This window comes from Neodiprion virginianus, chromosome 5, assembly GCF_021901495.1.
Source record: "Neodiprion virginianus isolate iyNeoVirg1 chromosome 5, iyNeoVirg1.1, whole genome shotgun sequence".
Taxonomy (NCBI): Eukaryota; Metazoa; Arthropoda; class Insecta; order Hymenoptera; family Diprionidae; genus Neodiprion; species Neodiprion virginianus.
This window is the reverse complement of record NC_060881.1, coordinates 12,599,021-12,670,831: the sequence shown is the minus strand read 5'-3', so window position 1 is coordinate 12,670,831 and position 71,811 is coordinate 12,599,021. Positions and strand designations below refer to the sequence as shown.

At 47.6% G+C, this 71,811-nt stretch overlaps 5 protein-coding genes across 5 annotated transcripts; 3 read left to right on the top strand and 2 right to left on the bottom strand.

The window, feature by feature from the left end:
- Positions 1–26,615: 26,615 nt before the first annotated feature.
- LOC124305551 (uncharacterized protein F54H12.2-like) lies at positions 26,616–28,100 on the bottom strand. Its single transcript, XM_046765127.1, has one exon. It carries the CDS (start codon positions 28,098–28,100, stop codon positions 26,616–26,618), a length of 1,485 nt encoding a protein of 494 aa, XP_046621083.1.
- Positions 28,101–35,028: 6,928 nt separating this feature from the next.
- Positions 35,029–38,432, bottom strand: LOC124305550 (uncharacterized). The gene is made up of 4 exons (XM_046765126.1): positions 38,234–38,432; positions 37,957–38,121; positions 37,705–37,857; positions 35,029–37,103 (listed from the first exon to the last, which is right to left on the bottom strand). Exons 1-4 carry the CDS (start codon positions 38,430–38,432, stop codon positions 35,029–35,031), a joined length of 2,592 nt encoding a protein of 863 aa, XP_046621082.1.
- Positions 38,433–40,755: 2,323 nt separating this feature from the next.
- On the top strand, positions 40,756–47,284 carry LOC124305498 (uncharacterized). The gene is made up of 2 exons (XM_046765024.1): positions 40,756–42,822; positions 42,887–47,284. Exons 1-2 carry the CDS (start codon positions 41,499–41,501, stop codon positions 46,906–46,908), a joined length of 5,346 nt encoding a protein of 1,781 aa, XP_046620980.1. The 5' UTR covers positions 40,756–41,498; the 3' UTR covers positions 46,909–47,284.
- Positions 47,285–59,491: 12,207 nt separating this feature from the next.
- On the top strand, positions 59,492–60,451 carry LOC124305549 (uncharacterized). Its single transcript, XM_046765125.1, has one exon. The coding sequence runs from the start codon at positions 59,492–59,494 to the stop codon at positions 60,449–60,451; it is 960 nt and encodes a 319-aa protein (XP_046621081.1).
- A 5,923-nt stretch (positions 60,452–66,374) lies between these two features.
- On the top strand, positions 66,375–68,784 carry LOC124305548 (uncharacterized). Its single transcript, XM_046765124.1, has 2 exons — positions 66,375–67,575; positions 67,631–68,784. Exons 1-2 carry the CDS (start codon positions 66,375–66,377, stop codon positions 68,782–68,784), a joined length of 2,355 nt encoding a protein of 784 aa, XP_046621080.1.
- The last annotated feature ends 3,027 nt before the right edge of the window (positions 68,785–71,811 follow it).

Sequence of the window (71,811 nt, the reverse complement as noted above, 5' to 3'; positions counted from 1 at the left end):
TGCCAAAGCTGCTTTGAGTCACAGTGAGTACATCATATCGAATAACACAAATAAATTATAAGAAAATAATTTTTTGTTTCAATCATTTCTTTTTAGCTCTAAACCCGAATTTCTTTTACAAGACGTCTCCCTTCATCTGACCTTTCTCAAAGAAAAAGTGCTTTGTCGCTCATGCAAACAAAGTCTTTTTGACATAGTAAAAAAAACGGAAGGATGCGAGGGATGATAATGTAAAGGAAGAAATTAAGAAGATTTTAAATATTACTCGCCTTTTCCCGTTAATGTAGTTTAATTTCAAAAATTTTTTTGTTAACCAAATTTTTTAAGAATAAAATTCTTTCAATATCAAATTCAAAGGTTTAACTTTGTCCGTGTGTCATTGCAAGACAAAAATTAGAATAAACTTGGTCGGCTGTGGATTCTGCATTGATAACCAAAACAGGAGCCGATAAAGAAGAAAAGGTTTGTTTTACTAGCCAATCTTCATGTACCTCATGAATAGTTCTGAGTAGCTCTAAAGAAATACTCGATTCTTCCTCACGAGAACGGGAACTAACACGAGCAAAAGAAGTTTCTGGGGAAACTCGCAAATAAACAATCAAATCTACTCTGAGCTCAGACGAGCGAATGAGAAGATCAAAATTTTTTGTCAATAAATGAGATTCGAAGTCGCGAAAATTACCTAACCTTCGACGAGCTTCTACAAAACAATTGCTACTGAATATCGATCTTTCCATCACCTTTACAGGCAATGAAGTCGTCTGCAGATGTCTATCTAACATAACCATTTGAGCGAAATGCTGAAAATAATAGCAATAACGATCTGGGTTCTGATACATCAAATCTAAAAAGATTAATTCCAGCTACATTTCGATATTCTTCAAGAGGTTCTAAAAGTGTACAGACCTGGCGATCTGCTAAAAACCTCTTGGTGAAAGTTGTTTTTCCGCATCCGATATTTTCTTCAATAATAATCGTAAGCGGTCGAGTTTTACTCAAATGAATTCCGAAAGGTAAATTCTTCTCCCAATCGATAACCGACTGTAAAGAAGGCCAAATCGATCATAGTCGTCAAGGGTGTTCGTTTGAAGATCTAACCTCGAAGGACGTCCCTGGTTTTGGAGAGATTGTTCCAGGTTGATCCTCTTCAAAAGGAGCAAGACGATCCAAGTGAACCACTTTCTGACGCGAATGAGGAGATCTTCGGATTCTATAAACAACATCATTTATCCGGTTAACCACTAAGTAAGGGCCTTCCCAATTTCTTTGTAGCTTTGGACATCGTCCCTTCTGTCTTCGAGGTTGAAAGAGCCAAACAGAATCTCTAGGATTAAATTTTAAATCTCTGGCTCGAATATCATAACGAGTTTTCAATTTATCTGAAGCCATAGAAATTCTATTCCTAGCAAAGTGATGAATTTCTTCTAAACGTTGTTGTGATGAAAAGGCATAATCTGTTTGATGCTGTCTTTGCACAGGAACAGGACCTTTCTCTAAATCTGACGGAAGTCGAAGATTTCTTCCAGTAAGCATGAGGGCTGGCGTCTGTTTCGTCGTCTCATGAATCGCAGATCTGTAAGATAAAAGGAAGAAAGGGATCCAGGAGTCCCAGTCTCTCTGATTCTGTTCTACGAAGGACGACAAGTATTGTAGCAAAGTCCGATTCAGACGCTCTATCATGCCGTCAGACTGCGGATGCAAAGGAGTTGTACGAGTTTTTCTAACCCCTAAAATCTGAGTAACCTCTTTCATTAAGGTTGACTCAAAATTTCGGCCTTGATCAGTATGAAGTTCTAGAGGAACTCCGTGTCTACAAATAGATTCTTTAACGAATGCCTGTGCTACAGTAGAGGCTTCTTGATCAGCGAGAGGGACCACTTCTGGCCACTTAGTAAAATAATCAGCAATAACCAAATCATATTTATTTCCAGAATGGGTTATCGGGAGAGGTCCAAGAATATCCATTGCTATCCTTTCAAATGGAGCTCCCACGTTGTAAATCTGAAGAGAGCTTTGTCCCTTCGCTCGAGGTCCTTTCTTTGCCGTGCAGATTCGACATCTTCGACACCAATCTTCAACGTCCATCCGGCAACGGGGCCAAAAGTAGAAGTTGCGAATTCTGCCCAGAGTTTTATTCGAAGCGAAGTGTCCGCCTGCAGGAGAATCATGATAAAGAGCAAGAATCTCTGGAACTCGTGACCGGGGAACCAAAAGTTGCCACCTGATTTCTTTCAAGTCTGCAGATTCTCATTTTCGGTATAAAATTCCATCAATTAAAAGAATAGAGTCCCATTGAGCCCAATAAATTTTCAAATCTGGCTCGGCTAAAGATATATCCTGCCAGTCCGGGCGAGTTTCCGCTTCTTTCCAAGACTTCACTTGATTCAAAGTGTCGTCCTCTTGTTGCGATTTTCTCCATTCCTCCTGGTTATTTTCGAAAGAAATCTTCCGTATTACAAGAGAGGGGTCACGATTTTTCTCTAATCGTGCACACTGTTTACACTCTGGCATTTCCTCGCAGGGTCTTCGAGAGAGAGCATCGGCGTTTCCATGATGAATTCCTGCTCGATGACGAATATCAAAATCGTACTGACCGAGCCTTTCTAACCATCTAGCTACCTGACCTTCGGGAGATTTAAACGAAAGTAGCCACCTGAGAGAAGCATGATCTGTACGTATCAAAAATTTCCTACCATACAGATAATGGTGAAAATGTACTACGGTCTTAACGACAGCTAAAAGCTCTCTACGAGTGACACAATAATTCCTCTCGGTTTTACTCAAAACTCTGCTGAAATAGCTTATCACTCTCTCTTGACCTCCCTGAATTTGTGACAGAACCCCGCCTATTCCTGAAAGAGATGCATCCGTATCTAAAATAAAAGGAATTTCGACCTCAGGATAAGCTAAAATCGGCGAAGAAATAAGATTTTCTTTTAATTTCTTGAAAGCCTCTTCGCATTCCGGGGTCCAGTCAAAAGGAATCTTGATTCCGGTCAAATGATGGAGAGGTTTAGCTATACTAGCGAAACCTTTTACAAATCTTCTGTAATACGTACAAAGGCCTAAAAAGCTCTGAACTTGTTCTTTATTCTTAGGTGTCGGCCAAGAAGAAACCTTCTCTATTTTGGATGGGTCGGTCTTCACACCTTGTGCTGAAACGATATGTCCGAGGAAGCCTACTTCTTTCTGGAACAGATGACATTTTTTCGGGCTCATTTTCAGACCTGCTTGCTTCAGTCTAGCGAAAACTTGTCTGAGATTTTGAACTTCCTCTTCAAAGTTCTTGCCAAAAACGATTATATCGTCTAAATAAACGAGGCATATTTTGCCAGTGAGCCCATGGAGAACAGCCTCCATCATTCGTTCAAAGGTAGCCGGGGCATTACTCAAACCAAACGGCATAACCTTGAACTGCCATAATCCTCCTAAACCCGTAACAAAAGCTGTTTTTTCTTTATCTAGAGGATCCATTTCGACCTGCCAGTATCCGCTCTGAAGATCTATGGTGCTGAACCAAGTTGCACCAGCTATCAGGTCGAGTGTCTCGTCGATTCTGGGTAGAGGGTAAGAATCTTTCTTCGTTATATCGTTCAGCTTCCTGTAATCGATACAAAATCGTTTGGATCCGTCCTTTTTGTTAACAAGGACGATTGGTGAGGCCCAGGGACTAGACGATGGTTCAATCACATCGTTCTTTAGCATGTCTTCCACAAGCTTCTTTACCTCTTCTCGGGCGTTGAGAGCGAGTCTTCGAGGAGCTTGTTTAATTGGTGAACTCTCTCCGACGTCGATCTTGTGCTTGACAGAAGTACATCGGCCCTTATCACCACTATCTTTAGCGAAAGAATCTATAAACTCTAGCAAAAGAGATTTAAACGATTCTACCTGAGCTGATTTTAACGAAATCGAAGATTTCTCAACAAGGCTCTGTAAATGCGAAGGAAAACGTTGTTGCAAATCATCCTCCGAAAGTTCTATTTCTCGAATTCTAGGAGGAGTCCAATAAATTCCATTTATATTTGTACAAAGAGTTATTTCGCGATTGTTTGAAGCTAATGAATTTCTCTTAGTCGAGATAACACAGTTATGAGCTGTAAGAAAGTCTATTCCCAAAATACCTTTATCCTCTATATCTGCTATAAAAACCTTATGTGGAGAGTCGATACACCCAAAAAGGTTAATTTGGACAGTAGCCTGTCTCAAAACCGGGGTCGTCTCTCCAGTGGCTGTTCGCAGAGAAAAAGAGGGAACAATCCGGTCATCGGATTTAAAGAGATCCGATCGAACTACGGTTACTTCTGCGCCCGTGTCTATTACCCATAGACAATCGACGCCATTTACAGTACCGCGCGCGTAAAGACCAGACTGTCGTAGACTTCTAATTAAAAAGTGTTCTCTAAGAGGGCTTTCACTACTAACAATCTGCGATGATTTTCGCCCCGACAAATCATCTGGAATTAGTTTTTTGGGTGAGTTCCTGTTGAAGAACTCGATTGAGGATTTGCTTCCCCTATTTCTATATTTTTCTTACACCAGTTAAAAGAGTTTGAATTCGAGCCTTGCATTGGTTCTCTACTATTCTTTTTAAATAAAAAGCAATGATTAGCATCATGTCCTATTTTATGACAAAATAAACAGGTCAAGCCGGTTTGATTCGTCATGACCGCGTTCTTATTTACACGCTTGTTTTGTTGGTTTTGAAAAGAACCTCGATTTCTTGGTTTAAAATTGTTACTGTTATTTCTATTTTTATAATTTTGAGGTTTTGACTCCTCCGAGTGTTCAAAACTTCGCCTTTTTGAGGCGTTTTCAGACACCTCAATCCGACGAAGCTTGTTCAGCCCAAAATATTGCTTTCTCATTGCCTCCACCTCGAGGGCTTTGGCCGTTGCCTCCCGCAGAGAAGTGAGGCCCGATGTTCCAACGGCCATTTTAATTTCTGGATCACTAATTGCATTTAAAAAGGCTTGAGTAGCTAATAAATTACGAGACGGCTCGTGATCTGGCAATGCTACACGTGAAAGCCGTTCTATATCCTGGCTAAGAGACGCGAGGTCTTCGTCTCGTCCTTGTCTCCTAGTCTGTAAATAAGCCGTGTACAGTTTCGTCAAGTGGTCATTTCCGTATCTTAACTTTAATGCAGAACTAAGTTTTTCGTAATCAGAAATTTCTTCTTCAGACAATGCCGTTAAAACATTCAGAGCCGGCGTCCGAAGACAAGAAGCAAGGCTGTGGGCCCTCATGGCGGAGTCCCACTGATTATGTTTAGCAATCGTATTAAATTGACGTTCATACTCCGCCTATGGAATTTTTCCGTCAAAAATTGGCGGTTTTAAAGGATAAAGAGGTTTCTCATTAATCTGAGAAGCAACCTCAAGAAATCTTGAATTATTTAATTGATTAAAATGAGAATATCGAGGTCAAACTTGGGGCAAAGGCTCGGAAAAGCCAACCTCATTATTAACCGTTACTCTACCAATTGGGGATTCATCTATTCCCCTAATAAAAGGCACAGACCTTGAGTCTCGTACATCCTGGAACTGTCCTGGATGTTGGACCTGTCGAACAGCGGGAACGGGAACAGGAGAAGGAACAGGAGAGGGAAGCGGCGTAACGACTCTGGAACCTCGTGGGGTGACAGCCGGTTCTCCTGAGCCATTCACCTGATGAACAGCCTGAAGAGCTGCCACAGTCGTCCGGAACAGTTCGTGCAGACTGGTTTCGGATCGTTCTTGTGCTTCTCTATCAAGCCTGCGCTGCTCCAGCTGGGAGGCAATTTCCCTTTCTCGTTGTTCTTGTTCTTTTCTTCGCTGTTCTTGTTGATCAAGAAGCAGCTGAAGAAGTTGCTGTTGTTGGTGCTCAGCAGCCTCTTGCTGTTGAGACATGATCTTCAGCAGATCAATTTGAGAGATTGTCGAAGGAATTGGAAGAGGGTCCACTGAAGGTGATGGAATCGTTTCAGGGACCCGCGGATTCTCCATAACAAAAGGTTCTTCTCCGCTACTTTCTCTTCGACGTGAGCGCGTCAAACGACTGCTACTCATAATTAAAGTTCGCGCACTGAATTGACTCAATTAATAAGAACTCAAGATCCCGCTTCTGACACCAATTGTAACGATTTAGGCGTTACGTTAATAAATATGGATCCGCGAGTTTACTTATTATCAAATCAAAGGCGTGAACAAAAATATCGTGATAAATGCTTTTAATGCAATATACGTGTTTCTTGTTTAAAGTCTGAAACAAGACTGTTTTTACAATAATATCGGTTGGCGCAGCAACCTTATTCTTTTTTAAAGACATAAGAGGTTTATAAACGTCTTTTATCTATGCTGACTACTAGATCATTAAAGAGGGGGCAAAACGGGTGATTTCACCCTTTGTAACAATATATTGTGACGTGGATTTTTCTGCACCTCGGTCACTCGGAGAAAATGACCGAGAACTTACCTCGTACACAATAAATCGGCGTCCACGATGTACCCTGGACCTAAAACGATATCGCGAAATTTGTTGGGCGCCTGGCGTGATCAACACGCCTCGAAATCGATAATACGACACACCGCGACCATATACTCGATAGCTCAGTACCGCGGAGAGGGGAGGGGTAATTTTTGGGTAGAGAGAGATGTAACACAATTAAGCCAACGCGTGGTTTGGCCAAATCACTACAAAATTACAATAATATATTTCTCGTCAGCGATATTACAAAAAAAATAAAAATAAAAATAATCATACGACTGCGCAAGTCGTCCTTCGCGATTCCCAATACAAAGGTCTAAATTTAATCCAAAAGAAATAAGAAAGGGAGAAACAAACCAAATAATAAAAAAAAATGAATAAATCTAGGAGACCTCTACGGCCTACGTGCGCTAGTCGCCGTCTTCATATATCCTAACTCGCAAAAACCAAAAACACAATCGGACTCGATGCGCTGCCCGCGATCGGCCTCAACTACGACGCTACTCGTCACTTAATTATAAACCGCTAAACAAAAACGTAATCTAGATCATACTCGACGCGCTAATCGCAATTGCGATTATATCTAGCTGGTATCTTATTTCTACGGGCGCTAGTCGCCACCTTGCCGATGCACAATAATTCATAAACTAAATCAACAAGACGTGACTCGACGCGCTAATCGCGACCAAATTAATCACTCTAGGGTGCTTTTCTAATCGCGCGAGTGTATAGCGTATTATGACGCATCCGAGCTCCAGTCGTAGTCTCTATTCCCCCAAAGTTCACCACCCTTTTTACGTACGCAGACTCGACGAGACCCTGTGCAGCGGAATTTGGCCGCACTCAATTTCACTCCGAAATTGTTCCCCACGCGAAACCGTGACTCGACGTGAGACTTTACAGGGATCCCCTTGACTCTACGCGTTATCGCGAAAACTCAGGCTACGGTCATCCTCAAGGAGATCGGCAAACAGATTTTGAGCGCTACTCTAACTCTAAGCTTACTTGGGCCAACCGTTTTTTTTTTCCAGTGTGCCAATTTAACTTGCGCTCGAAATATGCCCGCAAAGAATTATAAGCGCTCACCGCTCCGCAGCCAGACGAGGAATTCTCCTACTCCCGTCTCTGCCATTTCGCACACACAAATCTCTTTTTCTTTTTTTTTTTCTGAATTTGACGCAACTCAACCGTCGCGAACTGTCGCCAGGACTCAAGTGACGAGTCCTGCAAATCGGAGCCGCAATTCGAACATGCCCCGAACATAGGCGCCATCCATCGTCAAAATTCCCGCTCGCATTGGGGTTCTCGTTACGCAATTCTTACAATCCAGCGTATCGCTATCGTTGAATTCCGCTGTCGCGGGGTGTTGATTGGCTGGCCAGTCTCGGGTACCCCGTAGCTTGGCAGTGGCGTGGTGATGACTTCGCGGGGGCACCTGTCGTCAGTTGGGTGACGGAGGGGGGGACTACGGCTCGCCGGCCACCAACGGGAATCTCGTCCGCCTTGGATTCCCTCGCGGCAGAGCTCTCCGTTGACGCTCTCTCCGTAGCCTCGTGCGAGGCCCTCCTTTCGTCGCGATCCGCCGCGATTGCCATCCAGTAACGTCGTTCTGACTTGCTGCCGATCCCCTGTCCGAAGCCGCATTTGCTCGCCACCAAAAAAAATAAAATAAACAAAAATCCTGAAAAGTCTTATTTGCTAAACCGACGATGGTCCCCTCTTAGAGTCTAGGACGCGTGACTGTTGTCCTGGCGCTCTTTTTCGAAATGAGCCGCGGTCTACTCCGCGTGCTCCCTAAGTCTGTGGTCCGTCTAGAGTTCGGGGAGCCGTGTGGAATGCGCAGTACAACTCCCCCCCCCCCCCCCCCCCCCCTAGACGGATCGCGGGGTGACAGAGCGCCAGCGCCAATTCCCGCGAACCGAACTCCTCGAGTGACCGGAACCTAGGGCCCCTGACGCCAGTGGGTCAGGGTGCTCCCTCTCCATCGACGGCATTCACAACCCCAACCCCCAAAAGAAAAAAAAAACAATGCAATATAGTCTGTCCTTATTTATTTATTATTATTTACTATTTACACCCCTTCCACAATTACAACCACCGAAAACCAAAAGAGAAGAGAAAAAACAGAAGGAAACCAAAACAACAAAAAAAAAACAAACGAGAAGGAGAAAAGAAAAAAAAACTAGGCCCATCGGCGGGCCGGTAATTAGTCGAGACGGCGGGCTCGCGGGGTCGCCCTGTCGACGCGCGGTACTCCGCGTCCTCGTCGGCGGTTCTCCAGCGTGACCACTAGCGGTTGTATCTCTGGCCAGTGGGACCTCAGTCTTTCATCGGTCGACGTCGGCCCCAACGCTGCGCGGGCTCGCGGCGGCAGGTCCCTTACGCGGGGGACCGGCTCCTGTACCAGCCGCGGTCGCGGCTCGCCCCTCTCGTACGCGGCTAGAGCGGCCGGGGTGTTATTCACCCATGGCCCGCTGGGCCGCCTCCAGCACTCGGGGCACGTGAATTTGGTCGTCCCCGGCCACCCACATTGGCGGCAAAAGAAGCCCATCGGTGCGTAGCATCGGGGGTATCCATGCCCCCTCTCCCAGCAGTTATAACAACCGCCGGGCGGCAGCCACCTCCTCCAGGTCTCCTGCGGGGCTCCCTGGGGCCACGGTCCCCTGGCGGGCGGAATGGGGGAAGTGACGGCCCCCGGCCCGGGCAGCAACGCGAGTCGCGCTACGTCGCGAAATGCCCGGAGTATCTCCGGGTCCTCCGCGGCGGTGTGGTCCACTGTTGGGAAAGTAATAGTGGAGGTAAAGTATACCGCACTTCCCACCTCCGGGTAACACGCCTCCCATCTCATTCCCTAACCTCCCCAGACTCTACATACGGCTTCAGATCCTTTTTGTGACGTTTTCCGAAACACTTTCCCTCGCTATCTTCCAACCCATACACGACGGGCGAGATTACATTGACGACACGAAACGGACCGGTGAATTTTGGCGCCAATTTCGCGGCGACCTGTTGGGCCGCTGACGACAGGACTCGGTTTCGCTTCCAAACCCAATCCCCTACCTCGAAACGGACATCCCGGTGCCCTCGGTTATAGTAGTGCGCCTGTCGCTCGTGGGCCTCCTCGAGATGTTTCGTCACTAAATCACGCAATTCACATAACTTCGCCATTCGGTCTTCCCAGACCTCAGGACGCGGAACGGGGATTTCCGCGGGACCTTCCACTCGCCGACGCAATTGCAGCCGTGGTTTGGGATCGCGACCTAAGTTTAAAAACGCGGGACTGACTCTTAGTGAGCTATGCACGGCGGTATTATACGCAAATCGAAATTCGTGAAGGTGCACATCCCAGTCCCGGTGATCTGCCTCGATGTAGGCCACGATCATAGTCTTTAATACGCGATTCACCCTTTCCACGGGGTTAGCTTGCGCGTGGTACGGCGGTACTTTTGCGTGGGTAATATGATACGCAGCGCACAGTTCGTCGACGGCCTTATTCGCGAATTCCGTGCCGTTATCCGTCAGGAGCACCTCCGGGGTACCCCATCGGGACAGCACGAGGTCTTCCGGCGCGGCAAGAATGTTTTTCGCGTTGGATTTCCGCAACGGCGCTACCTCCACCCACCGGGTAAATAGATCTTCAAAAACCAACAAGTACTCGAACCCGGCGCGACTTCGGGGAAATGGACCCATAACGTCCGCCGCAACCACAGTCCAGGGCGTGTCGACGACCCGTCGACCCATGAGGCCCGCTGGTGGCACCTGTTGTACCTTGCACTCCTGGCAACGCTCGCACGCTCGGACCATCAAAACTATATCGCGATACATTCCGGGCCAGTAGTAGTCGGCCCTCGCTCACGCGTAGGTCTTTTCGACGCCAAGATGCCCTGCCTGGGGGTCCTCGTGGACTTCCGCAAAAATCCGCGATCGCTGCTCCCTCGGGAGCACCAATTTCCACGGTGCCAAGTCCGCTAGTATTGGCTCGACTAAGGGGTCCGCCCGGAGATGGTATAGACGCCCATCGACTACCGACCAAGTTCGGAACTTGTGTGGGTAGTCCAGGACGTCCTTTACGCGATGCTGGTACCAGGGATCGACGACGACTTCCCAGACGGCCTTACGCTCGGCCCCTGGTCTACCGTCCCCAGCCACGTCGAGGGCGGCTAGCTGCTCCGTCCCCTCGTTTTCGCCCTCGTACATCCGCGATAGTGCATCGGGCACATGATGCATCGCCCCCTTTCGATGTTTAATTTCGCAATCATACTCGAGTAAGTCGAGCGCCCACCTAGCTAACCGACCCGTCGGATTCCGCAATTCCCGCAACCACGTTAAACTCGCGTGGTCGGTTATCACCGTGAAGTGATAGCCTTCGAGGTATGCTCTGAACTTCTTGACGGCCCAAATCACCGCGAGGCATTCCTGTTCGGTCGTGGAATATTTACGTTCCGCGTCCGACATGGTCCGACTCGCGTACGCGAACACACGCTCAATTCCGCCAATAGTCTGTGTCAAGACGGCGCCAATGCCAAAGCTACTCGCATCGGTCTGCACTACGAACTCGTGCTCAAAATCGGGACACGTTAGAACCGGAGCCGACGTCAACGCGGCTTTTATGCGTTTGAACGCCGCTTCCTGTTCGCTACCCCAGTTCCATCTCTTATCTTTCCGCAACAGCCGGGTAAGGGGTTCCGCCACACTCGCGAACTCGGGGATAAATTTTCGATACCACGACGCTATACCCAAAAATCGCCTCAATTGCCACAGGTTTATCGGCGCGGGATATTCGAGAATCGGTTCCACCTTGTGGGCATCGACCTGTAGGCCGTCCTGGTTCACCTTGAACCCTAGATACCGAACTTGGCTACGACAAAACTCGCACTTTTCCGGGTTGATGGTAAGCCCCGCCAACACTACCCGTTCGATAACGCGGGAAAGCCATTTTAAGTGCGACCGAAAATCGGTGGTCACTACAATAATGTCGTCGAGATACGCGAAGGCATGCGGCTCCATCTCTGGAGTAATTAATTTGTCAATTAATCGCTAGAAGGTGGCTGGGGCTCCGGTAAGCCCGTATGGCATCCGCACAAACTGGAATAGTCCGCGACCTGGGACCGTAAACGCCGTTATTTCGCGACTCTTGCGTGTCATGGGAATCTGGTGGTAAGCTTGACTCAAGTCTATAGTCGAGATGTACTTGGCCGACCGCAATTTATCCAATATACCGTTCATAAACGGGATCGGATATGCATCCTTTTTCGAAACGCTATTTACTTTTCTAAAATCCAAACAGAACCGATATTTCCCGTTTGGCTTCTTGACCATCACGATTGGCGTCGACCACGGACTTTGGGAGGGTTCTATCACTCCATCCGCGAGCATACGGTCTACCTCCTCGTTAATAGCCTCCTGCACTTTCGGGGATACGAGATAGTACCGCTGCTTGATCGGGGCGCTTCCCTGCACGTCTATTTTGTGCTCCACGAGATGAGTGAGACCCAAGTCTCCCGAGACTTTCGGTAATTCCTTCGCTAAGAATTCGTGTAATTCGCGATTCTCAGTATCCCTAGCTCTACGATACCGCTACAACTTGACACCTCGGTAACGGGGTTCGGCCACCCCTCCTCAAATTTTCCCTCGTATTCCGGAATACTCGCGATTCTCCATGATTCGCGCGCGCCGTCAATCGAAAAGCCAAATTTTCGCACGAAATCCATGCCCAGGACGCAATCTCCAACTAAGGTGGGGATAATCCGCAACAAAAACTTATTCGCGACACCCAGCAACGTTATCGGCAGCTCTACCTCTCCGGTTATTGACTCGACCGATCCATTCGCCAATACGACACTCGAACAGAGGGGTGACTTTACCGGTCGCCCGTACTCTAACGCGATCTGGTGTCCGATCGTACCGAGAAATGTTCGCGATGAGCCGGTGTCTAACAACGCACTGACCCAGGTGCCCCCGATACATACCGGCAAAAACCAGCGTTGACCGAACTCCATGGTCTGCATCGGAAAGCACGTCGCGATTTCCCCCTCGACGCCACGCAATGCCGTGGTGTCTTCCACTCGGGGCGCCGCGCCGACACTTAGCGAGGCTGCCCTCCCTGGTTTCCCGAACACCGCGGACAATCCGTCGAATAGACGTCGTCGTACCCGCAATGGTAGCAAAAGATTCGCAAGGGGTCCGGACAGCTGTTGAATCGGTGACCGGGACGATGACAATTCATACATAACTTCTCGTCCCACACCTTGTCGCCACGAAATTGTACGGCCCGGGACACGCCGGGGGCCGGCTGGTTAACCGAGGGGGCCGCTCCCCTCCTTGGTCCTCGCGCGGGTCGCTTCGGCGAGGTCGGCCTCGTTGGAGCCGGGCTTCCGCCACTTGGCTGTGCGCCGCTCGATTTACCCCTCTGGGTCGCCACCGCCATTGCCTTCAACAATTTCTCCTCAAGCCCTTCCACCTGGGCCGCGAGCAGCTTCTCTATCGTCTGCGCTACGGTTGACTCGATCCCTGCTTCGGTAATTGCGGCTAATCCAGGTTCGCCTGTAGCCGCCGCGGTTTTGGTCCGGCACGCTAATTCACTAATAAAGGACTCTTTCGGCGTGGGCGGGGGGCGGTATTCGCGAGATAACGCGAGGTTTTGTTCCCGCTCCGTGGCGAGATGGATCAATTCGCTCCACGTACGAATTTCCCTTCGACGGAGGACTTCGCGAATTTCGGGACGCAAGTTCTTAAAGGCTAGGTCTAGTTGCTGTTCCATAGTGTACTGACGCGGCATCCGTCTCAACAACCCTCGAACGCAGGAAAGATATTCCGTCACTGACTCTACTGGCCCCTGAGTTCGCCACCTAGCCTGATCCTCCACGCGACTTCCGACTGTCCCGTCCCCGAACCACAAACGTAATGCCGCGTGAAACTCATCGTATGTGACCCAGCTATCTCGTCCGCAACGCAACCATTACAAGGCCATGCCCGAGAAGATCATCGTAAGCGAACTCAACACTTCGTTCTCGCTCAATTCCGATCAACTGCGCCACTCCTCCAATCGCGTCAAGAAATCCTCGACACTCGGCTCGCCAATTCCAGAGAACGTGAGGTTCCACCCCCGCAGGGCCCTCGGATGTCACGGATTGTTTCCCGGGTACGCGATTCGATATTTGAATCCCGGGCCCAGGTCGGCCGGGCAGCGGTCGCCATATCGCGAGGAATTGTTGCGGGACCGACCAGTAACGACCGGAATTCGACCCGCGAAGCTGGTGGCCCCGCCACTAGCCGGGTAGAATCCACGATGGGTTCCTTGAGCCCATGTCGGCGCCCCTGGATTGGGGAGGCCTCTCCCCAGTGCCCCTGGGCTGCGCTTGCCATTGAACACGGAATCGAGTGGAAGGGTATTCGCGTCGGAACCTGGTACGCGGTCGGTCGCGAGGCGCTACCATACACCGCCGAGGTGGTGATAGCCGCCGAGGCGACGGCTACGCTCACCACCGTACTCGTCGTCGCTACCGTGGTTAGCCGGGTCGCGATGGTAATATTCACGGGTTCTAACAGCCGCGAATCGCTAGCCCTTCGGGGCTGTTCCCGCACCGGTTCCGTAATGGTCGCTAATTCGGCCAACCCCGCGAAGACATCCTCGTCCTCTGGTTCCCAGGTGACCGTCAAATCCCCGCGCTCACGCAAGAGGTGTCGTACGTACCGGTCACGACGCACCAGTAGGCTACCGGTGGAATTTACGCTCGCGGTCACTAATGCCAACTCGAGCTCATCGCTCGTCATGTCATACAGCCACGCGCCAATGGTTACTTCCGCCATGTTGACTTTACCCGCGAAAATGAAGAGCTGGAATGAAGGTAAAAGCACGCACAAAAAAGAAGGAACAGTGATGAAAGTATAAGCACGCAAAATCAAACTGTTCGGATCGAAAGACAAAAGCCGTAGGTAGAGTCTGAGCGCAAGCAAGGGTATCCAATATGGACCCCTCGTATTAGTGAAATCACCGCTAATATTTTAATGATAGCATTATTTGCGAAACAAAAGCGCCAGCAAAGGAAATATTGTACACAAAATGAAACAAAACCACAAAAGGAAACAACAAACCAAAAACAAAAGACGAGCTGAAAGAAAAAGCAAAAAAAAAGAAAAGAAAAGAAAAGAGAGAAAGAAGAAAAAAAAATATTGTCGCGCCAGCAACAAACAAAACAAAAAAAAAAAAATCTTTGACCGCAATGCTAAAAGTCGTCGTTGAACACACAACAAAACAAGCAACATAAAAAAATAATTCCGAAACCGCAGAAGACAGGGAAAAACAAAAAGAAATCCGAAATCGAAAATAATAACAAAAGAAAATAAAATATGACTCAATCAAGAGATAGGCGATAACGGCGGGCGATTTTATTCCTATTATTAGAGAGGGGAGGTACGAATATACGTGGTGTACTTTCTAGTCACTCGGTATATTCATCAACTCGTAGCCTGAGTCGTAAATCGAACTTTTTCGATGTTATTCGCCACCCTTTGTATACATTTTTATTTCCTCTCTAGGTATTCACATCTGTCCCGCTGTGCTCCAAACGTCAACACGCTTGACCGAAGTGTCTCGCGACCTCTCTCCCCCGAATTCTCCGAACGCAGTTGTTTGGTTCCGCGCGCGCTAGCCGTTGCTAAGTCGAAATTTCCGAAACGCGCAACGCTACTATCTTTCTCGGAAATTTACAGCGGAAATTTCGCGAAGGCCCCACGTTGGGCGCCAATTTGTGACGTGGATTTTTCTGCACCTCGGTCACTCGGAGAAAATGACCGAGAACTTACCTCGTACACAATAAATCGGCGTCCACGATGTACCCTGGACCTAAAACGATATCGCGAAATTTGTTGGGCGCCTGGCGTGATTAACACGTCTCGAAATCGGTAATGCGAAATACCGCGACCATATACTCGATAGCTCAGTACCGCGGAGAGGGGAGGGGTAATTTTTGGGTAGAGAGAGATGTAACACAATTAAGCCAACGCGTGGTTTGGCCAAATCACTACAAAATTACAATAATATATTTCTCGTCAGCGATATTACAAAAAAAATAAAAATAAAAATAATCATACGACTGCGCAAGTCGTCCTTCGCGATTCCCAATACAAAGGTCTAAATTTAATCCAAAAGAAATAAGAAAGGCAGAAACAAACCAAATAATAAAAAAAAATGAATAAATCTAGGAGACCTCTACGGCCTACGTGCGCTAGTCGCCGTCTTCATAATATCCTAACTCGCAAAAACCAAAAACACAATCGGACTCGATGCGCTGCCCGCGATCGGCCTCAACTACGACGCTACTCGTCACTTAATTATAAACCGCTAAACAAAAACGTAATCTAGATCATACTCGACGCGCTAATCGCAATTGTGATTAAATCTAGCTTGAATCTTATTTCTACGGGCGCTAGTCGCCACCTTGCCGATGCACAATAATTCATAAACTAAATCAACAAGACGTGACTCGACGCGCTAATCGCGACCAAATTAATCACTCTAGGGTGCTTTTATAGAGTGTATAGCGTATTATGACGCATCCGAGCTCCAGTCGTAGTCTCTATTCCCCCAAAGTTCACCACCCTTTTTACGTACGCAGACTCGACGAGACCCTGTGCAGCGGAATTTGGCCGCACTCAATTTCACTCCGAAATTGTTCCCCACGCGAAACCGTGACTCGACGTGAGACTTTACAGGGATCCCCTTGACTCTACGCGTTATCGCGAAAACTCAGGCTACGGTCATCCTCAAGGAGATCGGCAAACAGATTTTGAGCGCTACTCTAACTCTAAGCTTACTTGGGCCAACCGTTTTTTTTTTCCAGTGTGCCAATTTAACTTGCGCTCGAAATATGCCCGCAAAGAATTATAAGCGCTCACCGCTCCGCAGCCAGACGAGGAATTCTCCTACTCCCGTCTCTGCCATTTCGCACACACAAATCTCTTTTTCTTTTTTTTTTTCTGAATTTGACGCAACTCAACCGTCGCGAACTGTCGCCAGGACTCAAGTGACGAGTCCTGCAAATCGGAGCCGCAATTCGAACATGCCCCGAACATAGGCGCCATCCATCGTCAAAATTCCCGCTCGCATTGGGGTTCTCGTTACGCAATTCTTACAATCCAGCGTATCGCTATCGTTGAATTCCGCTGTCGCGGGGTGTTGATTGGCTGGCCAGTCTCGGGTACCCCGTAGCTTGGCAGTGGCGTGGTGATGACTTCGCGGGGGCACCTGTCGTCAGTTGGGTGACGGAGGGGGGGACTACGGCTCGCCGGCCACCAACGGGAATCTCGTCCGCCTTGGATTCCCTCGCGGCAGAGCTCTCCGTTGACGCTCTCTCCGTAGCCTCGTGCGAGGCCCTCCTTTCGTCGCGATCCGCCGCGATTGCCATCCAGTAACGTCGTTCTGACTTGCTGCCGATCCCCTGTCCGAAGCCGCATTTGCTCGCCACCCAAAAAAAAAAATAAACAAAAATCCTGAAAAGTCTTATTCGCTAAACCGGCGATGGTCCCCTCTTAGAGTCTACGATGCGTGACTGTTGTCCTGGCGCTCTTTTTCGAAATGAGGCGCGGTCTACTCCGCGTGCTCCCTAAGTCTGTGGTCCGTCTAGAGTTCGGGGAGCCGTGTGGAACGCGCAGTAAATCTGCCACGTTACAATATATATATACATTCATATTGTAACGTGGGATTTCGATTAGCCCTGCCCGTTACAAGGTACTTTCTGAACCCTGGGCGGAATCCCGGAGTAAGGGTTTCAGAAATCGAGTCGCGAAACAATCATAGAGAGCACTAGAACTGTAGTCACGCACCCGGGCTTCGACATGTCCGAAATAGCGAATTGAGAATAAGATATTGCAGGCTTTTGTTTTTATTTTTTTTGAGTACACCGGTTACCATCCAGCGACTAACTCCGACGCCGAAGATATTTCGAGGCAAGGCGAAACCGCGGAGATCTCGCGGGAACGACACCGCGGCTGCGGAGGGGGAGGCAACGCAGATCCCTGCAGCGCGGGAATCCAAGGCGGACGCGATTCCCGCTGGCGGCTGGCGCGCCGCAGCCTCCCCGCTCACCCGGCCTACGCCCACCCGAGGCAACCGCGAGAGACCAGCAAGCGACGAGGGAGCACCACCCCACCCAACCCCAGGACCCCGTAGAGCTGCGCGGAAGACGACATCGCGATCTAGCCTTAAGTTTTGCGCCGCGTAGCGACGACAGTTGCGCGTCAAGTTGCGAAATCCCCAAAATCGATGACAGATCGATTGTTGCGCATTCTTAGGGTGATGACGTCACGAAGGATTAGCGTGACGAGATCGGCGTTGCGGCCGATCGGCCATGTGAGGTCACTCAAGTTCTGACGGACAATCGAGTCGAACGTGTGTTGCGAGAGAGTTTCGTGTTCGAGTTTTGTTTTTTTTGTTCAAGCAGTAAAAGTAGCGAGGAATAATGGCGAGTGGGACTCACGAGGGAGTTGGCGAATTTGTAGCCTGGATGTGGAGCGGTAAGCGCTGCTAATATTCTTGCGAGAAAATTTCGAGAAATAATAAATAAAGGCTTGCCGAGGAACGGATAGCCATTGAGGGTTTGCGTTCACGAAATTACTCGAAATTCTTCAGCGGATAAATCTGCCTGGTGACCGTAGCCTGAGTTACGCGTACTAACGTAGAGCCACAGTTGAGCGACCGAGAAGATCAAATAGAGTCCCGGGTTTGAGTCGCGGCAAGACTACTGTAATTTGAGTGCAACCAAATTCCGTTGCACAGGGTCACGTCAAATCAGTACGATACATTCTCATTTTTCGTGTAGGTCGCGAGCCGTCGAAAGGGGAGCGTTAGAACTCGCGAACCGCGTCCCGACGTCGCGGAGAAAGTTGAGCTCGGGTGCATGTTAGTAAGAGTATTCTGTTGTAAAGGATAGTCGCGGGTTACGCGACGAGCCTCTTCCGTTTGGACTTTGGTATTATCAGTTGGTATTAAGGTGGCGATCAGCGCCCGCAGTCATAAGCAATATTATTTCTTTCGCTTGATTCATTAACGATCGCGGATAGCGTCGGCCGAGAGGTCGGTTCCGTTTCCGTCGAGGAGTTCATTATTAAGTTGGCGATTAGCGCCATTCTGTAGAGGACGATCGCGGGCAGCGCGTCGGGTCCTATTTTGTTTTTCGTTTTTTTTGTGAAATAGCGGGTATGATTAGGACAGCAACGAGCGCACGTAGGCCGTAGAGGTCTTCCAGATCTATTCATTTTCTTTTATGATTATTTTGTTTGTTCTTTCTTTTTTTTTTGTTAAATCTAAGCGTTTGTATTTGGAATCGCGAAGAACGACTTTCGCAGTATTATCATTATTATTATTTTTTTTTTGTATCATCGCTATCTGGAAATATATTGTCTACTTCCATTATTGCTTTGTGAAATAACGTGTTGGCGTACGTGTGACGTATCTCTCTCTACCCAAAAATTACCCCTTCCCTCTCCGCGGTACTGAGCTACCGAGTATATGGTCGCGGTATATCGTATTACCGATTTCGAGGCGTGTTGATCAAGCCAGGCGCCCAACAAATTTCGCGATATTGTTTCAGGTCCAGGGTACATCGTGGACGCCGATTTATTGTGCACGCGGTAAGTTCTCGGTCATTTTCTCCGAGTGACTGAGGAGCGGGAAAAATCCACGGCACAATATATATATATATAGCTTATTGTTCGTTCAGGACCATGTTTTCAAAAGTCATCATATCCTAGGGGCAAGATGGCCGTCCGAGGCTGGTCATTTCGGGGATACGATTCATGGGTTCACATAGAAAAATAATTCAATAAATTATATTTAAACGTTGCAATTGACAATCAAAATTCTCTAAATTCGATACAATTGGACTTTGTACCTCGTGAACATGCATCATTGAGGTAGCCTTAATTTGGGGGTCAAAAAAATTTGCAATGCGACCCTCCCCAGACCTGGTTAAAATCATAAGAAATAAAAATCTGTGAAAAGTTTCACACCGATACATCGCTGGGGATTCGTGCCTCAACAAGTGCAAAGAAAGTCAGGAGTATCAGAATATTTTTTAGCATTTATCGAATTGATTATTCAAAAATATGAACAAGTCAAACCTTCCATTTTTTTCTATACAGTTCTGAACTGTAATTTCATAAATTCCCAAATAATACGATGCTGAGCAGAGGAAAATGCTTGGTTTCAAATAATATTCTCAGATCGATAATTGGAATTTGTAAAGAAAAAATTACAGAATTTTTCTAATTTAGATACGCGAAAATCAACGTCGATGGTGAATTTGTGTTACCGAATGGAAATATTTTTACTCGTTGAGATACGTGTTCCAGTTCATGTAAGAGAAAAGTTTTCTAAAAAATTTTTTTCATTCTCTGAAAACTTTTCTCGTGGTAAACGAATGAATATGAATAATTGCTCGATATAATAATGATGAATAAATGAATAATTGTTAAGCATATGAATTCGCATTTTAAAACTTCAAATCCATTAAATATCGTATTGATCGTGAAACGTTTCCGCCCGATGGTGGATCGTTCGAGGCGTCAACCATCAAATATTTACATCAATTCTACGTCTACAGTTTTATCCTATAGCTATTGGGGGGCTGGGACAAACCCCCAAGGTACGGTGTCGGTCAGTCCAACACTGTGGAAGAGTCAACTCTTAGTAAGCTATTAGACAACGCTTATAATCATCAAACGTGATGCTATTTATCGATGAATTTTTTACACCCTTGGCACGCTTACTCACATTTACGCCACTGTCATATTTTTTCCCCATCCTCACCCATCGTAGTAAATGTGTACAGCTTTGCTCGCAGTCCCACAAACTCTGTCATAATTTTACCATTATTTAAATCCTTCATTAGCCCTAGTTGTTTTTTGTTTTTAAGGGGAATACCATACACACTGTCGGGCGGATAGTCATAGGTATCAAACATTGTATCCACACCGCGTTTAATGATATCGTAGATATTCGATGCGTTAAATTGATAAATAAGGCTTTCTGTGTCGGAATACAACAATTTGGCCTCGCTGTTCGAAAAGTTGGATTTTACATAATTATAGTGGAAATCGTGAAGAGTGATTTTTGACAAATCTAGAGTCGATGCACCGACGTAAATAGGTTTAGCGAAGTGAACTTTAACACGATTCATTTCGATGATAACCATATCAGCGCCAAATAAGGTGCAGCTGTGAAAGTTTGCCCGGGCAATAAGCGCTCTCGGACTTCCCCTTCCCCCCCATTTTGTGACCATTTCAACATCTTTATGATTTCGCACATTCTCCATAGTCTTGCCGAACACAGCGTTATTCATAAGTTTGTAAAAGTTTTTCTTAAATTCATTCCTAGACCGCTCACGCATGTCTGTATGCAAACTTTAAAACTCTGCGCACTTTCGTTACTTTTAATCCTAAACTCTAACACTGTTTCAAATTTCTATAGTGCAATACATACTTTGTTTTGGGGTGGAGGGTGGTCGCGTGTTGGGCATTCTTACTACCTGGAGGAGTAAAATGTTCGGGACAAAGAGGTAAGTCTTTGTGATCCTCGTGGAGTTCTACAGGATAGTCCAAATCTACCTCCAGAAAGTAACCGATCGGTGAATCGTCCAGATGGTTTATTATATCGATGTGCTGATACTCCCACTCGAACGAGCCGATTGGTAAATGCACGCTCATAGCTGCACCGTACAGGTTATTCACGTCAAAATACATGAGATACGATTCCGCTTTCTTTGGATCAAAATCTGTTCCCATGAACCTATTATTGGCCCGAGCGTGTCGATTAGAACATTGTGCTACGCCGCCTCGAATGGCTCTTTTAATAAATAACACCATTTCAGGGTTGTCTAAAAGTTGCAAATTTACATTAGTATGCTTGAGCATCGCGTCAAAAGCAAGTCCCGGTGCAGTGTAGTAGTGCAACGGATCTAAATTGTATGTTTTGAAGCAGCTAGCGCGGAAATTTTCGAAAATATCGGCAAGCAAAAGAACATCGGTCTTTAAATATAAATCTGAATAGCCTCCCAATGACTCTAAATGGAATTCCTCCGAAACAGTTTTCGCGTGCTCGTAATCGGTGTCTGAAATATTTGCATCGCAGAGGTGCGAGTAGAAATGCTTCTTCGCAGGTAATCGCGGTTCATCGAGTTTCCCCCAACAATCGATGTATTCATAGGGAAAAACGCCTTTGCGGGTCATCAAACTGAACTAAGTCGGGTTATTATAAAATTTGCGTGTTATGCGTTTATCGGTATTGGTCAAATATGTGGAAAGCTTATCGATGCTGCTAGCCATAAATCGGAACGAATCGATGAATCTCAAGTGCATCATTGTTCCATCGACGCGTTTCGTGAAGGATATATATTTTTCCTTATTTATGGGTAGCAGTGTAATTTTACCGGGAAAAGTTGACGCGAGGGATTTTATTAAAAAGTGAGAATCGTAGCCGGACAAATTGTGGAAAACTATTGGAATTGTGTGCGACTCTCTGATATTCAAATTACACAGATTATGAGCAGGACCACGATATTTACCCGTGAAGTGACAGTGATCGTAACACTTTCTATTCAAGGGTAAACGGTTTTTCACAAATATAACAATTCCCTGCGCGCATGTGACAATCGCGTTGCACTTGGGTAAGAGACTTCATCGGAATTATGTTTTTGATGCTTGACTCTACTTGAATTGATAAATCTTTAAGCTGTTCCATAAACCAATCAATGCAATTGACACCGCGTTTACCGTCGAACTCCAATAGTGTCTCATCGTACGCGCAATGTACGTAGTACCTCACACTGTGCGGGACATGCTTTTGAATTTCACAAGTCTTGCGAGTTTCAAATTCATCTACAGGTTCGGGGATTAATATACATTTGAGATCGGCGTATACGATAAACGGAACGGTGCCTTTATTTTGAAAATTGGAAACTACTAAATCTTTACACTTGGGAAATTCCATGCGTACTTTATTTAGCATAATACAAACTTGTCGATGATTGTCGTAGGCGTGTTTCACTCTAAAGTGGCACAAACAATTGTCACATAAAAACAGTTGACCATCATGATTATTTGCTCACCAATCGGGAAAGATCTTTAATCCAAGCAAAGTGGAATCTTGGTGCAAACTCACCAGTCATATCGTCTTTCGGATTACTGTCAACTATTAGAACATGGATCGTGTCAATGTTTACGCTATGCAAATTTTTACTCAAATAAATTGGCACGATGACGCTTTCATTTGATTTTGCATGATGCGAAAATCTTTGAGATTCTATACCATATACATTGATGCGCAAATTTAGTGAACAAGTCCAAGTCTGCACACCCCCAACCATATTAGCGTGGGATATGCAACGAGAAAAAAAATCGGCTAACGAAAAGCTGGTAGTACGCAGTGTTTGGCGCGAGAAAAATCTTGTCTTGCGAACTCTTGACCGGATGGTATGTGCACATGCATTTTTGGGTTTTATGACTCGTTAATCAGCGTGGGGCATGTGATGGGAAAAATCGGTCAGCTAAAAGCAGGTAGCGAGCAGTGTTTGGCGCGAGAATGTGCACATACAGTTTTTTAGTTTTATGAGTCGTTAATCAGCGTGGGGCATGCGATGGGAAAAATCGATAAATGAAAAGCAGGTGAGCTCTTAAGAAAATTTTCTCATAGCTTATACTGCCCCCGCGTCACTTTTTTGTCTGTATGTCACGTGGTGCATGCTCTACGAATGATTGGCCGGCTGGTTTTCGCTCGGTGGAGGGTGGATGCGACTCCTTTAGTATAAAATCGAACAGCGCTGCAGCGGTTTGAAACTTCTCTAGTAATTTTGAAAATCCTTCGTGTGAGAACAAGCGTTTTTGATAAAGTGAGTTGCGAGAAAGAAAAAAAAAAAAAACAGTGTTCATTTGAAAAATCTGAAAACTTCAACGAGTTCATATTTTTTGTGAGTACTTTATAGAATACACATATATATATGTATATTGTGCTACGCCAATCCTCTTACGATACTGTGAATGTTGATTTGAATTCCGTAATGATTGTCGCATTTGATTAGTACGTATGTTAACAAAGTTTTGCGATTTGTTTCAACTTTTCTGTATTCCCTATCATCATATCCATAAAAATTCTGGAAAAATTTTAGTATCGTATCAAAAAAAAAAAAAAAAGAATGATTGGATGGAAAAGAGGACCGTCAGACTCCCCACCCAATTCACCAGCACGATCGCCAACTTATAAGCGGGTGTGCAGAGAGGTGGCTTACGATGAGGAGCAGCATGATGATGAAATGATCGATAGTGATGCCGATACGTTGATTGTCGACACCGAGCCATGTATTGACAACAGTGCTGGTGATGATGATCGCGAGTTTGAGCAAAATTTGGCTGGATAGCATCATCATCTAGAATCATCACCATCACCGACTGATGTGGAGGATGAGAAGGAGGAGGATGAGGAGCAGGAGGATGAAGGGGAGGCGGAGGTGGAGGGTGTATGAAATGACGACAATGTTGATGAGGAGCGGGTGGAGTTTGCTAATGATTTTGACGGTTGCGAAGATTTACACGTCAGAAGTAGTATAGGGGCACTTTGGGGCGTCACAACAAACCCCCCTCGCACCCCTCTCCGGCGCCAGCCCCTCGCCTAGGAGTGACTTTGGGGCGCCTTTCCCTTCCCCCGCCGCCCCTCGCCGAGGAGTGACTTTGGGACGCCATCCTCTTCCCCCGCCGCCCCTCGCCTAGGAGTGACTTTGGGACGCCATCCCCTTCCCCCGCCGCCCCTCGCCGAGGAGTGACTTTGGGACGCCATCCCCTTCCCCCGCCGCCCCTCGCCACGGAGCGAATTTTGGGACGCCATCCCCTTCCCCGCCGTCCCTCGCCAAGGAGCAAATTTTAGGGCCCCTTCCCCTTCCCCCGCAGCCCCTCGTCAAGGAGGTATTTTATTCTAGAAGCATCTCCGGACGACCACCCCCTTTCCGGCAACCCCTTACCAAGGAGCGGTTTTTCCGCCTCGAAGTTCCGCGGCTCGTCAGCCCTTCGCCCGCGACCCCCTCGCCACGTGGCGAATATCGTGTGACGACCCCTTACCCCGGGTACCGTTGACCGCGAATCAGATTCCGGACTCTACGGGATGGCCTCTGGGCCTGTGCACCCTGACCGTGGGACGATCCCCTTACCCTGGTGCCCCTGGCCGTGCGGCCGATTCTGGGGCCACCTACCCATCTTGCCCCGCTACCTCCGTTCACGAAGCGAACTCTGCGACTTGGACGTTTGGGGTTACAGGTCCTCCACCCCGGCTCTCGTTCTTTCTCTATCCCTGCTCTCTGTGCTGGGTGCTCGTGTCACTGACCTTACCCAGCCGTCAGTGTTTATCCTAAGGTTTACGTGCGCTTGGAAAATATAGACTTGGTCACTCTCTCTCTTTCTTAATGCAAGACTATAGGCATACTTAGATGTACGAGGATCAGGGCGGGTGGGTGAGGAACCAGAACTCAATGGTGGATTGCGTAGAAAAATCAAATCTCATCCTCGCAGGTTTATTCGGTTAACACAGGTGCAAATACATACATGGTTATTACAGATAACAACTAAGTGATAATTACAATGTTCTTATAATTACACAAGATATGTTATCAAGGTTTTTTATTTACCAGTCTTATAATCAGCAACATTACAATTCTTAGAGGTACAACATTGAAGACAACTTATAGGATAAATGTGATTTGAATTGATGGTGTTAGTTGTGCGTTTTGTGACATGGGCTATTCGGTTGTGAAATAATTCTGCGATACGATCGTTTCTTTCGAGGTCAGGAGTAAATATATTGAGAAGATCCCGCAGAGAAAAACCAGCAGCCATAAAGTGCATAAACATAATACAAAATTGTCCACATACATCAGAAGTGAGGCTTTGAAGCTGTCTGTCGTTCCAGTCGTATCGTCTGCAATTTCTTCGTAAAGTCCGCTTATGGTGAGGGACGAATGGTGGTAATCCGAAGCTGTCGAAGTATGTACCGTGTCCGGAGGAACTGACGAAAAATGCCACCCAGTGGCTACCGGGGCGTGTGTGATCATCCGTGTTTGACACAAAGGCTGTCGGGCGTGTCCACATGAGGGGTATCTGATCCGCTGCAAAAACCCCGGTCTTCCCGTTCGGAATCGCCGGCATCGCGCTCCATATCTGTAGACTGTCCATTTTGTACCTCCTCTTCTTCTTCTCCTTCTTCTTCTTCTTCACCCTCGTTATCGGAGATAATCATACCATTCGTAGAAGGTTGTGAGGAGGTATGTGAGTCAATCGCAGTAGTAAGTATTTCGTAGGGAACGGTAACTTCGCCGTCTGACGTAGGCGCAGACGGGTCAGGAGAGATTTTCAGTGAAGCGACTGAGTCTGGTATTACTGGTTGTAGCGTGAAATTTCTTTTTGGTACCTGCAGTGGCTGATTACTAGTCGAACTCTCCTCTCCGATGATTTTGGGCTTACTGGCTGACAATGCTTCTGTATAATCGTATTTAGTTAGAATATCGTTATTGTTGATCCATTTCTTCAGTTTGAGTGCGTTGTTCATCGCACATTTGAAAAATTCCTCCTTCTTAACGCCGTGGAAGAAGCACCATATTGAAGACCGTTCCAGTTTGTCGAACGCCGGGCAATCGATGTCCTCCAAGTTGAATACTTGACGCGCGGTACTACTTTCAATATATTTACATTTATCGTGTCCACGGGCTAAGATTCGATGAGCGTTACGTGCGATTTCTCGAAGGTTAACGTCTAATTGAACCAGCGAGATATCACCTTCAAACCACTCGATGCCATGAAGGTAGCAGGTTACGTAATTGTTCACGCCACGTTCTTTGAGCGGTAGATCCGTGAAGGGATATGGCGGTTCTATTAACCAATGCGCCGAGTAGCGGTGATCGATGGTGACGACTGCCACCTCTTTCGGTATAAATTTACCATAGATATTTCGAAATCCTTGAATATCTATCACGTAATCCATACTTGAACTTGAAAGAATGTAGTCGAATGAATAGAGAGCTGGAAGAGCGAACCTGCAGTGACGTAGTTTGAATGCTGACTGGCTCGGCACCGTAGTTACGGGTGTTTATATACAGCCTTGCGTTACAATCCCCGTCTCAATTTTTGTTTATCGGGTGTCTCCAGCCGGTCTGTTGCTCCCCTTGAAGACGTTGGCGTGGTGTAGTCACAGTGTTCTCTCTAACGGAAATCACCACCTGGTATGTTATAGAAGCGGTCGTGATAGGAGGGGCGTGATCTCCCTCTCTTTCGTAGCCCGAAAAATCTGTAATGACCTGACGTGCAGCATCAACTTCAATAAGATTATCAAATTCAGCGTACACTAGGCAATTCACAGTTTCTTTGAAAGCATCGTCGAACCGCACTTCGACCCTGAGAGTTCCATGTTTGATGAGCGACCAGTGCGATGTACAGTTGGCCGAGAGATCGGGGGTTAGGTCAAAAGCCAATAGACAATTTCCTTTAGCGAACTGCTGCCGGCCGATACCGTTTCCTTCGTTCAGAAAATGAATCCCCGTACCGGAGAAGAGGGTATGATAAGCGTCCACGTAGAGATCGTCTTTGCCAAAACTCATCTGTAGCGGCTTCGATTGCACCCCGTCGACGTACAACGACAGGAAATTCAAAGAGTAGTTTTGAAAATTAAACGGATTGCGCTGTCTGTCGCCGTTGAAGGCTTTATTGCTGACAAAACCGATTATCACTCGTTTCGGTAGTTGTCCGAGTATGACATTGTCCAGTGTTTCTGCCTGTACTCCTGCGTGTATGGTGAAAGACTTCACCTCGACTCTGGTTACGGGATATTTTGCCGTACCTTTGGCTAGCGTCCGTGCGTGCGCCAGCAAGATTCCAGGGCTGATCTTCATTCGGCGAACGAGCAGTGAAGTTTCCAGTATGTGCAGCTTGTGGCGATTTTCGGCTTCCATGATGCAAAAACTGTCTCTTGATCTCACAAGTCGAAGACGCAGTTCCACACCGTTGATTAAAAATTTGTCTTGATTAAATACGTCACAGTGCAGATGTCCAATCAGATCAACGGTACGTGCATTGCTCATGATCCTTTTGCGTTCGGTGAAACCTCGGTCAGCACCGACGGCGTCGGCGTCGTATACATCCGATACTCCATCCTCGCTGTCGTACCATAGAGCCGAAGAAAGATGGGATTTCTTGGCAGGGGGTGCGTAATTCAGTAGAGTCTCTATATATGCTCGATAGGCGTAAGAGTTGTTGGCTGGTGAGACTAGTTTTTGATTGAAGAATATATCGACTTGATTGAACATCGAGTGAAGCAGATTGTTTACCGGAGTGGCATGCGGAGTAGCCGCGTTGCCTTCGCCTGCCGGTGGGGTAGGAGCAGACGATTGTAGCTTCACTCGTACGCTAAGCATAGTGTGTGCCAAATCGATGTACTCATCACCGTTTCCAGGTACAACAAATTCAATCGGGGAATCGTCGGTTAGAGATGATACGGGCTTGTAGTGTACCCATTGACCAGCCTCAATAGACGTCTGCGTTGGTGGTAGAGAAAACAAATCCAGTTCCGACTTCATACACTCACCCGAGTGCGCGTGCAGGAAGGCCATTGTTGATATTTAGATTGAAGACGAGCGGCGCGTGGGCTTACCGGGGTCCGAATATGTCTGTAAGGTCCCGTTTTTTACAACACTTTTTCCGCTTAGTTTTCTTGACGGTTCCGGCACACTTGGGTATCTTGGCCGATGTTTTCTTTTTCGACCTTCGTCTAATTTTTCTCGTAGTACCAGCTGCTCGGTGCGCGCCGACAAGTCTGTTGACGCGGGCAATGTTTGACTGACGCGCTAATCCGCCGGCTCGGCTTTTATAACCGCTACCCTTCATGAGTTTATCAATTTTTTCTTCAGCAGCTCTTTTCAATTTGTGTCCTGATTCTATGAATCGACTCTTGACTGACTGTTTGAACGGAGTGTCGTTTCTCACGTCTGTCATGACGTTCATCCCTGCACGTAGTGCTTCTCTTCCGACCGCGCGAGCACCACTGGACAGCAGAGGTAGTATTCGACGAAACAGGCCTCCCAAGATGCTGCCGATTCCGTGCCCGCGTTGATGCGGTGATCCTCGGTAAACCGTCTCAATGCCTCCACCGCCGAGCTGATTTTCGTAATGCTGTATATAATGAGCCATGTCGTACCTGGTATGTTTTCCCTCTCTCTTTTGCTGAGCGACTCCTGTGATTCCAGTCAATTACTGAACGCGTCTAAAATGCAGCGTTACCGTCAGTGTCCCGCTCGTGAATGGTGCTGGACTACCGAATTGATCTCTTATATCGATCTCGATGGTTTGAAAGTTCGTGAGCATCAGTGGTACGTAGTACAGTGGCGATAGTGTTTTCATCTCTGATTCGCCTTGTAAGATATTGTCTTTGCCACATGTTTGAATGACTCGTAACAGCGGGGCGTAAACATCTCCAACGATACGTGGCTCCACCAGATCGCAGTAAATAAACATCTGGCAGCCGGGGATCCTTGATGATTTGTTGGTTTCGGATAGCTTGCAATCTGATACCTCAACTGCACCTTCCCCAGGAGTATTGTAATGCGTGACACAGGGTATCGTTTCATTTTTCACTGGCGCATACCCCCGAGGGTGTTCAAACGTGAGTGGATAATGAATTTCGGCCAGCCCGACTTCCCAGTCTCCCGTTAGTTGAATCTGACGCGGTAACTGGGTAATGTAACAGCTCGTCCGATTCTCCGGAAAAAACTGCATTGAGCTGTTGCTCGGTAAAGTTAGGTAAAACTGATCCCGGGACATTTTCTTTGATGCACGAATCGAACGGTGAACACTCAACGACTGCGAGACATGCTGCAATAACACGCTATTTTATCATCCCCGTGTTTCCCCCTCCACACGCTGAAGTTCAGGGTCGTAAAACAAGCCGTCGATTACTTCGCCGTTGAGATCTTCCAAGACGTACACTATCGGTGAACGTGCAAGCACTCGTCGGATCTTGAATAATTCTTCGCTCCAGTTTGCCGGGTAGCCTTTTTCAAATGTTCCCTTGGTTTTACTAATTCGTACAAAATCATTCTTATGGAATCTCGGTTTGCCATTTGGACGCGGAGGATAACGCTTTTCCATGTGGGCACGTGCTGTAGCAGCATTGCGAAGCGTCACTTCCGACGGCGCCATGCCGATGCTCGAGTGAACTGTATTGTTGTAGGCTTGCACGATTTGTGGCAAAACATCGACGTAGCGTTGCGTCTTTTTATGCGTGAAATAACGTCACAGGCGTTCTTTGAGTGTACGATTGAATCGCTCCACGATAGCTGCTTCCACATCGGGATTACGAGTAACACGATATCGTATTTCATTGTCGCGAAGTATCTTCTGAAAAGCACTCCCGACAAATTCTTTACCTTTGTCCGTTTGCAGTAGGTCGGGTCTGCGCGGCGTAGTGTGTAACACTTGCTCGAAACCTTCAGCAACGGTTGCGGCTGTCTTTCGTTTCAGCGGGACCACCCATGCGTACTTGCTCAATACATCGATGACCACCAGGAGATAGCGAAAACCGTTGTTGCGGCTCTTCATGGAACTCAGGTCAGCCAGGTCAGCTTCCCATACGTCGTCTATGTTGGAAACGTTGTACCTTGCTCTCGGAAATTTCCTGTGCACGGGCTTGTGTAAGGTGTAGGCATCCTGAGCTGCCAGCCATTTTCTCACCGAATCGCGAGAGTTGTTTTCGCGTGCAACATCTTCCAGAATTCGTGCTCCCGCGTAACCGGCAGTATGCGAGGGATTGTAATACGTTTCTTCAAGAAGAGTCGTCATTTTTCTTCAGCCGAAGTGTTTTCCAACCGGATTTTGCCCCGGTGGCGCGTTTGCGTAGAGCGTATCCTGCGTCGTGAGAACGGCTGGTTACGGGTGTAACGTTTGCGGAACTTCGTCGCTTCGTCGGGGAACTACTGGCGTGTGTCGATAGTTGTTGCGATGCTACCGTCGGTAGACCCGGAGCGTCGAATGTGCTTATTTCTTTCCAAAGCGTATCGTTCCCCACGTATTCTCGGGGTACGTTGATCATCTGAAGAAACCGTGCAAACTGACCAGCCCCTGTAGGAGTAAAAGTCTTCCTAGATCGCATGGCATGATTGACCAGGTCGACGATGTATGCGCCGGGAACTGTAACGCCGTCTAACGAGACGGTTCCTGCGGTATCCCAAGAAAATCGTTCCGGTACGCTGCCGAGTTCGCGCATCAGCATTTTGGCCTTTGCACGATACTTCCTTGGTACCGCTGACGCGACTTTCTTTGCGCGCGCTTGAACGTTGCCAGGACTCGCAGCTACGGTGGGAGATACCATTGATTCTTCGGCTGTGTTTCCGTCTTCTTCTTCCTCCTCCTCCTCTTCCTCCTTCTCCTTTTCCTCGAGAACGTCTAATTTCATGGGTTTGCGTGCGTCGTTTGCAAAAAACAAATATCGTTGAAGTACCTGCTGATAGAGTTTCCATTTTTCTGCGTCGTCTTTCGACGGTTTGTTCAAGATGTCCTTCATCTCGTTGTCGAGTCTTGAAACGGGATCGGTGTGTGTGGTAGTTGTATTTCCAGGTGAAAGCGTAGTGGCTATACCCTCGCTGACGCGTTGTTGAAATCTCTCCATACTCTCCATAGGAATTAAAACCATCTTCTTTGTACGTTCCATTTTGCTACTTGGAGAAGAGGCTGGAGGCTAAAGTCCCGAGTAACGGAGCGAGCAAGAGGGTGAGAAATCCGTTCCCACGTTGAACAAGAAAACGTTTTTTGGACTTCCAGGTACCCCGGTTGCTGGCCAACCGCCGTAATGTCTGTTTATGACGTGCCAGACGATTTTTCTGAATTCTGGACAGTGCTACGTTACCCTCCAAGGTGTTCAATGCACACTCACAAATAGTCTTTACCAGCGAATTGTCGGCCGTGCGTAGCAATGCCGATCTCTGCAACGGGTTCAATTTCTGCAGAGCGTGCAGCGCTACTGCGTTTGCTTAGGTGAAATCGGCACGAGCTCTGCGACCGGACGCGGTACGGCGTATTCGAGGCATCACAGCTGAACGACTGGAACCCGGTGCGCATTGGTGACCTTTATATCCTTTCGCGGAACGTAGACATAGTGATTATCGTCCGAAGGGAAGATGTTTGATCGGAAACGGCAATTCTCCGGAGTGGATTGCTTCAGGTCGAAAAGCAGATATCCGTATGGCGCTGCGGTAGCGTCGTGATAGGCCTCTTGAAGAAACCTCGGATCTTCGGGATACACCTGTCTGGCAAGATGTTGAATTTGGGCACTATCCCGTGGATTTTTGAAGAAGACTATGTAGTTTGCGTTGAGGGAAATATCTCGTTGACCGTTGCCCTTGTGAAAGAGATTTTGTGTTATGTAGAAAACGCTGAGGTTCTTATGATGACAGACCTTGGTAAAAAGATCTACGACGACATTGTTTGAAGCCTCTCGCATCAGATCGTCGATTACCAAAAGTTTCGGTTTTTTGTCACTCTCGTAATCGGCGTGTTGCGGTAACCCCTCGCGGTACTCTATACTCTTGTCCCCGTCGTACAACGGCTGCCATTTGTCAAAGTACCATATCACACGACTAAATCTTGTGTCACACGTTGACGTTCCATGACGCAGAAAGTTCTTGACGACATTTGATTTACCGCACCCTGATGGCCCGGCTACAATGGCCGAAAACGGATGTTTCCAACGTGTGTCCGTCATCGAACAAGAAGAAGAAGAAGAAGAAGAAGAAGAAGAAGAAGAAGAATCCAGGGATAATGCGGGATCTATAAAAAATTGAAACAATTGAAAACACGTTCTTTTACTACGCTAGCTTGCTCGCGACGGCGGCGGCGGCGGCACTCCCTTCGTGCGCTGACCATGAGCTTATTCAAGCGCACGCGGAAGCGTAACCGCGCAGGTACGAGCTCATCGGCGCGGTCGCGGTCGAGCTGATTGTGCGTGAGGCGCGTACGCCATGAGCTTATTCGTACGCGTGCGCGCAGTGATATCAGCTTGAAAACAGCGCGCCCCGCCGCGGTTTACGAGATGAATTTTTACGAGCAATGCGAGATTTTTCCACAATTTTTCATGCGTAGGGTTTAAGCATGGTACTAACCTTTATACAGTTTGGCGGGACACATACAAGAGAGTATCTGATGGGTTGGCCTGGCGTCTCGCCGGTTGGAATAACAGGCGGTTGGGGTAAGAATCCCTTCGGTGTCCTCTGTCTGTCCGTCTATTTGTTTGTCTGTCTATCTATCTGTCGCTCAAACGCGCGCGCGTGGCTTGCCGTCCGGGTGTCTGTACTACCGCAGGGTGAGAAGACGGAAGCTGTGGTGTGCAACTGCTCGGAGTCTGGGATCTTCGTCATTATCCAGTGCGATAACCGTAGGGCAGCGTATCGAAACTCGTCACGCAACAACGCCTTTTCACGTACACCGGTTTACACGTTTTGTGCTCGGAGCGCGTCACGACTGCGTGCAGTTCCGTTCGGCGAATGGCGCGATACTCCAAGGGAATGGGTGCAGCGGCTTCTACCACCATCCGCTTGACGGCCTCGAAGTTGATTTTCGAGCACGTTGCGTGATTCAGTGATATGCCTTTCACCTTGCAAATTTCCACCTCTTCACCATTCGGACGTTTAATGATGAAAGCATAGAATTTTGGCCCTCCCGAGACGAAAGCGCCTATAAAACTCCCACGGCCGTAAGACGCCAACTCGTCCGTCAGGTCGCCAAGAAAGTTACCCGTGGGAGTTTCATACTCGTTTGGCCTTCGGAGGTTTCGGGTATAAATTACTGAATCGGTGTCGTAATAGAGCACGCGCCGATCGAGCTTCTCAAGGAACGAGAAGAGCTTCAGCCGAGCCTGGGCAGTGGTGTACGAGGCAATCACGACGTTTGCCAGCGCTGACGGTTCAACGCTGTGTTGCGCGTGCGACCAACAACACTTCGTCGTTCACGGGCAGCAAACCGGACACCTCGACTTCAGGGTTGGTCAAAAGCTCGAGCAGCTGCTGACGCGTCTTTATAACCTCTGTTTTTACCAGATTCTCGCGTTGCCCGAACTTGCCCCAAAACGAATTTAAGCATAATTTGGAAACTGATCGCATGCCGGGATTCTTAGCAATACGGTCGCGATCTAGCCGTATACCCTCGACCCGCTCATACTCATCAAGGTAGCGCATTCGAGCCGACTCGTCCTCGCATTCAGCAGGCCAGCCGCTTGCCTCTTGCTTAATCTTGAGGAAGGTGTCGATATAGCCGGCGAAATGCCCACCTTGACGAGTAGTCGGGTCAAACGATGTCACCGTATACGACCAGATCTCGCTTATGCTCCTGATCTTGTATCCCATTTCCACGGCTTTTTTTAATTCGATCGACATCACGTGCCCTCGAATTCTCGCGCAGCCTCGTCATCATGTCTACACTCGTCCTGGTTCAAACTCTGACAACATGAGCGGCACAAGGCAAACATGAGTTTGTCATGCATGCGCACCGGCAAAACAGGGTGATAAAGATTGCGAGGCGGTAAAACTCGGCACTTGATGAGCCCCTCAACTCGCGTGATGTCGCAACCGCTCGACCCTGTCAAGAGCTTACACTCCTCTCCAACGTAGACCGTCGGGTGGCCAACAGGGAACCTTTCATTCTTACAGATGAACGGATACAACGAGCAAACATCGACGTATCGTATTTCCTCGTACGCGTTGCCCGTTGCATCTGTTTTCACCTCGTAGTATCGGGAAGCGTTCCCCGTTCGACCGCCGTAGAACGCATCACGCGGATTGAGTGCTTCGCTCGTAGCAGTGCCAGCGATCAACGGGTGTGTTGCCACGTACTCCCACATCTCCTCGTTCTCCCTCAAGCTCCGATCAAACTCGCATTCCCACTGTTCCGTCACGCGGTAACCCAATTCGCGCATACGGCTGATCTTTGCACGAGTTTCCTCGTAACGCCTATCCAACGTCTCGCCGTTGACGCTACGCCTATCGCGGTTGATTCGTAAACATTTACGACAGCCGTGCCAGAAACAACCGTGAAACTCGTAGACGTGTCGCGTACCGTCGCCCGCGACATGGTATCCGTCCACCTTGCGACCCGTCTCCGGAATCCGAAACTCACGTCCGTTTCCGGCATGCCTGATGTCAATACCCAGCTCGCGCTCTTTCACGACCAACCACTCCAGAGCCTTACGAGACTGGGCATCGGCAAGACGATAGCCGCCCGGTGGCAGGATACCTATTCGCTCCGGTTGTAAAAAATTTTTACGGAACAGCACCGAACAAGCCGAGGCAATTGTCGTGCTCTCGGTGAAGGGACACACTCTGCCGCACTCCAGAAATATGTCCCTGAATGCTACGCACGCACGTCGCAGAATATCCACGTCCGACCGACAGTACGACAACAATTCCGCGTCAAAGTCGACAGATGGTCGTTCGCTACAGCCTCGTTGTACCATGAGTAAAACTCTGCTCGCGCATCGCTACTCATGGTATCCGGAGACTAAAACTTCGCTGCGGGGAGCGGTCCCACGTAACCCACGTTTTCAGGTGTATTGAAAAGGTGGGGAAATACACCTTTCACGGAAGTAGTCGGTAGTCCAAAAGCCTTCGGTAGCGCCGATAATGCCATAGGCATATATGCTAAGGAATCCAGAAATCGGGTGTGACCCGTTTCGAGCATAATGATCTTACTGCCGCTTAGGATGACCTGCGGCGGGTTTCCATCCCGCTCAACCATATGCCGCAGTATGAATTGCGCGTCAAAACCTTTTGCATTGTGCGCAATGCATACGATGCGGGCAAAGTCCTGAACGGGCCGAGTAGCAAAGTCTACCAACTCCTTCACCGGTACCCTCCTGAAAACGAACTCACGCACGAGCCCGCAAGCGGAACAGCCGTTCGATATATCGGGATCGTAGATACATTGCGTACACACTTGTTGCGCTACGCACAAGTTCGGCACATGTATGTTTGTCGTCGCGTCACCGTCTACCGTCTCGCATTGCTGCGTTTCGAAATCATAAAAAATGAAGATGTAACGTTTCGGTCTTGTCGCGTCTTTCAGCGGCGTCATGAAGCAGTAGTGATTGTACGGTCTGTTGCAGCGGCAAGTGACGCAAAAACGAGTTTCACAAATGTGTGCCCTACGCGAAAGATTTACGAATCGCTCGCAATTCCGGCATATACGCAGCGTTGCACAAACGGAACGACGCGGACTGAAGGAGCCGATCCTGCGGTGGTACTCCAGACAACCGTTACCGCGAAACACGCGTCTGCAATCGGGACACTCGATTTCGCGAGACTGGCTGTTGCACGGTGGCGATGCGAGGCACTGTGGGCACTTTACGGAACATCGGTGTTCGTACCCGTTGTTAAATTTCCTATTGCAGGGTTGACAGAAAAAGGCCCCTGCTGCCGCCACGGTTAAATTTACAATTGGGCAATAATGCTGTTCTTCGGGATAATACAGCAGATTCAATCGGTGCCTGACATCGCCTGTTCCGTTTGCTCTCACCACGGCAGTACCGTCGTAAAATGCCGCTTCGCCGGTACCTAGCCTCCCCAACTCGTACACTGCGATGAGGAATCTCTCGCGTGCCAGATAGTTCTGGAACTGTGCGATTTCATGCACTGTGCACCCCGTTGGCGGAATCTCGACACCGGCGTTCGCAACAAGATTACGCGCTTCTGCACGCTGGAAACTGGACCTAGCGAATCTCACCATTTCGTAATGCTCGTGCAGAGCGCCACTGCGGTTCGGGCCTCTCTCGGCGTGAGCCTTGGCTACAACGAGGGCACGAGGTAAACACAACCCGTCACTGTTGACAATCTGCACGACGGATTTTTTGAGTACCCCCGCGTGCGTGATCGGCTTCGGCTTTCCGCGACCCTCCGGTACTCCAACACTGTGTACCGTCACGGTGAAGACGCTGTCAACGCCAAACTCTGATGCGCTCTGGGCTACGCTGAAAACTAACTTCCAGAGGTCACTGTACCGCGAATCCCTCACCGGCCGGAACGATAACCACGCAGGACCATGATTAAAACTCTCCGCGCTAAACGTGAAACCTATGTAGTCGTTACTCCGACACGTTGCTACGGCATAAGCATGCAGGTCTCTGAACGCGTCCTCCAGCCACTCCACTAGATTAACACCCGATTCAGAGGCCGCGATCTTCATTCGCAACTCACGCCCTGTGACCGCGAATTTACGAATGAATTTCGTTGATTCACCGATAACCGTGAAACGGTTACCCAGTGAATCAGCCCCGTCATCGGGTGCCTGACTTGACTCCTTCTCGCTCGCGGCTTCACTCTCCAGCCCCGATTCTCTCCCCATGTTTCCAGAGTATGCACCCTCTGTCTCGTCGTCGTCAGCATCGTCGTCGAATTCAAACGTCACGTCGGAAGCTGTCTGTGTCTCGTCATCGTCATCGGCATCGTCATCGTCTGACTCTAATGTCACGTCAGAATCGCAATTCGGAGCCCTCCGGGCCCTACCCCCGCCGATCTGTATGCCCGAGGTACTGGCGCCCTCGTTCACGCGAAACGGTCCAACAGTTTGCATAAGACCCCCTGTTGTACATATAAAACAAAAATAAGACTAAACCCCATGGTGAAGCGTCGTCAATCCGCAAGTATAGTTCAATTTCGCGGTTTTATTAGAAACGCACACCCTAGAGTACCCGCGTGATTAGCTCCCCTAAAAAATATCCTCGTCCATCGCCGGCGGAGTATAACTCATCTGAGTGAATATTCCACTCTCGGGTGTCTGCGGCCACGAGAATATTATCGCCTCATCCATTGGGGATATAGAATAATTGTCTCCTTCTTCTTCTGCTACCGCCGGCTCATGAGCATCGACCGGATCTAATTACCCGCCCCCACCAGAGAAGAAATCGCTCGTGAGTTCATATCAAAATACCTAGTCTGCATTTTTTGTTTTCAAACTTTTTCTATATACCTTGAATTTCCAACACTCCTGACGGACCTGGACGTGACAACACTAAGGTCGACGCCTGTGATGAATCGATTTCTGCTATGGACACAATAACCTTCAGTACACGCGTGAAAGAAGGATTCTAGAACTCTTGGAACACCGCCCACGCACAACGTATTTACACACGGGTACTCCATGATATACGGCATATCGTACAGACAAATCATCTGGACTTACCATCACGAGCTCCGACAGAAATCGGCTCCTCAGCGGTCCTATCGTTCACCATCGTCTCATTCACCCCTGTCTCTCCCGCAATCGCCAACTCCTCGCAGGCAACACAGCCCTCGAGAAGAGCTGCCTCGTTCTCGCTGGTATCCAACATGAATTCTAACACAAGGAAATTTTGATATACCACTCGCGCACAACGTATTTATACGCGACAACTCCCTGCTACGTCACAACGTACGGACAATCATCCGGACTTACCGTCACGAGCGGTAGAAACCGGCTCCTCGGTGGGCCTCCCCAGCGCTACTCCTTGCGACGCAATCGTCTCATCGGCGACGTCGACGACGATATCACACAGAGCCGCCTCATTCTCCGCGGAGTCCACCAGCATCGCGCGAAATTCTAACGGTTGGAAAACTTGATCTAAATTTTTCCATATTACATATTTTCTTTTATCTTTTTACCCCACTCTGAAGATCCGGTAATTCAAACTCCACACAAACGTACACTGCGCACAACACAAATAACAACTTACCGTTTCGCTCGTTGTACTCAGCCATCAGCGCCCGAACAACGGCGAAGCGGGTGGCACCCCGCTGACGAATTACACACGCGGCTATACTGTGGCACTCGTAACCCCGCAACGCACCGGTGCTGTGGAGGTGCGCCAGGGCCCGTGCCCCGCAGACCGCTAGAAGCTCTCGCAAATGCCGAAGCAATTCCGTATGTGACATGCGGAACAACAGCTCCCGACGGAAAACAGGGCACACCCGCACAAGACTCGCGTTAGCCCTCCTAGCCTGGCTAGCTGCCTTCACCACCGCGTAACGGAGATCGTTAATTGATTGCATTATTTAAAAAATATGGCAATAATTGAAACAGAATCGTTGTTTTCGTCAACACTGCGATTTTCTAACTGAGAAGATCTCCGGGCCCACAACTATTTATAAGTTCAACAGGTTGGGTTTTGTTTGGGCCAAATGCTATTACAATACGTTACCACGCCGCTTCTTGAGCTAAGTATACGAAATTTTACTATGGTCCGCTAGCGTAAACCTTCCGCGGCGGTTCGCGGTGAGACACCCGCAGCCAGGGTGAAAATAAACCAAAGCCATCCGGACCCAACGCGGAGGCTGCCTGCTACATATGGCAAAACAAATCTATTGACAGCGATAATCATGGTTTTCTCATAATTAAACAAAGTTGTACAGCTGACGTCATTTATCCTGTTGAAAAACTTGCATGCCCTAAAGCCTACTTTGATTAACGGGAGAACGGGTATTCGTCGAGACATATGAAATTTAGAGATAAAATAGAAAACGATCCGATGGATTCACTCGCAATTCCTACCTTAAATCGTGGAGCTGATTCGGCGGTTGGTGACGGTTAGAAACAAGTGAATTTGAGAATAATGTTAATACTCTTCTCATGCGACATCTATGTATACCGCCATCGATAAACTGCAACTGTTTTTACCACCCTCAGAATAGGAAACGAGTTATAAACCTAATGCATACTGGACCTATGGAGATTGTAGACTCATCTTGAGACATCAAAATGATACAGCCAGTGAGACCCCCCTTTTGTATTTCTTCGTCTACTGAGGCATAACAATCAACATACCGTAAGAGCGTACGTTGGAAAAACAGGGACCAGCCTACCGTCCGACGCAAGGCCCAAACATTGCAAGCATAACACGGTCCATGCTGTACACACCCACAGCTCTTCCCATCATCTTTCTTCTATTACAATGATTACGTATACGTCCCTCGATAGACTGCAACTGTTTGCACCACCCTAGGGAACGGAAACGAGATATAAACCTAATGCAGACCTACGGAGCTTGTAGACTCATCTTGCGAATACGAAATGATACACCCGGTGAGGCCCCCTTCGTATTCCCGCGACGACCACTAAGGCATAACAAACACCATATCCTAAGGCTGTACGTTGGAAAAGCGGGGACCAGCCTACCGTCCGACGCAAGGCCCAAACATTGCAAGTATAACACGGTCCATGCTGTATACACCCACAGCTCTTTCCATCATCTTTCTTCTGTTGCAATGATTACGTATACGTCCCTCGATAGACTGCAACTGTTTGCACCAGCCTCAGAAACGGAAAGGAGATATAAACCTAATGCAGGCCTACGGAGATTGTAGACTCATCTTGCGACAACGAAATGATACACCCGGTGAGGCCCCTTTGTATTTCCTCGTCGACCACTAAGGCATAACAAACAACATATCCTATGGCTGTACGTTGGAAAAGCGGGGACCAGGCTACCGTCCGGCGCAAGGCCCAAACATTACGGGTATAATACGGTCCATGCTGTACACACCCACAACTCTTCTCATCATCATCTTTTCTGTTACAATGATTACATATACATCCCTTGATAGACTGCAACTGTTTGCACCAGCCTCAGAGACGGAAACGAGATATAAACCTAATGCAGACCTACGGGGATTGTAGACTCATCTTGCGACAACGAAATGATACACCCGGTGAGGCCCCTTTGTATTTCCTCGTTGACCACTAAGCCGTAACAAACAACATACCCTAAGACTGTACGTCGGAAAAGCGCGGGCCAGCCTACGAGCCGTCACAAGTCCCGAACATTACGTGTATAACATGAACCATGCTGTATACACCCGTAACCCTTCCCATTATTTTCTTCTCTTGCAATGTCTACGTATACATACCTCGATAGACTGCAACTGTTTGCACCGACCATAGCTCCGAATTCGAGCTCTAAACCTAATGCAAGTTTGATACTGGCCTATCGAGATCGTTGGGTTTTCTGGCGACATATTTACATTTGTCTTACTCCCCATCGTGGAAACGAAATATAATCAACGGCGTAAGCTTGATATAGTCCGGTAAGGAACGCCTGAATCATGCGAGGCATTAGAATTTCGTTAATTCTTTTTGTTCAGTCAACACCCAAATTGCCCGGGCGAGGCGAAGTTCGGCTTACCCGCAGCAAGAAGGCAGCACTAAGCAGAGCACAGATCACCCGACAATCGATAGCCAATCAATGAATTTCTAGTTCAAATTCACTGACACTTGCGCTTTTCGCTATTCTCTGACGTCATTCGCTATGAATTTTCTGATTGGCTCTTAGCTATGGGACATGCTTAGTCTTCCTCACGGGGAAGAAGACTCGTTTTCTAACGGTTTCCGCCATTATTCTACTTTCGGCTACCTCAAGATCACCTCGTGTTCTTCTCGCAGCTAATTTTTCTAATTGCTTGGCTTCTGATAACCAAAATTACTGTGTGTAAATTCGCTTTAAATCAATTATTTAACTAATTGTGACTTTGGGTGCATTCGCTGCCACGTGTTACTCTTGGCATTGTATCTATTCGGGTAATTCGCTAACTGTATATAGTGTACAATAAATCTCATTATAATTTTTTTGTTTTTTTGCCAAATTCAGTGCGCCCAGTTTTTTATTTTCTCTTTTTTATTGTGACAAACTGTATCAGACCAGATCCCGAATTCCTCTATTGTTACTCGCTATAACATTTGGTCCTTCGAGCCGGATCGGTGCTGGTTTGGTCACAATAGAATTGTGCTTGGCTTATTCTCTGGGTTATTTCTCACGTTAACAATTCGTGTTCAGCATTTGGTGTATTCGCTGTGCAGTGCCAATCTGGTGAAAAGCTAAGTGTCAAAGGCATCGCTGGACACATCGGGTGTCGCCTTTGGCGGTCAGTGTACACCGGTACATAGAACTTTTCCGTATCATTTGACCGAAAACTTAGTTCCGGGTCACCAGCACTGTTATTCGCATCATGTCTCTCAACAACAAGGCTGCGCTGCAGCAGGACCGGGTTGATTCTCTGGCCAACATTGATCAGAGACTCACGCCTGAGGCACTTCAGGCGATGTCTCTCGAGCAAGCCATGGCCCAGTTGGCTTTAGTCAATAGAACCGTCGACCGTATTGAGGCCTTGCACGAACGCATTTACGAGGAGCACGAAGAAGTGCTCGAACATGAGTACCACACCGCTCAGGTCTATCAACGTGGTGCAACGCTGTACGGGAGCCTGCAGACCCGCTTGGAGGCCAAGGTGAACTCCCTGAAGGCAGAGGCGACACCTAGGCATGCAGATGGTACACAATTTTTCGCGACTGGGCCATCCTCTACTAAATTGCCTCACATAAAACTACCGACATTCGACGGGGATTATACAAAATGGCGTGGGTTTAGGGACTTATTCACCACCCTCATAATTGATGCCGAACAACTCACTGGGGCACAGCGCATGTCCTACCTCAAGACACAACTCAAGGACGATGCACTGGCACTCATCGCAAACGTGCCTCTCACAGACGAGGCATTCCCTGCTGCTTGGGATCTCCTCGTCGCGCGCTATGATAACCCTCGTCGGCTTCTCAACACCTACTTGGAGGAACTCCTCACCACAGAGCCAGTGCCTAATCACTCGGCACCTCAGCTAAACGCACTTGTATTACAGACACAGAAAATTATCGATGCGATGGGAACCTTGCGAGTCTCCATTGCGGACTGGGACCCTATCCTGGTTTTCGTCACCCTCAGACGTCTGGTACCAGAACTTAGGGAGGAGTGGGAGAGTACCCTGGGCATCTCGAATGAGCTGCCGGCGTACCAGAAATTACAAGACTTCCTCATCGGAAAGGTACGCGCTTGGGAGATCAGCGCCATCGGAGTCACTTCAAGACCAACCTCACCCAAGGAGGACAAGGCTTCAACCTCCAAGCTGCTAAAAACCTCTGGCAAGCCCCCAAACACACGGTCACCCTCACATTCCAGCAAGACTGCAAGTACCCCCTCTGGTTCCACCGCTCAAGTATACTTTACACCTAAAGAGGCTACAGATGAACCTGGCATCTGCCAACTGTGTAGGCAAAAGCACTTTATTTTGTACTGTCAGCAATTTAAGGTTGCCTCTGTCGCACAGCGCCGTACTATGGTTCAAGATCACCGATTGTGCTGGAATTGTTTGGGACGCCACCGCTCACAGGACTGCCGCACCACTACAAGATGTCGCCACTGTGGCAACAAGCACCACACGGCCATCCACGAAGAATCTCGGGCTAATCCTCAACCGACTGCTGCTTCGGGCAGCTCAGGTACAGAATAGTCCTATTAGGTCATTCGCTATGGACAGAATTCGCTAACTGCAATTGTTTTTAGGGCTCAATTCTCTGGAAACAATAGCCTTACTTGCTACAGCAACTTGCAGGGTATATTCGACAACGGGAGCTCCTCTGACAGCCAGACTTCTGATAGATCAAGGTTCTGAGCTGTCATTCATGACGAATTCACTACACAAGAAGCTGGGACTTCCTCTGAAATCCGCAAACGTGGGCCTACGGGCCATCGGCAACACATCTGCTGGCCGCACATTGGGCTCATGCACTGTTGAGCTACATTCGCTATATGGGAAGAATTCGCTAAAAATACAGGCCCACATTCTCTCTGTGTTGGCGGTAGACTTGCCGTCATACACCCTTATCGACAAGAAATGGTCGCATCTACTGGGACTGCAATTGGCTGACCCGCAATTTCTGCAGTCCAGACCAATTGACATCATCTTGGGAGCAGCACCTGCAGCTTTCATCATGAATGAGAAGATTCGCAAAGGGCCTGTTGATTCGCCAATTGCTCAGTCAACCCTCTTGGGCTGGATTGTCTACGGCTCAGTCAATCCAACTGCTACGAAATATTCGGCCAATTCTCTGCACGTGTCAGCCGACGAACAACTACCGGATCTGATCTCCAGATTCTGGGACCAGGAAGAACCGCATGATGAGCACATTCGCTATAGTGAGCAGGAGGACGAGTGTGAAGCTCACTTTAGATCCACACATTATCGTCACCCAAATGGGCGTTACGTGGTGCACTTGCCACTCAAGGACAAGGTAGAAGCACTTGGGAATTCACTGAGATCCGCACAATTTTCACTGCGTCGGGTTTTGAAACGGATGAGCACGGACACTACTTACAGTGACCTCTACCACAACTTCATGTCTGAGTACGAAAACATGGGTCACATGAAACACATTTCTATGGCAGATCTACCGGAACAACATTGCTTCCTACCTCATCACGGTGTCCTCAAGGAACAGAGCACTACTACAAAGCTCAGAGTAGTGTTCAATGGATCATGCAACACCTCATCAGGAGTTTCGCTGAATGGGATCTTACACGTTGGGCCAAAAATACAAGTAGACATCTGCGATGTACTACTCCGCATTCGTCGGTTTCCAATACTTTTTGGATCCGACATCACAAAGATGTTTCGGCAAATTGACATAGATCCGAAGGACTGGCCGTTACAGTCCATCCTCTGGAAGACCAAGGACAATTCTCAGCAAGCGTACACCCTCACTACGGTCACATACGGCACAACTTGTGCTCCTTATCTTGCTGTAAGGACTCTACTGCAACTAGTAGAGGACGAAGGATCCAAATACCCGCTGGCAGTAGCTCCAATGACTGAAACCCGGTACGTAGATGACATCTACGGGGGAGCTGACACAGAGACGGAAGCGATTGCAATCGCTAAACAAACCAGGGAACTCTGTGCAGCTGGATGCTTCCCATTAACAAAATGGTCAAGCAACAGCGCTCGGTTACTCGCTACAATGTCACCAAACGATCAACCAGTGAACTCGCTACGGGAAATCGGAGATACTACGGTGAAGGTCCTCGGAGTTGGCTGGAATCCTCACCACGATGTATTCCAGTTCAACTATCACTTGCCTGAAGATCCTCCAGCAACAAAACGGGCAATCTTGTCTGAAATTGCTCGTCTGTATGATCCTCTGGGATTCCTCGCTCCGATCATCATCAAAGCCAAGGTGATCATGCAAGAACTCTGGCTTGAAAAACTGGGCTGGGATGATCAATTGGCTCCGACACAACTCCACAAGTGGACGGTATTTCGAGCGGACCTCACCAACCTTGCTAACCTCCGGGTAAACAGATGGATTAATCTCAAGGAGAATGTGTCTGCAGAGCTCCACGGGTTCTCAGACGCATCCCAACTCGCTATGGCTGCGGTGGTCTACCTGAAGGTGACGGATCTTCAGGGGAATTCGTCAGTTGCACTTTTATGCTCCAAAACTCAAGTAGCCCCTCTGAAACCACTCACAATTCCACGGTTGGAGTTGAACGCTGCCGTACTTCTCACCAGACTTACTCTCTACGTGCGAAAAACACTTAACTTGGAGCAAATACCAATCTATTTGTGGACTGACTCTGCAGTAACCCTCGCTTGGATACAAAGTCAACCCTCTCGCTGGAAAACTTACGTACGCAACAGGGTCGCGAAAATACAAGACACTCTTCCTGGAAGCCGCTGGACCTTTATCGCTGGGAAAAGTAATCCAGCTGACTGTGCTTCGCGAGGACTGTCAGTTGGCAAACTGCTGAAACACCCGCTTTGGTGGTCGGGTCCAAAATGGCTCAGTTTGTCCCAAGAAAACTGGCCAACTATTGAACTACCTGCTACGACCGCAACTCATCAGAAAGAGAGACCAGGTCTAACCTTCATGACATTCGCTAAAACAGATTCACATCCTCTGCAAATTCTCTTAGAACGCTTTTCTCGCTGGGTTTCGCTGGTTCGAACGCTTGGAATCTGTCTACGTGCCATCAGCCGAATGAAAAAGGTGCCACAGTCCTCACTAGCCACCCCGCTATCTGCTGGAGACCTGGAACCCGCAAAATGGCTACTGGTCAAATATACACAAGGCCAGTACTTCTCATCGGAACTCAAGCTGCTTTCTGACGGGGGATTCCTACCAAAAAATCACCCACTCGCCAAGCTGACCCCCTTTGTTGACTATCACGGAATTTTGAGAGTCGGTGGCCGCTTGAAAAATTCGCTATTGGACAGTCAGCAGAAAAATCCAGCGATTTTGCCTAGATACTCACTGCTGACGTCACTCCTCATCGATCACGCGCACAAACGGAACTTTCACGGGGGAACGCAATTGACTCTGGCTGCGTTACGCCAATCCTACTGGATTATTGGTGGCCGCGTACCAGTCAGATCTCACATCTTACGCTGCGTAGTCTGTGCTAGACACCGAGGTGTTCGAGCACAGCAATTGATGGGACAACTGCCCCCCTCTAGAGTGACTCCCGCCCGAGCGTTTCTACATACAGGATTAGACTACGCTGGGCCAGTCACTCTGAAAACCTTCCAGGGTCGTGGAGCGAAAACTTACAAGGGGTGGATTGCAGTTTTCGTGTGCTTCACGACTTCCGCTATACATCTGGAACTCGTCACGGACTACTCTACAGGCGCATTCATCGCAGCGTATCGGAGGTTCGCAAGTCGCCGGGGCGTCTGCCACACCATATATTCGGACTGTGGTACAAACTTTGTGGGTGCAGATGCGACTCTAAGGGCTGAATTCGCATCAGGATCAAGATCACTGGGAGAACTTTCACATTTACTGGCTACAGATGGCACAACCTGGAAGTTCAATCCGCCTGGAGCTCCGCACTTTGGAGGTAAATGGGAAGCTGCCGTCAAGTCTATCAAATTCCATCTCACAAGAACTATTGGAGAGCATCTGATGACTTACGAGCAGCTCTCTACGGTTTTGACGCAGATCGAAGCCGTGGTAAATTCTCGGCCTCTCGCCCCACTCTCGGAAGATCCTGCCGACCTGGAACCACTAACTCCAGGTCACTTCCTCATTGGAGAACCACTCACCGCTGTACCGGAACCTTCGCTACCTTCAACAACGGAATCGACGCTAACTGGGTACAAGTTGCTACAGCAACTGTTGCAGCAGTTTTGGAGACGTTGGAGCAACGAAGTGCTTCAACGTCATCAGGGCATCTCCAAATGGCATCGGGCGTCCAACGACATCAAAGTTGGCTCTCTGGTGCTCCTCACAGACGAGCGGTTCCCACCTACCAAATGGCCACTCGCTAGGGTAATCGCTATCCACCCAGGGAAGGACGGACATACCCGCGTAGTAACACTGAAGACAGCTACCACGGAATTGATCCGACCAATTGCGAAACTATGTGTTCTGCCGATTGAAGATCTTGACGTCTCAGCCGTCAACCCGGGAGAGAATGTTCAGTCAACACCCAAATTGCCCGGGCGAGGCGAAGTTCGGCTTACCCGCAGCAAGAAGGCAGCACTAAGCAGAGCACAGATCACCCGACAATCGATAGCCAATCAATGAATTTCTAGTTCAAATTCACTGACACTTGCGCTTTTCGCTATTCTCTGACGTCATTCGCTATGAATTTTCTGATTGGCTCTTAGCTATGGGACATGCTTAGTCTTCCTCACGGGGAAGAAGACTCGTTTTCTAACTGTTTCCGCCATTATTCTACTTTCGGCTACCTCAAGATCACCTCGTGTTCTTCTCGCAGCTAATTTTTCTAATTGCTTGGCTTCTGATAACCAAAATTACTGTGTGTAAATTCGCTTTAAATCAATTATTTAACTAATTGTGACTTTGGGTGCATTCGCTGCCACGTGTTACTCTTGGCATTGTATCTATTCGGGTAATTCGCTAACTGTATATAGTGTACAATAAATCTCATTATAATTTTTTTGTTTTTTTGCCAAATTCAGTGCGCGCAGTTTTTTATTTTCTCTTTTTTATTGTGACAAACTGTATCAGACCAGATCCCGAATTCCTCTATTGTTACTCGCTATAACACTTTTTAATCACGCTGCAAACGCCGTTTTGTAGAGTGGGGGGTTACACCCTCTATATTCAAGTGAGATACAAAAGAGCGTCAGTCTTGCGACAACTACGGAAGAATCCTCACGTGAACTATGGCTACATCAAAATCTTCTGCACCAATGGGCAACGTGAATAAAATGTATAAAACATTTACGATGGCTTTGAAAAAGACTGAGAAAAATCTGCTATTGTCGACAACGTATAGTCTAAATAATTCTTTTACTAAGAAAATAGTCATCGGTCTCGGTCTACGGCTCGACGATCAGTTTGAACCGGTCATCAAACTCGTCAACAACTCCTCCGGAGGCGTGCGTCTGACACCAGCGGCCTGGTCACGACTCGCAGATGAGTTGGACAATATCTCCGAATACCTTGACATAGAAGGATACACCGATGCCCAATGGTATTTTAACCGGATTGAGCTTGGTGGCTGCAACGTCGAATTGTCAACAGCACACGGTAAGCGATCCGTCAGATTTGAAATACCTACGGAATCCGAAGTCACCGAATCAGAAGATAAGGAATCAGACTGCCCAGACTCGGCCACCCAGGATGAGAACTTTCAGTCACCCGCCAAACGCCAGAAAGTGTATCAACCCACCATTGTAATGCAGAAATCCACATTCAACGGACTTAAAGCTATATTTGTATGTGTCGACGAACGGCTACGAAGGCTTCAGCGTTTAGCCCATTCAGTAAACGAGTGCAAGAAATTATACGTCGCATACATAGCCGAGAAAGTGAATCTGACGCAGCTCAAGGAACCGAGTCTTCATCGCATCAGGCAAATAGCGGAGAAGGAATACGGCGCTGTCCTAGAACACATCGCGTCGTCAGCGAATCCTGCCTTTGCCGAGAATTACCTCAGTATTGTTCTCCTTGAAATTACCCGGCTGTTTCCATCATACCTCGCTGCTGAAATCAAGCAGGCCATCGAAACTGAGGACAAAGCCTTAGCCAGCCTCTGAACAAACTATTTCGACACTACCATCATTAAGCATCGGGATAACCTCCTGTCCGCTATTTCGCAATGAAGACCAAGGGCACCGTACAACTCGAAATTAATCAAGAAGAAATATCGGACGTATGTGTTACCCTGAGAATTTTTTCGTGTGAAGAGACTCGGATCAACAAGGCTACTCCCCGCCAAGCGAACGCAGATGCTGTAGATGAACCATTGTACGTGCCCGAAGAACAGCCTTATCCATAGGTGGTACTGTCTATACTCATGATTGCTATAATTATTATAAGTATAGTGGTGATGTGGGGCGCTGTAACTATAACAAATAAAAACATCCTGCTCCAACAACAAGCAAACAAATAGTAATAACCATGTACGTATTTGCACCTGTGTTAACCGAATAAACCCGCGAGGATGAAACTTGATTTTTCTACGCAATCCACCATTGAGTTCCGTTTCCTCACCCACCCACCCTGATCCTCGTACATCTAAGTATGCCTATAGTCTTGCATTAAGAAAGAGAGAGAGAGTGACCAGGTCTATATTTTCCAAGCACACGTAAACCTTAGGATAAACACTGACGGCTGGGTAAGGTCAGTGACACGAGCACCCGACACAGAGAGAGCAGGGATGGAGAAAGAACGAGAGCCGGGGTGGAGGACCTGTAACCCCAAACGTCCAAGTCGCAGAGTTCGCTTCGTGAACGGAGGTAGCGGAGCCAGATGGGTAGGTGGCCCCAGAATCGGCCGCACGGCCAGGGGCACCAGGGTAAGGGGATCGTCCCATGGTCAGGGTGCACAGGCCCAGAGGCCATCCCGTAGAGTCCGGAATCTGATTCGCGGTCAACGGTACCCGGGGTAAGGGGTCGTCACACGATATTCACCACGTGGCGAGGGGTCGCGGGCGAAGGGCTGACGAGCCGCGGAACTTCGAGGCGGAAAAACCGCTCCTTGGTAAGGGGTTGCCGGAAAGGGGTGGTCGTCCGGAGAAGCTTCTAGAATAAAATACCTCCTTGACGAGGGGCTGCGGGGGAAGGGGAAGGGGCCCCAAAATTTGCTCTTTGGCGAGGGACGGCGGGGAAGGGGATGGCGTCCCAAAGTCACTCCTAGGCGAGGGGCCGCGGGGGAAGGGGATGGCGTCCCGAAGTCACTCCTTGGCGAGGGGCGGCGGGGGAAGGGGAAGGCGCCCCAAAGTCACTCCTAGGCGCGGGGCTGGCGCCGGAGAGGGGTGCGAGGGGGGTTTGTTGTGACGCTCCAAAGTGCCCCTATACTACTGTCAGATTCATATCGCTTCTTGATGAGGTTGATCAAATCCATTAAATGCTGGGAGACATCGATAGAGCTGACGATGATGGCTATTATTCGGACGATTGGTGTGTAGCACAACATTAAAATAAAATTTCAGTATCTTCCATACTTTCGTCGTATCACTCATTTTGAATATGTGGAAACTTATTTGCGTTGGAGATTTATCATGTATATAAATGGTAAGTGCAGCAGCATCAACTTTTCTATTTCGGTTTGCTCTTTTTACAGATTTTTCATCACGAATCAATTTCGAAAAAATGGCATCTCATTCCCATCACGAGTATGATTCAAGTGATGATGATGATGGTGATGAGTGGACAATCGTTGATTGGGGTGAGGATGAAGAAGCTGAATAAGAGATAATTATAGGCTTTTCCGAAGCAACATGCGAGTTCTCGTTGGAGGAGCTTCGGGAACTCGTTGAGGACGCGCGAGCTGCTCGAGTGAGGCCAAACAGCCAACATTATATAAATTACGGGGATATATGTATAGAAATGATTATTGAAAAATGGGCGAATGAAAGTATCGTAATAATTATGGATGCCGAAAATAGCGATGATCATCAGCGAATAGGATAACAATAGTGATTTTATGGATTATTTTCAGGAATAAACGACGCTAAATTCACATTTATTGATTATATGTTTTTCACAAGTAAAATTCATAACATTTACATTTTGTATGACAAGAATGGGTGAAAGTTATAAAGATATATATTTGTTATCAAACGTCATGGTCAAAAATCATCAGTCGCCGGACACCTCTGACAACGCTGACACCGGGTACAAGACTGACACCTCTGAAAGATCGGGTTCTCCAGAGCCTGGGTCTTCGATTACGTGGAAATTTTGGAAAATAAAAATTCGTGTTCGCTGCATCCTGTGTGTGTTACCATGGAAGAAATAATAAGAATACAGAAACCTGTGGTATTCGACGAATCGATCGCGCACTCTGAGATTCATGCTCATCAGCCGTTTGCATCATCCATCTTCCAGAACAACGATGAAATCCATATGGTTGTTCAACATCAAGACTTGTGTCTACTGCCCAGTAAAAGCTCTCTGCACATTCATGGAAAAATCACAAAGGATGATGGTGTGGCTGCCGTGACAGTTACGAAATTGATCAATATGGCCGTTTGTCATTTGTTTGAGGAAGTTCGCTATGAGTTGAACGGTGTAGAGATTGATCGGAATAAAAATGTTGGCATCACCAGCACTATGAAGGGTCAAGTATCCTTGACTCCAGGCCAGCAATATAGTCTGGAGAATACCGGATGGTTGAGTGGGGATAACGAACTAACCGATGCCGCTGGAAATTTCGATGTTGTTTTACTGTTAAATTATGTGCTAGGCTTCGCCGAGGATTATCGTCGAGTCATCGTCAATGGCAAACACGAGTTAATTCTCACAGGTTCTAACACTGGTTTGGATGCCGTGATTCAGGACTCGATCACGGAAAACTTTAAAATCACCCTAAATAAAATCGAGTGGTTTTTGCCCTACATCAAACTGGTAGATAAACCGAAAATCCGGCTACTCAATTACATCGCCAAGGATCCGGCCATATCCATGAGTTTTCGTTCTATGGAAACGTACGTGTATCCGATGCTCCCATCAACAACGCGGCATATATGGTCAGTCAAGATATCGGTGCAGCTTGAGAAGCCGAGATATGTCGTTCTAGGATTTCAAACTGCAAGGAGAAACGAGCCGCTGAGAAATGCCAGCGTATTTGATCATTGTCGGATCAGAGATGTAAAACTCTTCCTCAACTCACGGTGCTATCCCTACGGAAATATGAATCTTGATGTATACAATAATCGATACGCCATTCTCTATGATATGTATGTTCGGTTCCAAATGACCTACCATAACAAAGAAGCTGAGCCTTTGCTATCGAAGCGTGAATTTATAAACCAAGCTCCCGTTATCGTCATCGATTGCTCCAAGCAGAACGGAACATTGAAAACTGGACCTGTGGACATTCGATTGGATTTTGACTCTAGCATTACGTTCCCGCCACACACTTCTGCCTACTGCATGATCTTGCATGACCGCATTGTTGAATATAATCCGATTAGTCGTACTGTAAAAAAATTGGTATAAGTCAATTTTGGAATAATAATATGTTTAATTAATATGGATATTGAAAATAATATGTATAATTTTACTCGTTAAAATTTGTAATAAGATAATTTGGAATAAAATAAGAAAACTAAATGTAATTGATGTTGAATAAAAAAATTGTTAAAAGCATTCAAAACGCCATTTTGAACCTTCCTTCAGGGGTCATTTCCTGGAATTTTTCCAATACATCTAGCGGGGTTTTACCCTATGCGATTTATGCACGGCTTTCCGGCGCCAAACAAGTTTCGACAGGAATTATTTTGTGTGTGTGTGTGTGTGTCAAATCTTATGAAAATAGCCATTTTGCGGAAAACCGCGAAAATGATCAACGTGGGGGGGGGGGGGGGTGACGCCGCGGATTTAGGGGGGAGCTGGGGGGAGGGGTAGTGCCGCGGTTTTAGGGGGACCTGGGGGGGAGGGTGGCGCCGTGGATTTGGGGGGGCTAAGGGGTAGCTAGGGGGGAGCGCGCCATTGTGTGGTCCAGAACTATCATACATACACTACTCGAGTATATCATATATTAAAATTATAGTGGTATTCTCTTTACCGTCAAGCACTGTGGGATTTCTGAAAATTGACAGCATGCTTCCTCATCTCAAAATTAAATTCAATCGATTCGTCAACGTAGTAGGTAGTCGTAGCGGGTACTTGGACCACGAGTCAGCGAAAGGTACGATGCGTGATTTTGCGACTGCGGGTTTTCAGGTACATGTACTTTTTTGAAAATCCTTGTGGAATATGTTTTTTTCATTTTTTATGCCGAAAGTACCGGGCCCTGCCACAAGAAAATTCCTTTCCTCCAAGCTTCGTCGTCGATTCGTCAACGTCCCAGATTCGGAATCCCATTATTCCGAAAAAAGATTTTCTTGTATTTCTGTTTGGGCAAAGTAGAAGATCAGTTCAAATGATAGAATTGTATCGCGCTCATTTCGGTATCATTTCACTCGCTATTTAAAAATCATCCTCACACATGTACGCACACTCGCGTACAATGTTTACTTGCTTGTCTGTACCTCAAATATCACCGCTTGCCTATGTCGCGATTCGCAACACATCAGCTGTGTTTCATGTATTGTCTACTGTCTCAAAATCGGTATGTGTATCATCTGTGTGTATTCTCTCGTCTCTGTCAACCTCAGTTGCTGTATCAATCTCTAGCGGTACACATCGGATCGCCAATCAGTAAAGTCTAACGTTTTTCGTCAATTCAATCACTATCGTTAATTAAACATCATCTTCACTATCATCCCGTTTCCTTACTATCGTCATTCTCACAAATTCGTGGATCCTACGTCAATGATCCAGATCTTTCGTTATCTCTCTAAACAATTTCCAAAAATTCATAAGTTCCAAACGGTGCGCTTTTCGTCCTGCCTCACAGAAGTATTTCAGTCGGCAGGGATCCGTACTTTCGGAAAAAATTTTCAAAGTCAAAATGGGCGGTAACTCCACGCTGAAATCTTGTTCCTCGAACTTTTCAAAAACTATTCGCCGCTAAACCCCAAAAAGGGACTACCAAAACCACTAAACGACCACTTAACATGTGCATGAGCATGTAATCTATACCTTAATATGTGAACGCATTCTTAATAATACACGAATAAAACGCATATTTTGGGGACCTTTCTTTTGTCGAACGCACGTTGCGGGAACACCGCATAATTAGGGGACAGACCACATAGTATCCCTCACATAATAAATCGTACGCATTTTGGCGAATATGTAGTAAGCTGAATGAATATTTTGAAGAACAATCATATTTAGTATCAAAATGTTACCACAATATACATGTGACAATTGCATTCTCTTGCCCGCCAAGCACTGTAGAATTTCCCAAAACCAATCACGAGTTTCGTAACCTTGATCAAGTTCAATCTACAATTTTGTTACGTGACCTGAAAATTACCGGTCGTGAAGGAGATTGAAAATACTGAGGTATAGCAAGAATAAATGTCGATAGTGTAGACAGATTACTAACGACCAAATTTGAATATCAACTTATATAATATATTTCATAAAAAGCTCATAGTTAATCTCATTTCGTTTATAATTTTTCCGCGACGAAGACACTGTAAATGGATATTTAAACTTGTCACATTGAGCATGGCACGCTACGGCACTGGGAGCCTGAAAATTGCCTCAACCGGGCGGCGACCACCCCGACCACCGACTTGGGTGGTGCCCTCAGCTGCCCCCGGCGGTTGCTATGTAAGCCAGAGCAGAGCCAAGCGGACCCTCACTTGCTCACGGTTTGCCACGCGGATCACAGCCACTAGACGACGGAAAGGCAGCTACATACTTACCGTTATATTTGCTTCACTGTATGAGTTGGCCCGAATGCATTACTCTATAATACACACCGTCTCAATGCTTCCTCTAACCCCTACGATCTCGCGTCGTTCGCCTTCTTAACGAGTCACCTTTTGCGTGAACATTTGGTCCTTCGAGCCGGATCGGGGTGTGGAGGCATTGCCTGACGGGGAGTTGGGCCGTGGCTCGGGTCGGTCGGCGATGGGGGACGGCTCAACAGGAGTGGCTCCTGAAATCTGTTAACCCTGGGTCTGACGGAGCGGGACAGGGATATAAGCTGGCAGAAGTGGCTTCTGCGCAGCTGCCCCGCTCTGTCGACTGTGACAAGGCAGGACGGTGACACGTTTCGGTGAAAGTGGCTCTCAGGCGACCATCCGTCCTGGCTAACATTGAGCCGCCCCGACCGCGACTGGCCCGGGAGCGTACGCCCTCGGCCCCCCCCCCTCCCCCCTTCCTTTCACATTTGCCTCCTGCACTGACACTATACTGCCCGATCGTCACCATGATTACTCTCATTTTCAGCGCATTCCCCAATTGATTGTAAGAAGCTATTGGAGAAACTCAGGTGACAAAGGTTTTCTAGCCATCTCATCCTACATGATAAGGGACCTATTGGAAAGGCAGCTCACGTTGGCGTCACTAATCAACAACTTTACGGAAAACACGAATAAGGCAGGACGAGCGCACTTCGACGCTGGTATCCTGCGCAGCCGATGAGAGCTCCTGGAACGATATTAGGCAGACTTCCAGCGGAATCATCCGGACCTGACACCACGTGATGAAGTGGCGAATGAGGCGTACATCACCGATGACCGTTACTCAAGTACGGAGTTAAATTACTCGCGAGCTCTTGACACGCTGTATGACGAGGAGGCTCGCCTTCCCGGCCTGGCCGTGCCCCCTCAGACCACTGTTGCCCCGGCTGGGCAGCACCAAGGCCATGTGCATGTTCCGAAAATCAACCTGCTCACGTTTTCGGGGCTCCAGGAAGACTGGGAATCCTACCGGGACATGTTCCGGTCTCTGGTCCACACTGACCCCAGTGTGCCCGCCGTCGGAAAATTACACTATTTGTGAACCTCGCTGAGGGTACCGGCTTTGGACTCCCCCAAGGGCCTCAGCCTTACAGACGCCAACTATGCCATTGCCTGGGATCGCCTCAGGTCTCGTTACGATAACAAGCTGCTCCTAATTCACTACCACATACACGCGTTAGCTTCTATCCCCCAGCTGGGAGCAGAGAGCAGCGCGGGACTACAGGCACTCCTCGACCAGATGACTAGACGTCGTGAGGCTCTGCGAATCTTGGACCTCCCAGTCGAGAGTTGGGACCAATGGTTTGTCCACTTCGCATCTAAAGGAATGGATGTATCGAAGCGACATGAATGGGAGAAGGAACTCAATGGCGGCGCTGGATTGGCGACCTACGAAGAGCTGGTGGCCTTCTTACAGGACTTTGCGCGGACGCTGAGAACCATTGAACTTACCAGTGGCTCTGGCGACCACCGGTGTGCTGAGCGTTGAAGCGATGGCCGGCATAAACCACGTCCCGGGAGATCGCAGGCTCAACAGAGCATTGGCAGCCGAGTTCTTGTCACCGCAAGCCAAGAAAACCAGTGCCCGGTCTGTGATGGGAAACACGAAGTCCAACGCTGCGAGAGATTCAAACGCCTTAAATTCACAGAATGAAGGCGAGTCGTGCGCAGCGCCCAACTATGCTTCAATTTCCTCACGCATGGACATCCGGCACGAGATTGCTTGCTGAGATACGAGTGCGCGATCTGCCGGCAGCCGCACCACACTCTTATGCATGACGACCTGTCCAAGAAAAGGAAGAGGACGGATGACAGGCCCAGTGGCTCTTCCCACGGTAGGCGGCCACGCACCGTCGCTACTCTGGCATCGGAGACCACTACTAGAGCTGCGATCCATAGGAATGACCCGTCCTCCTCGTGTCCGCTTCCGTACTAGTCAGCCGTCGGAACGGACAACCGCTGCAGGCGCGAGTGCTAGTGGACCCTGGCTCGGAGGTCAACTTGGTCAACCGTTACAGAGCTCGCTAATCAAGCTGGTAGCGTCCAACAACGAGTGATGGCCCCGCTCTCCGATGCGAGGGGAAGGGTCTTCGAAACTGCAACCAGCTTTGCGACTTTGGAGCTCCTCCCCCACCAGGGGACTCTTGCTCAGCGTAGATGTCTACTCAAGGATAATACGTAGTAGACTACGACGTGGCGCAGAAGGCACTCCCACCGCTTTGAACAGCACGCTGGGATGGCTAGTCTTCGGCGGTACCGCATCCACGACCGGAGGCGGCGTCCACGCCACAGGTACGAGACCTGATGAGCCCGTCAACCATCTTCTTAGGCACTTTTGGAGTTTGGAGGACGTGGGAAGTCAGCCGCAGATGTCAGCTGCCGAGGAGAAATGTGAGCGGCAGTTCATACAAGGCCTGCAAAGAAGCACCTCTGGTCGGTACATAGTCCGTCTTCCGTTGAGGGATCCCAAATTGCTCCCAGCCAGCGGGACGTTAAATGCAGCACGGAGGGCGTTGAGCAGGGTCCAGGCATGACCCTCGATCACGAGTACGCACAAAAGTACCACTCGTTCATAAGGCTCTCGGGCACATGCGGCTGGTACCAGTTGGAGTGATACCTTCAGAGACCGAACGGTTCTCTTACCTGCCTCACCACGCTGTCTGGCAGGAGTCGGACAAGGCCCGGAAGCTCAGGGTCGTCTTTAACGTCGTGTAACCTCGTGTCGCGTAGGATGAGGTCCCTTTCTTAACGAGTGCTTACACCCTGGCCCAGCTCTTCAGTCAGACCTGGCCATCATCATATGCAGGTGGAGACTGCTCCGCATCGCTGTCGGAGCCGACATCGAGAAAATGTACCGCCAAATTCTCGTCGACCCCAGGGAGGTTGACCTGCAACGCATCATATGACAGGAACCGGACGGCAAGGAGCAGCACTTCCAGCCCCTGACTGTAACATATGGAGTCAACTGTGCCCCATATCTCGCGCTTAGAGTGCTGAGACAGCTGGCTTGTGATAATGCTTGGAGATTTCCAAAAGCCAGTGGAGAATTCCTCCTATGTCGATGACTTCTCTTTCGAGGCCAATGACGTCCAATTCGCACGGCTCCTCAGAGATGAGCTCATCGGGCTTACGGCGGCGGGCGGGTTCCCGCTTCACAAATGGACATCTAGTTACCCTGGTGTGCTTGATGGCCTCCCTTAGAGAGTGCGCCTCCGCCCGCAATGCAGAGATTTCTCCAAGTATCAACCGATGAAAACTCTCGGGATTGCTTGGGATCCATCGAGTGACCTAATCCGGTACCGCCTTCCTCAGCCATTTAGTCCCCAACTTCACGCTAACCCTCCGACCAAGAGGGCCACACTCTCGATAATTGCGCGCCTCTTTGAACCCTTGCGTTGGATCAGCCCTGTCGTAATTACGGCCAAGATCCTAATGCAGGATATGTGGCGCGACAAAGTGGACTAGGACGAGCGGCTCCCACTCGCCTTGTCAGAACGGTGACAAGTTTTTGTCGCAACTCTACCAGCGGTCTCCAAGATCCAGATCCCCAGGTGTGCATTGGAGTTGCACGGATTCGCGGACGCCAGCAAAAAGGCCTACGGAGCCGTGGTCTACGTAACGATCACCAGGAGACGAAAGCCACACCCTCAGCTACTGGCATCCAAGACCCGGGTCGCACCGGTAAAGACACAGACAATACCTTGTGACGTTGCACCTAGAGTGCAAGTCACAACAAACCCCAAACCCGCGGGGAAGAGCCGAACGGGTGAGTCCCGGCCCGTCGGGAAACACCCGAAGCTACCCGAAGCCCACCGACGCTCGGCTGAGCCGAGCGCCAGTGATTACGGCTCAGTCTCGCAGAGAGGAACCACGTAACCGAGTCACACTGCACGAGCACTCGAGAGAGAGAGAAAGAGAGAAAGAGAGAGAGAGAGAGAGAAGGAGAACGAATCGAGAAGCGGAACGTCCCCCCACACAGCCACCCAGCCACATCGACACGACGCCGATACCCTCACCGACCGACGACACCAGGTTAGCCTGCGAGCTACAGCCGATCTGCACCTCCCCCCCATTCCTCCCCCCGCAATACCGACCCTTCCTCACTCACGCTCCCCGTCGCCCTACACCGCCCCCCGCGCGCGTACCTTTAAGCTAGAATTAAGGAACGCTAAGGGCTGAGGCGTGATCAGCCACATCCAACGTCTACAACCACTTTATATATATCTTTTCATAGTTTTAAGTCGACTCCCCACCGATCTCCATATATATCTATGCTCACCAAAATACACACACAAAGTTTTACCTATCCACTCAGTCTTGACTCTCTCGCTCCGTCTCTAATTGTTCTTCCCTTCCACATATTTAGTGCGGACTCAAAACCCGTCGCAGCCTAAACGAGAGTTGTGCGCCGCAGCCCTCCTAGCTGCGCTGCTTCACAAGCTGAGAGTCGGGCTCGGCGAGCAGGTGACAGCCGTGCACGCTTGGACCGATTCAACAATCACACTGGCCTGGATCAACAACGAACCCGCCCGCTGGGAGGTGTTCATTGCGAACCGAGTTGCCGAAATCCAACGGCTCCTACCACAAACAACCTGGAGGCATCTCCTCTCCGAAGATAATCTCGCTGATCTGGCCTCCCGCGGAGTAACTGCCGTTGAGTTGTTCAACTCAGCTCTTTGATGGAGTGGTCCACCCTGGCTATCTCAATCCCCTGCTGCTTGGCTGGCGCAACCAACCAGTCCAACCAGTGCTCCTGAGGCCCACCAGGTGTGCGCCATAGGTCAGCCCGTAGGAACAGTCGATTTCACAAACCGATTCTCTAGTCGAGAGCTCCTATTGAGAGCCATTGCAAGGTGTCTGCGATAGCCGCCTCTGGTCCGGCCGAAAGGACGGATAGTTAACGCCAATTCCATCAGGGTCACCGAGCTGAACAGGGCGTTTCACGCCTGTGTGCGTTATGTTCAGAGCATCGGTTTCCCTGAGGAGATTGCTACGCTTCGTCGTGGCCACGCCTTAGGACGAAGAAACCGCCTTTCCGCACTCGCCCCGTTCCTTGACACGGAGGGCACGTTGAGAGTCGGAGGCAGGTTGCAAAATGCGCGGCTGCCATACGAGCAGCGCCACCCGGCCGTACTCCCAAAGAAAACCCACTTGGGACGCCTGATAATCGACCGCGTGCACAGGATGGCACTGCACGGCGAACAGGTGCTCACGTACGCCTACGCGATGCGCTAAGCCTGGATCGTCGGCGGACGCGTGCAAACTCATGCCTACGTGAGACAATGTGTCACATGCGCACGAACCCGAGCACGGCCAGCCACCCAACTGATGGGTAACCTGCCGGTTGCCCACATCGAGCCAGCGAGACCCTTCGCTCGCACAGGAGTGGACTATGCCGGCCCGTTCTCGATCAAGGCATCGGCTGGACAAGGGATCAAGACTTCGAAGGGGTATCTTACAGTCTTCGTCTGCATGTGCACAAAGGCGGTGTATCTGGAGTTTGTGGGTGACCTGACCAGTGCCTCCTTCCTGGGAGCATTGCATCGCTTTGCGGCGCGGAAAACGACGCCTTGCGAAATATGGTCGGATAACGCTACAACATTTCACTGTGCGGACGCGGAGTTACGAATCATGTTCCGCGAGGCCGGTCTGGAATGGGACCAAGTTACCCGCCACCTGGCCGCCTCTGGAATTTCCTGGAACTTTATACCACCTGGTGCGCCACATTTCGGTGGCTTGTGGGAGGCAGCCGTTAAGTCTGCGAAGTCCCACCTAAAGAAGACTATCGGGCAGCGCACCCTGACTTTCGAGGAAATGTCGACTCTGATTGCAAGGGTTGAGTCTTGTCTGAACTCGCGACCACTGTCACCACTGTCTGGCGAGATAGACGATCTTCAAGCACTGACCCCTTGGCATCTGGTCACCGGATTTGCCCCAACAGCAATGCATGAGCCAGAGTTCGAGCCAAGAGAGAACTTGGACCGAATGACACATTGGCGCCTTATAAAGGGTATGCGTAACCAGTTCTGGATGCGATGGTCACGGGACTACCTGCACACCCTTCAACAACGAACCAAGTGGCGACAGCCGCAGCCAAACATCGAGGTCGGCGACCTCGTAGTCATAATGGACACATCGCTCAATCGGCAGGGTCGTTGGCCACTCGGCAGAATCACCGCCGTTCACCCAGGGGCCGACGGTCAGGTGCGGGTAGCGACAATCAAAATGGCTTGCGGCAATTTTGATCGTCCCATAGTCAAGCTGTGCAGACTGCCACCAAGTATGTAGGACGAAGCTTGCCTGATTTCGCAAGGTGCGAAAGGCGGGCAGGATGTCACATTGAGCATGGCACGCTACGGCACTGGGAGCCTGAAAAGTGCCTCAACCGGGCGGCGACCACCCCGACCACCGACTTGGGTGGCGCCCTCGGCTGCCTCCGGCGGTGGCTATTTAAGCCAGAGCAGAGCCAAGCGCAGCCTCACTTGCTCACGGTTCGTCACGCGGATCAGAGCCACAAGACGACGGAAAGGCAGCTACATGCTTACCGTTATATTTGCTTCATTGTATGAGTTAGCCCGAATACATTACTCTATAATACACACCGTCTCAATGCTTCCTCTAACCCCCACGATCTCGCGTCGTTCACCTTCTTAACAAGTCACCTTTTGCGTGAACAAAACTCATTGTATAAATGATTTTACTGAAAAGTTTATTATGCATGCAAATATGAAAATATGCACTGACATTATTATATCAATCTTTATCGGTAGTACAAAAAATTAATTTTATTTACATCTCCAAACATATACGAGTGAGAACTTAAGTTGAAATCACCATATCACAGGATAATATATCAATATCGTGCTATTTAAGAGGTAGTATCTTAATTATGTTAGTATGGAAATACGTATGATGCGATTATTATGTCAGAACACACGAATATCAGTTGAAGCTACGACAAGGATAGTGACATATCACATTTGGTGTACTAAAGTAAACAGTTTATATGATTTCAGGTGAGTTTTTCTTATATCATGTGAAAAAAAACCCTATTACTTAACGTTAAGCCTTAGTTAAATTTTAATATCTTTCAAATACATACGAGTGACAACGTTTGTTACAATTACTTATCACAAAAGCATATATCAATATCGTAGAAATTTAGAAGTAGTACCTTGGTTACGTTAGTACGGAAATAGGTATAATGCGATTGTTACGTAAGAACACACGAGTATCAGTTGAAATTACGACATGTACGGTGGCATATCACATTTTGCTCAGTAAATGAATAGCATATAGGTGAAATTTAGTTGAGTTTATCTTACATCACGTGAAAAAAAAACCTTTTACTTATTGTTAAGACTCACGACTAGTTTGAAGATGTATCGGTATCCAGTACCGATTGATTGATCAATCATGAAATAATATAATAAGTGAAATAGTTCACTATTATAAGAGAAATACGAGTGAGATGAAGGTCAGTGCCAGAGCAGCCTAATTTACATTGTCAATAAGGTTTTTTTCTAAATCTCTTAGGATAATCAAAGCGAGTCTTATCGACAACGTGAGTTAGGCTACTCTGGCGTTGAACCCTTCATATAGTGGTTTTTAGGATTACATATAACTTTCTCATATCATGAAGAACCTCAGATTAGATCTATACAATGGAATAAAACCTGAGAAAGGACTCAGCTTCACAGCTCAAATAGAAAAAATAATAAGGTAAGTAAGAAAAGTAGATCAGTGTGAACTATTTAAAATTTAAAAATGATAGAAGCTTTACAGCGAATACGGAACCCCCCAAAAAAATACACAGGAGAGCGCATAAACGCCGACAACCGACAAACCTAAGATTTTCTTTTACTATAAGCCATACGTCGGCTCTCAGCCTTACGCTGATTCTCGATCCATGTTTTTAATTGCTGTGGACCCCGTCTTTGGAGCACTTTATATTTTCCAATCGCATCTTTACATTGTTGTTGTGTTGGCAAACGCTTCAGGTTTTTTAATTTTGCAAAGTGTTTCGCAACTACTTGTTTTTCTTCGTCAGTCCACCTGGCGTGTTTCGTCTTTCCAAAAGGTGAAGCCGAATAATTTTCGTTGTAAAGAAATTTTTTTATAACTTCCCTACTACCACGAGAGTATCGGCATTCTTGATCATGTATATGAGACTGTTTCAGATGATTTTTCGCTCTAAACTCAAAGTCCGAGGTTGATCGGACTTCTAGTCTCAATCCGAAAAATCACCTGGAATACTCCTCTTCAAGTCTGTGACCCAGAAGCCTGATGCTTCCCTTTTGCGAAATAACGTGGAATACCTACTGCTTCGAGACTTTCGTTAAGTTGCAGTGTTGACTGGAAGTGATAGATCGGAATCAGAGTCATTTTCAGCACTTGCTGCATTTATAGAACAAAGCTGAATCGGAGATGATTTACTATTATTGCTGTGATCACCAGCATCATTATCCACGCTGCTGTCACTATTTTCAGCCTCACTTTTATCTTCGTAACATTCGTCCCCATCTATTGCTGCGACTAAAAGTGGGAATACGTCAGTCATTTCTGCCACGGGCACCGGCATTCTATATACATTCTATATCTATATATCTTTATAATGGCCCATGAAATTTACAAGTCGGTCGACTTATGTATCTTGCACGTCTAACGTAGCTGTGAATGTAGCGATATGTTTGCGAAGCGTCGCGCGTCGTAACGTGAAGTGCGCTAGGAATATCTGCACCACATTCGTTCGAAAATCGTTTCATCCATGGACAAGCTCTTATATACAGGGTGGTCCATTTAACTCTGCCACCGCGAATAACTTGGTTACTATTGATTGTACCGAAAAGTGTTTTCCGGAAAAGTTGTTGCATTTGAAGGGGGAAAATGAGTTTTGGAAGTGAATGTCATCTGAAGGTCATATATTATGAGATTTCGGTGTTTGCGATGGTTTTTTAAATAAAACTACCTATTTTTTTACTCATTACAAGGAAGCTGACATCAAAACGCGTCCAACCATATGCAACAACATGCCCTTCGGATAACCTTCGACTCCAAAATTTATGATTAAGTAACGGAGGTGAAAATTCAAGGAGAATGAATTGTATCGGCACATTCAATACTTTTTCCACGTAATTCATTTTATTAAATGCTCAAAATGTTGTCCATCAACCTGAATATACTTGTCAATACGCATAATGAAGGATTCCCTGGCTTTACGTATCATCAAACACTGAAATCTCATAAGATATGACCTTCAGATGACATTCACTTCCAAAACTCATTTCCCCCCTTGAAATGCAACCACTTTTCCGGAAAACACTTTTCGGTACAATCAATAGGAATTGTTAGAAACGTAGAAACAAAAAAAAAAAAATTCTGATAGTTTTTGATTTTGTTTATTTACTCCGCAATTATCGCGTTTCTAAATAAAATTTTTGCTACGGTGGAAACGCGAAGATGCGGCTGTTCTCGAGCTGAGATAGATCGCTCGGTTAAAATGATTCAAGTTTAAGTTGGAAGAAAATTTAATGTTCAATTTCTTATTGTCGTCATTAATTTATTGTCGTCACCGATAAATCAAGGATTGGCCGCTTTAGGCGCTATTATCATGCTCGTTGTATTTTAATATAAGGGTGCAGGGAAGGGTAGAGATCTAGTAAGCTGGTTTGGATAATTATGTTTACGTTACGATAAGTTTAATTGGTTACGATGAAAGATTATTATGTTAAGTTTGTAAGTTGAAACGTAACACGATAGAACGCAAAATATCATAGGCGACAACTCTATTACGAGCAAGCATTTATGTTACAATATCGCATAGAATAGTGATTGGAAACTATATCAGCATCTGATGTATATGTTAATTTACGAAAATTAAAATAATGGCCATTGTTGAGGCGAAAGGGCGACATGTCTGATTGCGCAAGAGCCAGTAGAATCAAGTTCTGGCTCCGAGAATGACGGATAGTCATTTCCAAATTAGTGGATTCGAGCGACCGAAAAGGTTGCGCGTCTCTCTCGCGGTTCGACGCTCGCCCACGAACGTGCTCGAACACATGATATGTGTCATCGAGTACGTAACGCCAATTCAGTTTTGGGGAGTTTCTCCCTGAAGGCTATAGACCTCCCGGGAAATTCGTTTTTCTCAAGCCCATGCAGGTCACCCTAAACGGCACGAGGAGGTCGCAAGACCGATCCGGGGCCGATGGGCGGGCGAGCGTAGGAGCGAGCGAGAGAGAAAACTTTGGAAAGCGACCGCCGAAGACGCGTCGGGCCCTACCAGCAGGCCTTCTAGGCCAGCGGCGCGGTGGTGGGGGAAAAATAGCGAGACGCGTGAGGGGCGCGGCTAGTCTTATCACTTCGGCCGTAAAACTTTGTACGGCGCTAATAAATTAAATCGAACAACGTTCCTCGGCTACTTCACGCTCACCTCAACCTTAACAATTGGTGCCCCGGGTGAGGAATCGCGAGCGACGAGCGCGAGTAATCGTTGAGAGGCTGCGTATATATCGAGTCTTTAAACCCATTCAATTTCATAAATGGCGCCGCGGAAAATAAAGCGACGCGCGCCGGTGCCGACGACACCACCACCGGAAAGACGACTTCGAGTGGACGACGTCCAGGACGAACTGCCAGCAGCCAGCTCTACTGCGAGAGTCACGCGCTCTATGGTGCGACAGGGCGCCTCCACCGAGGCTGGAACAACACCGGCGGGAGTCCCTCAGCGACACCGACAGGAGCGGGCACCTGAGCGTCGGTGACCTCAGCCCGTCTATCTTGTCGACGTGGACGCCATCGCCTCCGTGGTACCCGACGCTCGAACTACAGACGGCCCGGGAGGACGAATCAACGGGGTCAACGACGACGACGTCAACGTCAACAGCGTCGACGTGAATTCGCATGGAAGCAGTCTTAGAAGCGAATTACCCGTTGCAGGCATTACTGGCGACCCTCTTGCATTACTATCGAACACGTTTATGCGAACATTGAATACCTTTCGTCAAAGTATCATCGAGAACGCGGCTGGGAGTTCGCGGGGCGAATCTTTGAATCATCTTAGCAAACTACCTGAGATTAGCAGCAAGCCGTTAGAGTGGAGTCACTTCAAACAAACTTATGAAGAATCTATGGATTATTTTACCGATAGGTACAACATCGGGCGCCTGAAAAAGGCTTTGACTGGAAAAGCGGAAGCACTCGTCGGCACACTTTTTGATACGACAAATAATCCGGACATTGTGATTCGAACGTTAGACAGACATTTTGGAAATCGTCATTTAGTCGCTAACGAAGTAATCAAAGATTTGAAAAATATGCCGTCTTTAAAATCAAAATGAACCTGTCAGAATAAATTAATAGCATCGATTTATTGAAAAGCATAATCGCCAAAATCCCGGACAATCTGAAAACTGATTTCTATCGACACGCTGACGAGGGAGCTGATTCATTGGGGAATCAATTCACTTTAGTAAAGTTGGCAAGGTTCATAAATAGAGAAGTTGACTTGATTATAAGGGCAGGTATTTTTGACATCGAGGAGGCGTCCGCGGCGGAAACTGAGAAACAATCTCATTTGTCGAAGATACAGGACAAATCCTCGAGAGCAGCCGTGGTCTGCGCGTCCATAAATCAGGTCGCAGATACGCAGGGGACCCGAATTCGAAAAGCTCGTGTCAAATGTCTGAATTGCAGTCGAAACAATCATGAAATCAAAGATTGTCGTGATTTTCGAAAACAACATACGGGTCGTAGATAGGCCATCGTGAAAGAGCGTAAGCTCTGTTTCGTTTGTCTTGCTAGTGGACACGCGAAGGGGCAGTGCAAAGAGAAAACGCGGTGCGATGCGTGCAAGTACGATCACCACACCCTTTTGCATTATCCCCCTACAAAGACAAGAAATTCCTCGAGACGTCCAGGGGATCGTGATCACCCCGGACGAGGCGCAGACCGTGATCCTTCAAGGTAAGCGGGAAACTCATCGAGACGTAATAATCAAAGCGATCGTGACGATTCACGCGCCCGAGATCGCGCGCCTGAAAATAGAACCTGACTAACGTCGAGACAAGGACTGCTCCAGATCTTACCGATTCGAGTGTTGGGACCGGAAAGTGAAGCGAGTACATATGCTCTGCTCGATGGAGGCTCTACGATTAGCGTTGTCGATAAAAAATTTGCACACGAATTGGGATTGCGCGGTGAGCGGATAGACATGTCTATCCGAGGACTCTGGAGTAGTATGATACGTTCCAAGAGCGAAAAATTAAGTTTTGTAGTGGTAGATGCCTTTAGCGAGGTAAGAATCGATCATGCTTTAGCGGTGGCCAATCTGGATTTGCCACGTCAATCATTATCACGAGGAGTCACGCGTTGCGTTAAAGAAAAGCTGGGAATTGAAATTGAGCCTTATACCGACGCGAAACCTCTCATTCTCATCGGTCAAGACAATTGGTGTATTGTCACGCCGAACGAATCTCGACAACTAAAAAACGGCAGTTTGGCAGCCTCGCGTTCTACTTTAGGTTGGGTGCTCCATGGCTACATCGAAGCCGGACGCGATTTGAAGCTCAATTTAAGCACGCTCGCGTCGCGTTGTGAACTGATGCAACCCAAGAACATCGAGCAGCGGAATTTTGAAGATTTGGATAATCTCGTAAGAGGATATTTTGAACTCGAAAACCTCGGCGTCGCGATCACTGGTAACGAAAACGGTAAACACGAGAGAGCCTTGGCCATTTTAGAATCAACCAAGAGAAAAAGAGATGGTTATTGGGAGACGGGTTCACTCTGGAGATCGGGATTAATGCCGAGCGTTGACGGAAAAAAGACTGCGTTGAAAAGACTCTATTCTTTGGAAAGAAAATTGGATAAAGATCTTAAATTAGCGGCACAATATTACAAAGAGATAGAGCGTTGGATTGAAAACGGCTATATAGTGAAAATCATGAAAGACGTACCGAGACCCCGTGAATGGTATATCCCTCATTTTCCGGTCAGGAATTCAAATAAGCCGGAGAAAGTTAGGCCCGTGTTAGACGCAGCTGCTAAAACACAGGGATTCTTCTTCAACGATTTTTTGGAGACGGGCCCGGATTTTTTAGAGTCGCTGCTCGAGGTTCTTTTGCGTTTTAGGCAATCCCCTATCGCCGTAATAGCCGATATCAAAGATATGTACTTGCGAGTTAAAGTGATTGAGAGAGATCGGGGAGCGCAAAGGTTTTTCTGGCGAGGTGCTGATCGTGTACGTAAGCCCGATGTCTGGGAAAACACGGGATTGATATTCGGCTCGAAATCTTCTCCTTGCAGCGCGATTTACGTCAAAAATAATAACGCGGAGACATTTGCTAAAGAGAAACCCGAAGCCGCGCGTAGCATAGTAAAGAACAGTTACATGGATGACTATCTTGCGTCGGGTAATTCGGTAACGGAAATGCGAAAACGCGTTCGGGATGTGATTTCCATTAACAGAGAGGCTAATTTCGATATGCATGGCTGGGCATCGAACGGCATTAGGAAAAAGAGACAAAGCGAATCTCTGCGATGAGGAAGAACGCGTGCTAGGTTTATACTGGGATAGAAACCAAGATACGCTTAGTTTCAATGTTGGTTTAAGCAAAATTTGCTCGAATTTAGCCCGCGGCGAAGTAGCGCCAACCAAACGAGAGTTTTTCAGTATTGCCATGTCGGTATACGATCCACTCGGTGTCCTCTCCCCGTTCACGCTTCAAGCGAAGCTAGTGATGCAAGACATTTGGCGTAGCGGGTTTAGGTGGGACCAAGCGATTCGGACGAAAGAATTTAAAGTTTGGGTAATCTGGCTGAAAAACCTACTCGAAATGAAAAATTGCAAAATACCACGCTACTATCTTACCCCTGGTTCCGATAATGTCAAAACTCAGCTGCATATATTTTGCGACACTAGTCTGAAAGCGTATGCTGCGGCAGCGTATTTACGACCGGAAGCAAGCGACGGTCAAATTCATCTGTCGCTAGTGATGGCTAAATCGCGAGTGGCGCCGGTGAAACCGATGACGGTACCACGATTGGAATTACAGGCGGCTCTGCTTGGAGCGAGAATGGCGGACATTGTCGGAGGAGAACTGGAAGTTCCAATACATGAGCGCGTTTTTTGGTCCGACTCTTCGACTGTTTTACATTGGATTTGCGCGGATCCAATACAAAAACAAATGTTCGTCGCGAACAGGTTAGGGGAAATCGGTGAGTTGACGAAGGTCGCGGAATGGGGCTGGATACCCACGAGCCTAAACCCAGCGGACGACGCTACGCGACCGTCTGACTTACCCATGCGCTCAGATGATCGGTGGTTGATTGGCCCCAAATTTTTGCTTAAAGGTCGTGACTCGTGGCCAAAAGAAAAGACGATGAAAGATTCTGAAAAGCGCGCAATAAATGAATTGGAAGCTCGGAAAGAATTTATCGGAGCCGCGTTTGTAAGACATCCCGAAATGTGGATGATCCCTATTAGGGTCAGATTGCTCGGGTGGAAGAGAATGTTGAGACCCGTGATGCGCGGAAGACAGATATTTAATGTTTGGCGTCAATATCGAGGACCGCCCAAGGAGCGCGTTGCGCGTAGCAAGCCTTCAGCGTTGGAACGTTGACGGCAAGTGGAAATGGTTCTACAACGCCTAAAAGTAATGGAGACGCCAGAAAACGTCGCTGACGCTGAAAAATTTTGATATCGCGAGATTCAATATTTTTCGAAAGAATTAGAATCGCTACGAAAGGGCGATTCTCCTAAATGCAGCAACTATTTGGCTTGGAGCCGTACATCGATGATGAAGGTTTATTTCGGGCGAGAGGACATACATGAACTTGGCTCGCCAATTGTCGAAAATGTGAATTCGGACTATTGCATAATTTGCCGTTAATTAGCTGTAAATTAGTCAATTTTCAAAAAAAAAGCGGATGGCGTGCTAACTTTTCAAAAACTTAGCGCGCCATCTAGCAAAAAAACGCACAGCGAGCATCATGCGTAATTCTGATTTGGTTGATAATTTGCCGTAAATAAGCCGGAAATTAGTCGTTGAACTTTTGTTTTTGTTGCACTCAATTTGCAGAAAAAAAGTGGATGGCATGCTAACTTTTCAAGAATTTAGCACGCCATCCACCAAAATAACGCACAGCGAGCATCATGCGTAATTCTGACTTGGTTGATAATTTGCCGTAAATAAGCCGCAAATTAGTCGTTGAACTTTTGTTTTTGTCGCACTCAATTTTCAAAAAAAAAAGCGGATGGCGTGCTGATTTTTCAAGAATTTAGACCGCCAACTACCAAAATAACGCACAGCGAGCATCGTGCGTAATTCTGACTTGGTTGATAATTTGCCGTAAATTAGACGTTGAACTTTTGTTTTTGTCGCACTCAATTTTCAAAAAAAAAGCGGATAGTGTGCTGATTTTTCAAGAATTTAGCGCGCCATCTACCAAAATAACGCACAGCGAGCATCATGCGTAATTCTGACTTGGTTGATAATTTGCCGTAAATAAGCCGCAAATTAGTCGTTGAACTTTTGTTTTTTTGTCGCACTCAATTTTCAAAAAAAAAAGTGGATGGCGTGCTAACTTTTTTTTTATTATCACAATTTACAGCTACGTTGAATGAACTATTGACTTTTGTATTCTCAATATAAAATCGTCAATCTCAATACAAATCATGAGGACGTCCAACTTTAAGACACATTCGTTCTCGTACCAAATGAATAAATAAATTAGGAATGTAAAAATAAATTGTTTAAAAAAGAAAAACTCATTTTCATCCATCCATTCACTCTCAAGATTAAAATAACGAATAAATAAATCAAAGGCATATAAATAAAACGGTAAATAGAAATCATTAAAAAATTATTCATTCATCCATCCATTCATTCGCAAGATTGAAAATACACTTCCCACACACGAAATATTCACATAAAAATATCTTGGTTCTCTTTCCATTCCATTGCGTGGCCACCTTTGGTTTTTTACGTTCATCCAACTTTTGTTCTGCCTGTCGTCGTCGAAGTCTGTTCCGTAACGTTCGTTTTCGTACATGTATTTTTCATTTTATGTTATTTGGCCAGCAAAAGAGACAGAGAAACCATGACTACCAGACACTGTGCTATTCGTACGGCGTCTTATCGTCGAATGCTTCCCGCGTTACCGCGAATCCCGTCCCCCACATCATCGTCGTCTCAAACGCCGCGTCTGGCTTATCACCGTACTACCTCGACCATCGGACTCTCACAATATTTCATGCTGCTTTTTCATAAATGTTGACTTATTATTATGTGGTAAACCAAATTGATAACACCGAAAACGTAATACCTTGCAAACGAATGGTTTGCATGTTATTAAACGTAATTCAGAATTTGTCGAATATCATATATATATGATATAAATAATTCAATTCCAATTTGAAAGATCCAAATGAAAAGAGCGAACCCATCTTAAAATCACTCTCTCTTATTTATAGAGCAACGCTTGAAGCAACATCAGGTTCGACGTAATAAAATCGAGCCGACCAAAACCCGACTTCGTCTAAGCGTCATCTCGCCTCGAACCTACAAAATGGAGACCAGCTACGCAAAATATCGATTGCAAGAAAATGAATTTTCAAAACATAACCTTTCACAATCTTTATGTTTTTTCAATAAAGAAAATCTATTTTATTATTTTTTATGTCTTTTACTGAATTAAGTGTATCCCTTAATAAAACAAGTATAGGTTAACTATATGCTATCCATATGTCAAGGAAGTAGAAAAATCTTTAAAAACTTGGTCGGCCGTAGCTTCTGCATTTATAATCAAGACAGGAGCCGATAAATAAGAAAAGGTTTGTTTTACTAGCTAGTCTTCATGAACCTCATGAATAGTTCTGAGTAGCTCTAAAGAAATGCTCGATTCCTCCTCACGAAAACGGGAACTAACTCGAGAAAAAGAAGTTTCTGGGGAAACTCGCAAATAAACAATCAAATCTACTCCCATCTCAGACGAGCGAATGAGAAGATCGAAATTTTCATCAGAAATCGAAGATTTCTCAACAAGGCTCTGTAAATGTGAAGGGAAATGTTGTTGCAAATCATCCTCTGAAAGTTCTATTTCCCGAATTCTAGGAGGAGTCCAGTAAATTCCATTTCTATTTGTACAAAGAGTTATTTCTGGATTGTTTGAAGCTAGTGAATTTCTCTCAGTTGAGATAACACAGTTATGAGCTGTAAGAAAGTCTATTCCCAAAATACCTTCATCCTCTATATATGCTATAAAAACCTTATGTGGAGAGTCGAAACACCCAAAAGGTTAATTTGGACAGTAGCCTGTCTCAAAACCGGGGTCGTCTCTCCAGTGACTGTTCGCAGAGATAAAGAGGGAACAATCTGGTCATCGGATTTAAAGAGATACGATCGAACTACGGTTACTTCCGCGCCGGTGTCTATTACCCATAGACAATCGACGCCATTCACAGTACCGCGCACGTAAAGACCAGACTGTCGTAGACTTTCAATTAAAAACTGTTTTCTAAGAGGGCTTTCACTCCTAATAATCTGCGATGATTTTCGTCCCGACAAATCATCTGGAATTATGTTCACAACAACGCAACTCGTTGGTCGCGCGCCTTCCAACCCAAGCGAGGCAACCAGCCTCGCACA

Coding starts and splice junctions, on each gene's coding strand:
- LOC124305498 (XM_046765024.1), top strand. CDS start 41,499: ATGTCTCTCAACAACAAGGCTGCGCTGCAGCAGGACCGGGTTGATTCT. Junction 42,823..42,886: donor TGCTGCTTCGGGCAGCTCAG/GTACAGAATAGT, acceptor AATTGTTTTTAG/GGCTCAATTCTCTGGAAACA.
- LOC124305549 (XM_046765125.1), top strand. CDS start 59,492: ATGGGTAACCTGCCGGTTGCCCACATCGAGCCAGCGAGACCCTTCGCT.
- LOC124305551 (XM_046765127.1), bottom strand. CDS start 28,100: ATGGCCTTCCTGCACGCGCACTCGGGTGAGTGTATGAAGTCGGAACTG.
- LOC124305550 (XM_046765126.1), bottom strand. CDS start 38,432: ATGTCACATACGGAATTGCTTCGGCATTTGCGAGAGCTTCTAGCGGTC. Junction 38,122..38,233: donor TGAGTACAACGAGCGAAACG/GTAAGTTGTTAT, acceptor GGAAAAATTTAG/ATCAAGTTTTCCAACCGTTA. Junction 37,104..37,704: donor TTCTGTCGGAGCTCGTGATG/GTAAGTCCAGAT, acceptor TATGTACAACAG/GGGGTCTTATGCAAACTGTT.
- LOC124305548 (XM_046765124.1), top strand. CDS start 66,375: ATGTCTATCCGAGGACTCTGGAGTAGTATGATACGTTCCAAGAGCGAA. Junction 67,576..67,630: donor GGATGACTATCTTGCGTCGG/GTAATTCGGTAA, acceptor TTCCATTAACAG/AGAGGCTAATTTCGATATGC.